Source organism: Hibiscus syriacus, unplaced genomic scaffold, assembly GCF_006381635.1.
Source record: "Hibiscus syriacus cultivar Baekdansim isolate YM2019G1 unplaced genomic scaffold, ASM638163v2 tig00112285_pilon, whole genome shotgun sequence".
In the NCBI taxonomy this organism is placed as follows: Eukaryota; Viridiplantae; Streptophyta; class Magnoliopsida; order Malvales; family Malvaceae; genus Hibiscus; species Hibiscus syriacus.
In genome coordinates this window covers 900,897-972,985 of record NW_024063293.1, presented here as the reverse complement: position 1 = coordinate 972,985, position 72,089 = coordinate 900,897, and the positions used below count along the sequence as shown (strand labels likewise).

The following is a 72,089-nucleotide window of genomic DNA, read 5'->3' as shown; positions in this document are numbered from 1 at the left end:
GACCTCACATTTTTCTACTTGTGCAATTCTTGCCAAATACTTTCCATCTTTTCCTTGCAACTCTTTTATCCGATCCAACAATATCGACTTTAATTTAAGCTTAGAAATCATGGCGCCATCTTCCTTTAATGATATACATGCATTCAAAGCTCGTAAAGCTACAAAAGTCTTTCGGGTAAGTGCATCAGCTACCACATTAGATTTCCCTGGATGATAATCGATGATTACATCATAATCTTTTAAGAACTTGATCCATATTCTCTGCCTCAAGTTCAGTTCTTTTTGAGTCAACAAGTACTTTAGACTTTTGTGATCTGTATATGTAACACCCCAACCAGTATCTGACCCAAATACGAGTTTGAGATGTCACATCAACCTTTCAAAAATATTTGCTTATATAAAATAGAGGAAAATTTAGATTAAATTTAAATATACTGAATAATATACATATATTAACTCAAAAAAATTACAAAAAATGTTCAGAGCTTATACAATTTATCCTTTAAATACATGCCAAACTATAATACAACAGAAAAACCCACTGTTAATTTTTCTGATCTGATATTTGCTGAGTTACGCTGTATCCGCTGCTTATCTTCTCTTTGAAACTTCTCAGATCCTACGTGTGAAACACTCACACGCTAATTCTATGACTTAGTGAGACATATAAATGAATAATGGAATCTTTCACTACCTAACAATGCATGTACATTAAATACGATAATATCATACCAAATCATATACAAATTCTTACATGCTCACTAGTCCTTATAATTATATACTCTTATACATAACATTAGATATCATCAGATTATACATTAACCAAGCAATACACACAAATCTTGTAATCCATTTCACATAACATGTCACATATATATCACATACAGTGTATTTGTTTTATTTCTTTATTAGTCCATGTATACTTTTTGAGAACTAAAGATATGTGAGTACATAGAGGTTGTTCACATATGCTGTCACCACAACTCGTATAAATTCCACTAGGGGCATATAAAATTTGTCTCGAATGACCACATATATGTCCTGAAAGACCACATAGATGTCTGAAAGGACCACATATATGTCCCGAAGGACCACTCCTTAAGGATCACATACATATTCCAAAGGACCAAATATGTGTCCCGAAGAACTGCATACATGTTCCAAAGGATTACATATACATCTCGAAGGACCACATAGAACCCTCGACTCTTGGTATACCAACTATACCCCTAACTCCGAGATCACATAATATGGGCATTATCATTTATATGTGTCACATATACATATTCATATCACATCGGCAGATAAGCTCATAGCTTCCTATCACATATATCATGTAATATTCTCTTAGAGTCTCATATCTCATTATCACATATATCATATCTCATATTCTTATATTCATATTGACATATAATCACATAGATCACTTTCACATATCTCTTGTCATATATCTTATCTCTTATGATCATATAACTTATTATCATACATAGCTCATAGTCATATAATTTATCACACATACATGCATTCACATAGATCACATATAGATATGCACTTAACATCTAGACATAGGCATATACTCATGTACACATAAGCATTATATCACTACATGCTTGTATTCAGGTGCTCATGTAATCTAATATCGGAATTAGACTCATCGCAAGTCTTAATTCCCTAACATAACTTATACTTAATATCATGTACTCACCTTGGCCTCCCTAGTCGATGCAAATCTCTTATCGCTCTCTCGATAAATCTTACTTTGTCTACTTGTCGGGACTTTGCTTTTGATCGATATCTACATGAATATAAAATCCATTAAATATCAGTTTCTAATTACTCGAAAAGATTCTTAATAATATAAACTAAATAAAGTTCTAATTTCTTATTTCCAATTAAGTAGTATCGGTACTACAGTTTCAATACCGATACCTTTATGCTTGTAGTATCGATACCATCCCACGGTATCGATACCCATTCAGGATTCTGTAATTTCATTGCAAGAATGGTATTGATACCTCCCTATTGGTATCGATACCCATGGTACCGATACTATCACTTGAATATCGATACCCCATGAAGCTTTTATCCCACTATTGCCGCAATGCATAATTAACACATATTTTGCCTTGTAGTATCGGTAGTTACTCAACCAGTACCGATCCTATCAATCTAGAATATGCTTCACAACACAAAAAATTATCAACACTTTACCCAAAATCTACTTATTTAACTCTCTTCATGCCTTTAAACTCAACTATACATACCTAAACAATCTTTTAGCACTATAACACTTCATCATCTTCAATATCTCACTATAATTCTTGAAATTAAGAATTTTAATAAACTTTCAATGTGTTATAAATTCATTTCTAATAATTTAGACTTCTTAATCCTTCTTATGACAAGTCAAATTCATCAACAAAACTTCAAAAACTATATCATATCAAGAATTCACTTCTACACCCCTATTACAATTTCCTTTCTAATTCTCTTCTCTTGTTATTTTAATCTTATATAAGCCTTCCTTAAACTTATATAACACCCAAATAACAAGAATCAAATTGAAAATTCAAGAAATAAACAACTATACTCAGCTCACTTTTGAAATGGAGCTAACGGGAAGAAGAAGACAAGAGAAAATGGTTCTAGATAATTCTCCCTAAAACCCACGTGCTTATCTCTTAATAAAAGAGAGAAAATATCCTTTAAACTGAAAAGACCATAATACCCTTCATTCTTTTCATCCTTGCTATTTAATCCAATACCAAAAATATTCATATTTAAGTCTCTGAATTTTTAAATTTTTCTTAAATTGATAACCAAATTTCAAACACTTTCATTTTATTCACTAGCCCTATTTTTGGGATGTTACAGTATAAATATGGAACCACTCACCATACAGATAATGACACCAAATCTTCAAAGCAAACACGACTGCTGCTAATTCTAAGTCATGTTTCAGGTAATTTCTCTCGCGAGTCTTCAGTTTTCTTGAGGCATAGGCCACAACTTTCCCTTATTGTATAAGCACACATCCTAATCCGTTATGAGATGCATCACTAAAAACTACATAGTCTTTACCCGACTTAGGTTGTACAAGCATTGGTGCCTCTGTTACAATCCTCTTTAGCGTTTCAAAAATTTCTTGACATTTCTCTTACCAAATAAAAGGCACATCTTTCCGTAACAATTTAGTTAGCGGTGAAGCTAACATCAAAAAGTTCTTTACGAACCTTCGATAATAATCAACAAACCCCAAGAAACTCTAAACTTTATAAACATTCTTTGGGGGTTTTCAATCACTATAGATTGGATCTTTTTGGGATCTACTCTTATGTCTTTTCTAGAAACTATATGACCAAGGAAATCAATCTCTGCTAATAATAATTCACATTTGGATAGTTTGACATACAACTTATTCTCTCAAAGAGTCTGAAGAACAATACGGAGATGAGCATCATTCTCCTCTCTTGACTTTGAATACACCAAAATATCATCGATAAATACCACCACAAATTGATGCAGGTAAGGTTGGAATACTCGGTTCATCAAATCCATAAATGTTGCAGGAGCATTAGTCAATCCAAATGGCATCACCATAAATTCATAATGTCCAAACCGAGTCCGAAAAGATGACTTTGAAATATCACCCTCTTTAATATTTAATTGGTGGTATTCTGACCAAAGGTCTATCTTATAGAACATCGCTGCACCTTTTAGTTGATCGAACATATCATAAATCCTCGGAAGAGGATACTAATTCTTTATTGTTACTTTATTTATCTGACAATAATCTATGCATAATCACATAAACCCATCATTCTTTTTCACAAAAAGCACAGGTGCCCCCTAAGGAGAAATACTTGGTCTGATAAATACCTTATCGAGCAGCTCCTTCAATTAGGCATTTAATTCTCTTAACTCAATTGGAGCCATTCGATATGTAGCCATAGAAATAGGTTCGGTACCCGGGTAAACATCAATCTTGAATGCGACCTCACAGTCTAGAGGTAAACCTGATAATTCTTCCGAAAAAACATCTGGAAACTTCTGAACTGTTGGAATACCATCTAATCTCACTTCCAATATTTGAGTGTCTATCACGTTAGCTAGAAAAGCTATACATGCTTTCGACATCATTTTCTTTACAGTCATTGCTGATATCACATTGGATGGTGATTTCGCTTTTTCACCAATTACTATGATTTCTGAGCCTTCTGTATCCTTAAAAGATAATCGTTTCTTGCGAAAATCAACCCATTCATGATGTGGAGACAACCAATCCATGCTCAAAATAATTTCAAACTCATCGAAAGGCAATTCCATCAAGTTTGAGGGGAACACAACCCCTTGAATCTTTATTGGACATTTTCTATATACCCGAGTTACCCTTGCACTAGGACCCATATGTTTTACCACTATCATCTCATTAAAGATTGGTTCTAAAGGAATTCCTTTAGCTTTAATCAACTTTGTACTAATATAAGAGTGTGTAGAACCAGGGTCAACCAAAATAAATACAGGTTCATCAAAAAGATGGAATATACCTGTTAAAATATCTGGGTCATCCCGATCCTCATTAGTCTTAATATTATAAATTCTGGCTACTCCCCGTGTCTCTGGTTGCGGGACTGACTCAGATTGTCCTCTGGATCAACCTCTTCCTCTACCTCTTCATCTGCCTCTATTAGATGCTGCTACTGATATATCAGATTGCAAAGATTTATCCCTGGATCTCTTAGGACAATTTCGAGCATAGTGACCAGTTTAACTACACTAGAAACAAGCTCCACTGAGTAATCTACGTACTCCTTAGTGAAATTTGCCACACGTATGACATGAAGTAGTTCTTTCTCCAAATGTTCTACCCGAGCTAGCAACAAAACAATGTGATTGCTTATTCTTCTGCGATGTTGTAGCATAACCATCTCTATTATTGTATCGGGAACTCGAACCTTTGACTCTCTTAGCATGATAGGAAGCTGAGGACGTTCTAACTCTTTTTCCCGTATGTATACCCTGCTCCGCTGCTAGAGTCTCCTCTTAATCTCTGTCAATGACCTTAGCTCGGTTTATAACTTCTTGCAGGCTAGGCAAGTTTAAAGCCAACGTCATGTCTTTCAACTTAGACCTCAATCCCTCGATGAACCAATCATGTCGAGCTTTTTCATTGGGAACTACTTCAATAGCAAAATGACTCAGCTTGTTATACTCAGTCTCATACTCATGTACTGCTCGATCACCTTGTTTCAAATTAAGAAACATCAGCAACTACTTCAATAGCAAAATGACTCAGCTTGTTATACTCAGTCTCATACTCATGTACTGCTCGATCACCTTGTTTCAAATTAAGAAACATTAGCAACATCGCCTACCTAAACTGCTCACCGATGTACTTGTTCTTAAATTAATCCTGAAAGAATTACCATGTCATTTGTTAAGATGGTGCGTACATCGTAGTATATTTCCACCACACTCGAGCTGATCCTCGAAGTAAAGATACAACTCCACCCATCTTTTCAAAATCTGAGCAGTGAAGACTTTCCAGCATCACCTTAATGTCGTTTAACCATAAATCAACATCTATATGATATTCATCCTCTTCTCACTAGAACTCAGGAGCTTCAAAACTTTTCATCTCTTTTGGGATCAATATACGTGGTGCTGGAGGAGTAGGGGGAGGCAGAGGAGGTTGGAATTGAGTCAAGATTGCATTGAGAGCCTGCATAAAAGCTCCAAACTCTGGCACTGGCATACCCTGATGTACTGGTGCACTAGCATTTTCAAACTAGATCGGATGCTCACTATTAGCTTCATTGCTCTCGCTACCCGACCCTTCTCAAACTTCTTGTTCAATCACTCTCCGCGAATTCGTAGATTCCAACATCTAATAGAACATACATAATGATAACATCTCAAGTTAGTAAGAAGTGGCATCAATCATATTCTAATGACACTATATCAGTAACCTTGACATCTTAGTGACATGTAAACCCTTTTTAAAGTAAAATACACCCGGTTTTGGCTGAGAATCAACTAAACCTGTAGCTCTGATACCAATAAATGTAACACCCATTTCTCGTATACGTTTCCGTACACAAGTCACATGTGTCACATGACTTTTAAAACATTTTCGTATTGTAAACCAATAAAATTTTGTTTCTGTAAATAAAACATTTTAATGTAATAATCATAAAACGTTCATTAATTTTTAGTATGTAAAATATTCTTAAAGTTCTAACATGTTAAATATTACAATCATCATAAATCCCACACGTTCCAGAGCATCATCATAATTGTATTACATGCCATCTAATAATATATAAAATAGACATATTTTTCATACAATTACTGATGAGGCAATCTTTGATTGCTGATATCAGCTGCACTCCTTACTCCGCTCGTACTAATACTTACGCGTGAAACCAACACACGCTAAGTATTCAGTTAGTGAGGTATAATAATACAAATGAGGTGTAACTTAAACATAAGTATATCATAAAATATCAAAATAGGAATTAAATCATATAAATCATAATAATACATAAAACTGGCTTGGTAAACCAAGTTTCATTCACATAACATGCGAAACAATATTTAGTATGCCCAACATACCTATAAATTAGTATTTTTCCAAATTATCCTTTTATTTTCCCAATGTATGTTGAATGAGAATGCAAGGTACATGCGTTGCACCTAACTGCCGAAATGAAAATTCACAAACTCATTATGAATTCCATTGATGCACACATAGTGCCTAAAGTACATATAGTACTGATACGAAAATGTAACATATGCATTAAACAAAATCGATCGATAACCTTCATACACAAATGTATGTCGAAATGGTAATTCACATACTCATTATGAATACCATGGTTGCACACCTAGTGCCGAAAGTACAAATAGTATTGATACGAAAATGCAACACATGCATTAAACAAAATCGATTGATAACCATCATATACAAAATCTGTCAAAATGCACCTATGACTCTCAATGCACATAATGGGTGTTTAGGTCAAATTCACAAATTAAACATTTATTTCTGAAACATCAATAACTGTTAAAACAATATAAAAAGTTCATCCATTCATACTCTAAAATTATTCGTAAAACCATTTCCATAAACATTATGAAAATATATAAAAATACTGTAAAATATACTTTTATAAAAACATTCGAGGTTGACTCATCGTAAGTCATCCTCATCTCATATAAGTACATAATAATGCACTCATTTGGTATGCCTCACTATTATGCCTTAATGATGCTCGACTATTCTGCTACTTTATCCTTGCCTTTCTATTTGCTTGACTCGGGAGCTTGATTATGATCTACACAAGCATCCATAATCACACATACAATACAATTGTTAATATACTTTCTAACATTTATACAAAATAATAATACTCAAAAGTACTATTATTTTCGAATTCTATTAAAATTCATCCTAACTTAAAATTTTAGGCTGAATAGTATCGGTACCCCTCATATAGTATCGATACTTATCTTCTATGGTACCGATACCCGCTTCAGTATCAATACCATTTCTGCATTCTGGAATCCATTTTTCAGTTTCAATATCGATACCTTCCTCTTGGTATCGATACCTCCACATTAGTATCGATACTACTTGCATCAGTATCGATATTACTTGCATCAGTATTGATACTGTTCATCGTGTTCATCCTCTTTCCTCAAATTTAACCTTATAGTATTGGTACTGTTCTTCCAATACCGATACCCTTATCCAGATTCTACATATTTCACTTCGATTTTTACCTAAATTACACCTAAATTTCTTACTCTTATATCCAACCATATCATCAAACTCATCATCACTTAACCCAACTAACTTACATTCATATATCTCCTTATAATATCCAATATCTCCAAGGAACACTTAAAACTAAAAATCACACCAAATTTTCAAACATGTTTTCAATCACTTCTAAGGCTCCAAATCTCTTATTTACTTTTTTGACAAGTAAAAAATGCTTTTAAACTTCAATAACTGACCATATTTCATCAAATCACTTAAACAACCATTTTATTAAATCCTTAATATATCACTAATCTCTTAGTTTTAATCATCCTTGAACTTTCTTTAAGTCTCTATATCACTTAAGGTTTCAAAACCAACCCAAAAAAGAAAGGAAATCCCAACTTGAAGAAACCTTACCTTTGCTATGGGGAGTACGAGGACGAGAAGAAGAAGAAAAGTAGAGAACTACTTTCGAGACTTAACCTTTTTCCATTATACAACACTTAATAAATATCACTAAGTAATGAATATTAAATTCATTTCTTTCTAAAGGACCATAATGCCCCTCAATTCTTCCATTCTTACTAATAAGTCTTAAACACAATTTCCTAAATCAATCCTTATACTTTTCAATTTATTTAAATTAACCCACCAAAATTTAAATCTTTTCATTATAATCAGACCCTATGTTTGGGGTATTACCGAGGGTACTACAATGATTTTAAAAACATGTTTTACTGAAATAGATTACTATTGTTTATAAACTATGATTTCATTTTTATCTGGTTTTGAGGAACACACTAAACGTATGTTTAAATCTCTAAACCTGGTCTTCTGAATGTTTCCTCTGAGCTATAAGCTACTTGTTTGTTACCTAAAGAAATATTAGTGGAACCTCAACTCATCACAAAAACCTGTAGATACCTGAACCAATAAGAAAAATTTTATGCTTGTCATTTATCTGCACGTCCTTCAACATCATTTGGTAGTTATGTATTACTGAGCTTCTCAAAACTCGCTCTTTTACTCGCCATTTCATGTTAAAAGATCGATCCAATGTAGCTATCGACTTCAATAATTGGAGTTCATTCGGCTTTCCTTGAAGAGTACAATACAAGTGTAATTAGGGGCATGTAGGTCATATTTGATTTTTGTATTGAGTCTGGAACTTGTATGATTTTAATTTTGTTTGTAATATATAAATGGTCTTCCGAACTTGTATTTTATTTATAAATTGTTTTATGATTTTACTTATTTTAACAAAAAAATTAATTTCTCATAGATTTTTACTGTGGGTTATTCCGGTGGTCCTAATAGTACATCTCAGATTAGATCAGTCACTCACATCGATTTGAGGTGCTACATTTCGAAGAGGGAAAGTAAACACAAATATGGCAATAAAACATGTCGTAACCCCACAACAAGAACATAACGGAGGACCCCACCAGGGGGAGGTTTTTTTTTCTGGTGCCACAGAACTAAACAGCAATGAGATTACATAGATTAGAGAAATAAATAAAAAAGTTAGAACAATCCAAAGAAATACACAACGGCTTGTAAAAAAAGAGAGTGGAAACCGTGGAATGGTGGAAGTGCGAAGACTTTTGAACCAGGACAAGCAAGGAGAGGAAATCGAGGAGAGGAGTGATAAACTCATGCGCCAGGTGAGAGTGAACAATGTCACCACGGTGGTGGAGTAGGTGACGTGTACGGTGGCGCTGCTGATGGTGGTGGTGCAGTGAGTGGTGTGACGTGGAAGCTGGAGTTTGTTCGGTGCATGGTATTTTGTTCTTAATTACAGTCTCCAGGTGTGGTTTTCTCAAAGGTTTAGCTTTTTTAAGTATGGGTTTGGCATTTGAAACGCTCGTCTATGACTCAAAAACATCCAAGTCAAAAGAGATTACCCAATCTTCATTTTTCTTCAATTAATATCAACTGATTTTCTCTCTTCCTTATTGCCAATTTTCTTCAAGGAAAGTTCACTATGTAGTAAAGGAAATAAATAGTTTAGTGTGATTCATTTTATCCATAATTTTTTTATTGCTCAATTTTGTTGGGCAGTGAGATATTGGTGAGTTGCACCAATAACACATTCATGCATCTATATTTTTGGTTAAATTTTATTTTATTTTATAATTTATTGTAAGTATGTGTTCAAAAAAGATTGAATTACAGTAGAAAATTCATTTTTCTGTTTATGATAATAAAATAAATATTAATATAAAATAAATAAATAAATAAATAAACAATAAAAACATATAAAATTTCAGTGACAGAGAGAATTTAAATTAAAAAAAATTATGATACACTGATCCAGTGTAGACTTGCATTTTATTATCGGTAGAATTACAAAAAAAAACTATTTTTCTCAATGTTAATGGTTTACGAATTCTCTCAACAAATTATCACGACAATTATTGTAATAAAAATTAACATTTTTTATTTCTTACTCGAAAGAATATTTCTATTCAACTCTCTCTTATACTTATGTATAGTCTTCTCAAAGTCACTTATTAATAGTAGAATAATTAGATAACCAAAAAGTCATCATGTATGACCTTTAGATAATTTCATCATACATGAATGTACATATGAAATACAACTTTAATTAATGCCATACATAAATGTAGATTAATACATCCATTAAACATGTGATACGTCTCTCTATTTTCTAATTAACGAGGATGCAACCGACAAATCTCTCCCTTCTCGACTTAATAGAGAGTGGAGATAAGTAAATTAATTTCTCGACAACATTCTTTGAATTTTTTGGTCAGAATAATTCTTGTCATCATATCGAACATTTGATCAGTATGAATTTTAATTAAATCAAGCATATTTTTAACTCATCTTATATATATAATGATAATGGACATCAATGTGTTTTATTCGAAAGTGATAGATTGAATTTATAGTTAAATAAGTTGCACTTTGACTATTGTCGGAACCGTCTTTCGGTTGGGCCCGGAATTGGGCTTCGACTTGAATGAATTGGGTTAAAGTCGCCACCGACCATTTTAAAACGAATTTAGGTGGGTCGGACACCATCTTACCCGATCTGTGTTGTACCAGAAACGTGTCGGGTTTGGGAGTCGGTTACGGTCAAAGAAGGATTAGCACCCTTGAACCTCCCTTTCGGTACCAATTAATTTATCGGTTATCTTTAATTGCGAAAATTGAAATTTAAATTTAAAAACCCGATTCAAATTATTTACCTTTGATTGAAATTACTACCGAAGAAAAAATAAAAAAATGGTAGATGACAAAATAAAATATTGAATGCTAAACAAAAAGAAAAAATGAATAATAAATAAATAAATAAATAAATAAATAATAAATAATAATAAATAATGTATTATCATTTCCTAATTCCTATTTATTATGACAAATGAACATGAGAAACACCAACATGTGAAATAAACACAACAAATATAGAACTCATTCATTTAAAAATAGTCAGCGTTGGTATTTTATAAAACAGAAAAAAACAACAATTCGTCCATTGCATATCATGGGGTTATCCAGCTCATTGTTCAAAGGCATTTAATATCCATCTAGTTATAAAATTCCGCAAACAAACATGTTCCAAAACAATAAAAGCAATTAAAAAAACCTTTCGAACTGCAAATGGAAATTAAAGTCACTGTATTCAGCTCAACTACAAATCCTTAGCGCTTCTTCTTGCTTGCTTTTGCACCACTGGTGTAACACTGGACTTGGATTTAAATATCTTGGGATCGTGTGAAGCAGCAATACACTGGGTGCTTTGTGTTTCAGACTCTGAAATATGGTCCCACGTTTTTCTCTATGTCCTTTCCTTTTGATGCTTGAGTCTATTTATAGTCTAAAGAAACCTATTTTTAGCTCAGATTTAGAGTCATACTTGGACTCAAATGCTTCGGTTTTAGTGTTTCAATAGGACTCAAATACGTTAGTTATAGTGTTTTAATAGGACTCAAATACGTTGATTTATTTTCTGAATCTCACTAAATTAGGGTTGTTGAGTTTGGGGCCTACAAAAATAATAATAAATAAATATAATATAATAAAATGTTTTTATAGACCCATACAAAAACGGGTGTCTATAGCTGCCCCTCTTTGCACATTTTTGTGTTAACAAGAATAGGGCAAAGATGAAAAAGACAACCAGTTTTTGTCCGGTTCTCTTTGATTTGAGACTTGATAGTGTTTGTTGTGACACTAAGTCGGTCCATTGGGCATGATATCCTTCTTCTTGAAGTTGAAATCGTGGGTGAATTGAAAAGTGACTCTTTGTTGCCAATCTTGGTCGACCTTGGTCTTCTTCTCGATTTAAAGACATGGGTGTACAAATTTGACCGGAAAGTAGTTCCTTGCTAATGCAACGCGGTTGATACGCCCTCGAACTCGAAGGTCTTTGGAAGATAACCCTTCTTGCCTTGAGCTATGCTACAAATGATGGTGCCTTTGAGCTGAGTGGAGTCGAACTCGGAGGTCTTTGTTGACAGATAACCCTTTCTAGCCTTGAGTTATGCTGTAAATGATGTGCCTTGGAGCTGAGCGTAGTCGAACTCGAAGGTCTTTGTGTTTCAAGAGAATTGTTTTCAAAGGTTTTTTTTCAAGAGAAACGATTTTAAAGGTTTTTTTGTGTTTCAAGAGAAACAACTTCAAAGGTTTTTTGTGTTTCAAGAGAAACTGTCTCCAGAGAGGCAAAATTTTGTTTCAAGAGAAACATATTCAAAGATTGGTGTTTCACGAGAAACTGTCTCAAGAGAGACAAAACTTTGTTTCAAGGGAAACTGTCTCAAGAGAGACAAAATTTATTTTAAGAGAGATGACCCATTGTTTCGAGAGAAATAATCTCAAAGGCGACCGATAATCTGCTTGTTCCTGCATGTTAAAGAAATCCTCTCAGAAGCTCTAATCGTTGATTTAAAGAAGTCAAATATGTGGATAGGATGGTTACTTGTGGGCACGATTCCCTTCGTCGTGAAGTTAAAATCGTGGATGGCCCCTTCGTTGTGAAGTTGAGCCTTGAATTGGATATCCTTTGTCGTGAAGTTGAAACCCAATTAAAGTTGTGTTGTTTCGAGTCCAATATCCTTTGCCGTGAAGTTGAAATTGGATTTGAAACTGGAAAGTTTATTGACATACACTCATTCTTTGAGTTGGTTATCCTTCATAGTGAAGTTGAAATCCAAATCTGGAGATGGATACTGCTTGTGTGCACGATTCCCTTCATCGTGAAGTTGAAACTGTGAATGGCCCCTCCGTCGTGAAGTTGAGCCTTGAATTGGATATCCTTCGTCGTGAAGTTGAAATCCAAGTAAGTTGTATTGTTTCGAGTCCAATATCCTCCGCTGTGAAGTTGAAATTGGCTTTGAAACTGGGAAGCCCCTTCGTCATGAAGTTGAGCCTCAAATGGCACGATATCCTCCGTCGTAGAGTTGAAATCGTGGATGTGTAGGTACGATATCCTCCTTCGTGGAGTTGAAATTGTAGATGGCCCCTTTGTCGTGAAGTTGAGTCTTGACTTGAATATCCTTCGTCGTGAAGTTGAAATCCAAGTATTGTATGTTGCGGGTGGACACGATTCCCTTCGCCGTGAAGTTGAAACCGTGGATGACCCATTTATTGTGAAGTTTGGCTTCGAGCTAGATATCCTTCGTTATGAACTTGAAATCTACTCTCGAGAAAATTGTGTCGTTTCGAGCTCAATATCCTTCGCTGTGAAGTTGAAATTGACTCTGAAATTGGAAAGTTTATTGTTGACAGTCAATCGTCCCTTCGCTGTGAAGTTGAGCTTGTGTTGTCTCGAGTCCAATATCCTTCGCCGTGAAGTTGAAATCGACTCTGAATGAAACTGAAAAGTTGTTTGTTGACAGCCAGTTGCACTTTCACTGTGAAGTTGAACTACCACCATCAATTTTTGAATGCGCTTTTTGAATCGAGTATCTTTCATCTTGAAGTTGAGACTTGACTCAAAAAGTTGTAAAAAACATGTATGCTAAAAATGATAGATGCAATGTTCTTAAGTATGTCTAAGATTCATGCAACATGAATTAATTATGTTTTTCCTTGGATGAAGTCTCAGTTTTGTCTGCTGGTCTTGTCCTTGGGATCGACCATGCCCCATTTTCTTCTCAAGTGTTATCTGGTCTCTCAGACTGATTGTTTTCAGAAATGAGAAATGATCGAATTTTGGCATTGTTCGCTCTTTCTTCAATAGAGGCAAAATGAGCCTTAACAGCTTCCGAGACTTTTCACATTTGAGATTGTCCTGTTTGAAAATGTTTTTCTCCTTTTTCTTGTTTTAGAAGGGAGAATGATAAAAATTCTGTAAAATATTGCCTCTTAATTCAGGCTCGCAATCAAATCGAATCAAATTATAAACATGAGTTCAAAGAATATCAAAGGAATCAATAGCTCGTTTAATGCTTTCAAAGTTATAACTTTTTAACAAATATTCAAGTGGATGAGTTGGCTTTAGGTTGACCTAAGGTTTCAGCCATGAAAATGTCATTTGTTTAGTCATTGTAACATGTTTTTTCTTTGGCTTGGCATTTTAATTGGATGCGGACAAAATGACGCAATTAGCATAATCAATTACTAGACCTTCAATTTTGGTCATCTAAATTCTTCCATTTGTTCAAGCTTTGTAGGCTCCTCTAACAAAGGCATTGTGGAAATATCGGTCTAAGACATGAAATTCTTGAGTGCTCGTGTGAAATTGACTATAACAGGTGTTCCTTAACTCCCTTAGTCCATCATTACCGAAAGTTTATTGTTTAGATAAATTTGATTTAATTTCCCGTTATCTGGCTAGCTGAATCCATAAAGCCGGGGCGTTTAACCAATTGCTTTAGAGAGACAACTTAACATTATAATCAGTTTTATCAAGTTGACTGAAGGGTTCATCTCATCACAAAGTCTTCGGCGGATAATAGCAGTGGAGCAAACACCGAATTGCCAAGTGTTCGAGCAATGTCATGGTTTGAACGTAATCTACTCATAAGGTCAGGGCTTTCAAGTTTCCTCTATAACTAATTGCCTTAGTGGAATAGTTCAGCTTTACGGATTTACTTTCTTAAGATTGTCAAGAAGAACCTGTTATAGTCTAGGTGTTGTTGAAAGTCAAAAATTTCATCTTTAAAGTTCAATTTTCAAGCAATTGACCTAAACTAGATTCACTTACTCGACTATTTCATCTGTAAAGATAATGATCATCATCGAACGTCTTAAACAAAAATTATAGTAATTTTCATATGCAAATGATGCCCCATGTTGTCCGCACCTTATGAAAGGAAAAGGTTACATTGGTTAATTGCAAGAGCAGGGTACGATGTTTGAGTGTATATTCTGGGTAAGGTAAAAAGTCATTGTTTTAAATCATGTTACTTTGTCAGAGATCTGTAACTTTGAACCATTTACAGAGTTTCCTAATTCAGTTGATATTCAAAGAATTGTAAGTTTCCAAATGTGATTCATTGCTCGTCATCATTAAAGTAACATAAATTTATTCAAATATCTTTACAAAAAAACTTGAGAAAAAATGAAAAAAAAATTAAATTCAAACAAAATGCCTCAAATGATGAAATGATCTTCTTCACTTGGATGCCCCCGAGTTGCTGAAGTCAATCTGATTCTTGTTACGCATCTTCTGCATGATTCTCTTGAATGTGAAGCAGTTCTTGATAGTGTACCCTGGGACACCGCCATGATATTCACAATGAGCATTCTTGTCATATCACTTGGGGTATGGGGCTTCATGGGTTCCACCGGATATAGTGACACTACATGGGTGTCACAAGTTGTTTGTAAAGTTCATTGTAAATCCTGGGAATATAATCGAAATGTTCCCATTTTTTATGAGACACATGAATGTAATAAAAAAGAGAAAAATAATGCGAAATATGCAGGAATGCATGATGCATGCAATGTTCGAGGTATTGATCCAAAACTATGCCTGTTATTATAAATAATCCTCATTAGGGACAAAAGTGTTTTATCTTTTAATAGACAAAAATATCCTGACAGCTTCTAACATGTTGACTAGTCTTCTGCCTTCGTCTGTCACCGGTTGAATAACCTGTCGAACCGCTCTGGCTTCTCTGGATGAACTGTGAAAATGTTGAGTTGCTTTTTGATTGACCCAAGAAGTCTTGAATGGCCGCATCTCTGGCATTTATCTTTTGTTGAACCTGTTCCCAACGAATACGACATTGGAGTCCTCAATTGATAGGAATTATGTGAAGTTCATTTGTCTGTTTCTTGAATTCGTCAGCAATGGTCTCTAATTTCAGATATCGTTTTTCCATTTTTGTCTTTGAAGGGACTCCCAAGATCAGTAACCTTCATCTTGCCCCTGTAACCTCTACCAGGCATTTCTTCAAAGATAGACTTTCATTGTTCTTGACGTAGACCCTGTTCATTCTGATTCTTTTATGATGCAGCAGAGTGATATATTTTTCAATTGTGGGCACCACTTCCTCTGGATTGAAGGTAACACATAGTCGCCTTGTAGATTTTCCTCTGTATTTTTATCTCTTGTATTACAACCCCTTTGTCCATTAATGCAGATTATTCGTGTTTAACAAACACATTTTTGGTGGATCAATACCTCTTTTGAATGATGCAAATGATGGGAACAAAATGAAATAGAACAAAAAAAAAGAGTTAGTGAGGTAAATCAAAACAATAATAAAAATGAAAAATCCTACCCCACATGATATATACCCCATATGCTTATTATTCATTCCCGGACATGATCTCTATCCCACATGCTAATTTCAAACAAATCCTAACCGCATATTTGCCTAGTTCGCATCCTTTGAACAGAAAGTAAATTAGGAAATAACTCAGACATCCTAGGGTTTGAAATGAGGTTTTGGGGTGGGCTCTAATTCTCCATAGTCTCCCGGTTTAGGTTCTAAAAAACGGTACTCGAGTTCTCCTTGCCGGTGCCCCCTTGGGCTTGCCAAACCCTTAGTCCTAAACCCATCACAGGCTTGTGTGGACTAAGTTAAACTCGAGATGGCACATTCCCTTATGCCCGCACAGTGAATAAATTCACACGAAGACATAAGGTATATGAATCCCAAAGGCTACTTGCTAGGCCCGCACGGTGAATAAATGCACACGAAGGCGTCGCTTTTACCCCCACTTAAACAGGGTTCAGAGCTCGGGTATAGAGCCCGAGATAGAAACTTTTCAAAAAATCTCTGAAATCATTGAAAAAAATGTCAGTACAACTATTTATTTGAAAAAAATAATCAAAGGTAAATAATTGGAATCGAATAAATAAATTAAAATTAAAATTTACTATTTTCGCATAAAAGACAATCGGAAATTAATTATAGCTTGACTAACTTACATGTCTCCAGTGGAGTCGCCAAGCTGTCGGAACCGTCTTTCGGTTGGGCCCCGAATTGGGCTTCGACTTGGATTAAATGAATTGGAGTCGCCACCAACCATTTAAAACGAATTTAGGTAGGTCGGACACCATCTTACTTGATATGCGTTGTACCAGAAACGTGTCGGGTTCGGGAGTCGGTTACGGTCAAGGAAGGATTAGCACCCTTGAACCGCCCTTTCGGTACCAATTAATTCATCGGTTGTCTTAATCGCAAAAATCAAAATTTAAATTGAAATTTAAAAATTCAATTCAAATTAATTATCTTTGATCGATTGAAAGTATCCCTAAAAAGTAAAAAGTGTTAGATTGTAAAAATAAAAATAAACATGAGACAAGAATAATAAAAAATATTAATATAATAATATTAATAAAAAATGAAAAAAATAAATAAATATATATATATATAACAATGTAAAAAGAAATAAAAATATTAAAATTAGGAGAAAATGAAAAATATATATAAAGTAAATAAATAAAAATGAAATAAAAAGAATAAGTCAAAAGTTGTGACATCTCCCATGTTTTGCATGTAGAGAAACTGGATTTGCAATGAAAATACTCTGTCACTCCTCGTGTTTTTAGATATTGGCTTTGGATCCTCCACGCTTATTTTTTGTCATTTTCTTCCCTCAGTTTTTCCAAATCGTTGCCCCTTCCTCTGATTTTGGTTCCACTTTTTTGTCTTCGTCCTTTCCTCTTGATGCTTGAGTCTATTTATAGTCTAAAGAAACTTATTTTTAGCTCAGATGTAGAGTCCTACTTGGACTCAAAATGCTTTGGTTTTAGTGTTTAATAGGACTCAAATACGTTAGTTTATTTTTTAAATCTCACTAAATCGAGGTTGTTGAGTGTGGGGCCTGCAAAAATAATAAAATAAAAATATATTAATAATAATAATAAATAAATAAATAAATATATAATATAATAAAATATTTTTGTTTCGTTGTTGATTATGTCACATATTTTTGGAGTTTTGATTGTTTAGAAATAATTTCATGGAAAGATTGTTACATATTATGATGTAGGTTTTCTTGAATCAACACCTTCACCCATATCTCCGGCTATTATACTTGTACTTGTCTGATTAACAACCTTGTTGCCTCCATTAAGAAATATTTTCTCTAATATTGTTAACTTTGTACTTGATGCACATTATTTAGAAATCTATGTATAGGAATTTGAAATTTTCTATAGGAAGTTGTGCGTAGCAATTGTTTGAGCTATGATTAAGTGTTCGAGAAAGAATTTTGAATGAGAAGAAATATGACTTTGAATATTGTATAATCAAGTGCGCAACGAAAATATGAAATTATGGAGTTATTTTGAAAATATTCTTAAAAAAGGAAAACCAATTCCGAGTTTTACCCTCGAAATAAAAGTGATATGATCGTTAGAATTCTATTATTAAGGTTTAAGCGAAAGATAAGTAACTAAGTGTAGAGATGTTGTTAAGTCTTGTAAACTTTAAGGAAAAAATTCTTTAAGGAGAGAGAGTTGTTACACCTCAAAATTAGAATTAGTGATTTCGAGAATCATTCCACATCAATAGAGGCGAAATTGAAACATTAGTGAGCCTAATTGTTAAAATTTCCAATGTTAAGGACTTAATTGAATCATAAGCAAAGCCTTAAAGGACTAACTTGATTGAATTCAAATCTTTGTGTCTAAATTTAGAAAGAACAGAACCAAGCAGAGCGCCGAGAGTTATAATGAGATTGATGCGCATGGTAGTTCCATGAGTAAGGGAGTTATAATATCAATAAAATACTCGAACCAAAGTTTTTTTTTAATTAATTGATGTAAGTACAAGACAATAACTGTTCTAAGATAACTCTCAACTATTTGACATTGAACACTTACACCCCGCACTCATAATGCTCGATGTAAGAACCAAACTATAATAAATATGAAAATTAACTAGGAACTAATTATGCTTCCTAGTTATGCCAAATCACCAAGAATAAAATAAATATTAGATTTACGGAAGCGTACCTAAATCGATTGTTAGAGATTACCCATAAGGTTAAGATCTTTGAATCTTCTTTGGTTGTGATCTTCCAGGAAGACATAATTTCCTTTAGGATAAACTCTCCGACGGGGATCAATGAAATACAAGATTATCTATTTCTTGGGGACCATAACCCTTTATATAGCTGATTTAAGAATCAATTATTGTTTGTACTTATGGCTCTGCCCCCATCAAATTATAAATAAAGCTTTAATAGTATCTACACTTTTATTTATATGACACTTCTAATACCTTACGACTTTATAACATAATTTGTCACTTACATTATATTTTATGATAACAACATACATTAAAAATATGTGCTCATAATTATGAATTTTAATCCAACAATCTCCCACTTGGGCTTATGAGCTCAAAATTTGTTATCATGCAATAAGTATTCTATAACAATCTTGTCAATCAACTATATCCATATAAGATCAAAGCGGCTTTTGTCATATTAATCATGACTAGACCCATCAATAGCCACCTATACAAACATAGTTAAATGACATAGATCAACCATGGAGCATAACATAGAAATTACATACAATGTGAACCACACATGTCTATTTCCAACTATTCCCCTTTAAACATTAGTGAGATCAAATTTTACCAAAATCAGAGTGTGAATAAACCAAAACAAACTTTATTTCTGCAGAAAATAACTTTAAAATAAATATCCTTAAACTGAAGTAACTGAATTTGTGTTTATAACAAACAACCATTTTTAAAGTTAAAAACTCCCACTATAACCAAATATCCTTAAATGATATTACACCCATATGAGTAGTTTGCTATGAAAGACCTTGGGGGTGACAATTCCTTAGTATGCATGCAATTATGAGTTTGTACCAATATACTCTATAAACACATAACTACTATTATTTTTCTTTAACAACCAGAAACATAATGTCTATGTGCTTAGACTTTAAGGTGTTTTTGTTGTATATGGAATAAAGGACTACAACTTAATTGTCACAAAATAACTCAAATGGTCTTTCTTATAAATCCATAATTAGCAATTCATGTGACAAAATTTTGCATCCATATTCCAATAAGTCAAAGTCCATAAACCTGATGATCTCTTACTTATTAGACCTCCTATATGTGAGTATATAACATTTAATTTTATTCTTAAATGTATTGTATGCATCAATTTTGCTGCTATCCAACGATCCATACCTAAATTGTTTAAATATCTACTTAATTTCCTAAAAGCATACATTATGTCTGAATGCGTATAAACTCGAGTATTCATTAAGTTCTTGATTAGTTCTTTAAATAGTCATTATTTTATTGTTAATTACTCCCTGATTTTTTGGTTTTTGTTGTTGATTTGGGCGTTTAAACTTATTTTTTGTGCAAGATGTCAGATTCCAGAAATGATACTTAAATAACGCAATTCTACAGTTTTTTTATTTTATGGTATTAAGGCCAACTTCGTGAGCATGACTTGGGGCATGATTGCGTATGTGTAGCATCCAGTCAGCAGTTTCATAAAGACAAGAGACTCAGCTGCAAATTCAAAATTTAAATTATGATTTTTCTTTTTTTAGGATTTAATTTAAACAAATTCTAAGAATGATCTATTTGTCATTTCTGCTACATTTTTAGGGTTTTAAGAGAGTATAAATACCCATCAGGGTAAGCTAAAAAACATCATCTCTCGTATCTCATTTTCATTTGTTTTTAGTTTTCTTTACGTTATAAAATTTCCTTTCTTTTATTTTACTTTCATTTTTTCTTTATTTTTATTTAAAAGCTTTCTTTATCTTTAAATGCTAAGTATGGTTTTTTCCATGCTTAGCTAATTTTTTCGTAGCCAAAAGCTGAAGCAATGACTCAGTTTTGATCATGAGAATTGAAAAGAACCTTATACCCATTTGGGTTACATTTTTAGTTTTATGGAATCAAGGATTGACAATCGACCATTCTTTTATAATCAAAAACATTTTCCTTTCAAAAATTGATTACGATTTTGATTAATAGTTGGGAGGAAGGATTAACTTGTAGCATATTTGACTTCCTGTGAACACACTTAGTGGCGGTCCACTAAGAAAAACTGAAATCGGGTTCAATTCTCATCGAGATGTTATAATCCGAGTTGGGTTTTTCCAAAACTAAAATTGAGTTGGTATTAACAAATGATTATCGCAGTTAGCCACATAAGGACTGTGATCCAAAGATTGATTTTGCATGATCGATTCACTTGTGAGAAAAAAAAGTTACATAGGTTGAGCCTTGTAGACTGTAAACGACATGAATCCGAAGATAATATCCTATTCAATGATCAACAAAATTGAGGCAAAACTAAAGTCTAAGTCTGATTTTATTTCATAGAGTTTTCATCTCTACTTTCTTTATTACCTTTAAATTCAATTTACTTTCTTTATAAGCTATCAACAAATCTCCCCTTTATTTATTATCTTGCATTTTTCGCTTAGATCAGAAATCAAGAACTAAATTTTCAGTAACTTCCAGAGTCCCTATGGATCGACCATTCTTCTTACTATACTATTTTATTTTATTAATTTTGAGATTTAGGATAAATTATTTGACATAGAAATGACGTGTGTTAGTTCTTTATTTATTTTAAAGAACAAGGAATATTTTTGCATTTCCTTAGTTTCAAAATCATTCTTAGGGCGCTGAATAAGACTAAACTTGTTTCCTTTTTATTGAACCTATTTTGATATAATAAATTTAGGGTAAAATTGTTTTTGGACTTGATTGAATTTATTCAATGCTTTAAAAATAATTCAAAGTCCATAAAACATGAATTTGAACACAATAACAATTTTTTGACAAAACAGTACTGATATTGTTCTTGCAGTATCGATATTACATGAACAATACCGATATTGTTCTAGTAGTATCGATACCAAAGGCAAGAGAAACATTGATACTCTTATGGCAACATCGATATTACCTATTGTTTTTAAAGGTGTTTAGATTATAGTGGGTAATTTTGGTACCGATACTCAAAGAAGTATCGATACTACTTTGTATAGTAGTATCGATACAGTAAACCATAATATTGAAACTCCGAACCCAACGAAAAAAATGACTAGTTTTTATTAGCGTAGTATTGATACTCCAAGCTCGAGTATCGATACTCCTTGGTTTGGACAGTTTTATTTTGCAGCTTTTAAGTCCCTAACGATTCCAAAAATCTCCAACGGATAGAAACAACTAGAAACTCATTCTAACATATAAAAATAAGTTGAGGACACTTGAAGAAAGTTACACAACACCTATCCAAGCATTGATTATCAAGAGAAAAGCTTTCATTCTTTATTCTTTGTTTTCTCTTGTAAATAGTGTGATTTAGTGAGCTTAATTGTGTAAACACCTTCCTTTGAGAGGTTTCTTATTTACATTCTTTTTATTATTTTGTAAAATGGGTTTGGTTCTAGTTTAGCCATTGGAAACTAGGGAGATGTAAAAGGTTACTCTTGAGCCTAGAAAAAGAAAGAACAAATTAGTGAATTTGTTAGAAATCCTCAGTGTGTAGCTAAGGTAGTGGATGTAAACTTCATTAAGAAAGTTGAGCCACTATAAATCGTTATACATTTTTTCTTATCCTTTCTCTCCATACTCCCAAATTTTTATTTAGTCAATTTACCCCCTTTTGGCACTTTTTCGGTTGATCGATAGAGTAATATAAATCCCAACAATTGGTATCAAAGAGGGCTCATAAATCGATGGTCTAACAACTTTGTGAATATCCTTGGAGCTCTCTATCAATTCCTGAAACAACTGAGAAGATGACTTCCACATCCGACGTGTACTACCTTGAGGACTTTCACTCCATCCATAGGCCACCATACTTCAATAGAGCAAATTATTCCTATCGGAAGAATAGGATGATATTGTTCATCTAAGCTACCGACCTGTTTGGGATGCCATCATCAACGGTTCTCCCGTTTCTCTGAAGAATAGATCATTATGGACAAGTGAAGATAGAAAGCTTGTCCAACTCAATGCCAAAGCCATGCACATTCTTTTTTGTTCTCTTAGCCCGGACGAATATAATATAGTATCTTCATGCTCTAATACTAAGGACATTTAGGATAAGTTGGAGGTGACTTATGAAGGAACCATCCAAGTGAAGAAGTCCAAGATTGACATTCTTACTCATAACTACATGAACTTCAAGATGAAGCCCGATGAATACATAAAGATGATATCTAATCTATTCACTTCAATCATCAATGAGTTGAAGAACTTTGGGAAGGTTTATCCCAATAAAGAAATGATGCAAAAAATGCTTACCTCATTGCCTACATCTTCGTAAGGCAAAGGAACCACCATCGAAGAAGCCAAGAACTTGGAGTTGTACACTCTTGATGAGCTTATTGGTTCTCAACTCACTCATGAGGTGAAACTCCAAAAGAAGAATGAAGAAGAAGAGAATAACAAGAAAAAAAAAAGTGAGAATCACTTTCAAATCAACCAATGAGAGTAATCAAGACTCAAGTGAAGAGGTGGATGAAGATGAAAAGATGGCCAAGCTCTTCAAAAAATTCCCAAGATTCATGTCTTCTAAAGGAAAGTAAGTGAAGCATGAATCGAGTAAGAGGTAGGGTCCCTCGGTGTGATTTGAGTGCCAAAGACCAGAACATGTCAAATATGAATGTCCTCTCTTAAAATAGAAGGGGTCAAACAAAATGAAGGAATTTATGGCGGATTGGAGTGTTGAATAATACTCAAATGATGAAGATGAAGTTGCCAATCTATGTCTCATGGCCATCGAAGAAGATTCAAGGATAATTTCTAACTCTTGTGATTTAAATTCTTATTCATTTAAAGAGTTATAAGATGTCAATGATGAGTTGTATTTGAATTTGAAACCATGAATTCCAAATATAAGAATTTAATTTCAAAATTTAAAGTTGAAAAAAAATTAATTTTGAAAGCAAAGTTTATTTTTTGAAAAACAAAATGAAATTTTGAAAAAATGCTTTTGAGATTTCTAAAATCAAAATCAATGATTTAGAAAAAAACTCTTGATTTGAAAATTAATCTTGAAAGCTTAACAAAGAAAATGAATTAATTTTTCAAAATAATTCATCATGTTTGAAAATGGTAAAATGCTCACATTGTTATTTCCATGATCACTAGAACATACTTGTCCTTAAACTTAGAAAATCCTTTAAAATTAGGCAAGTATGGGTTCCCAAGGGAACAAGAGACTTTTGCACCATCATTCAAGGATCCAAAGAAATTTGGATACCAAAATCCAAATAAATGTCTCTTGTAGGTATGTGGGAGCAATGGTGACAAAAGTGAAGAAATTCAAATGCTCTAGCCATACAAAGAAAGGAATGAGTAACCTCTAAATTTAATGTTTTTGTTTTTATATATTGTTTGCCTATTTTGTTTATGCATGAATTTTAAGCATAAATGATAAATTTGTGTCATGTATGTTAAAATGTGTTATGGTAAACATTTTAATGTTTTAATGATTTTTCATAAAGTTTTATTCATCATAATGATTTTTGGCCAAATATGTTTTTAATGATTTATTTTTACAAACTTTGATTTTTGACCTTAAATTTAAATGTTTATGCATGTGCTTTTTATTGAAAAATGATATTTCTCTAACAACATATATCAAAATTCTCAAATGCATAACATTTTTAGAAAATCTTTATGCATATAAACTTTAATGTCTCATGTTAATGTTGCATAAAGTAAACTAAACTTGGATTTATTGAATTTCACGTGTTTCTAATATGTTTGTTTATCTTTGTTGAAATTCAATAGTTTTTAAGTGTCAACTTGTTAAAGTCAAATTGTTTTTGGAATGCATTTGTTGAGGGGGAGTTTTTGATTTTTCAAATGATTTTATGATAAAATTTAAACTTACTCTTCATTGTTACTTTGAACTTAAAAAATTTGAATTATTTTTTATATAACAAAAGGGGGAGAAGTATAAGTTTGAAAAATTCAATTTCAAGAATGAAAAAGAGGAGCTTAAATATTTTCCAAAATACTTCTATTTTCATTAAATGTTTTATTAAGGGGAGTTTTGCCAATGCCATTTTTCAAACGTTTTGTTATATCAAAAAGGGGGAGATTGTTGAACCTATTTTGATATAACAAATTTAGGGAAAAATATTTTTGGACTTGATTGAATTTATTCAATGCTTTCAAAAATAATTCAAAGTCCATGAAACATAAATTTGAACACAAGATTTTTTTTGGCAAAGCAGTACGAATATTGTTCTTGCAGTATCGATACCACATGAACAATACCGATATTATTCGAGTAGTATCGGTACCAAAGGTAAGAGAAGTATCGATACTCTTGTGGCAATATCGATACTGCCTATTATTTTAAAGGTTTTCAGATTACAATAGACATTTTTGGTACCGATACTCAAAGAAGTATCAATACTACTTTGTATAGTAGTATCGATACCGTAAACCTAGTATCGACATTCCCATCCCAACGGTAAAAAACAACTAGTTTTTATTAGCGCAATATCGATACTCCCAGCCTAATGATAAAAAAAACAACTAGTTTTTATTAGTGCAATATCAATATTCCAAGCTCGAGTACTGATACTCCCTGGTTAGGACAGTTTTATTTTGCAACTTTTAAGTCCCCAATTGCTCTAAAACATCCTCAATGGCTAGAAACTCATTCAAACATATAAAAACAAGTTGAGGACACCTAAAGAAGGTTACACAACACATATCCAAGCATTGATAGTTAAAAGAAAAGTTTCATTCTTTATTCTTTGTTTTCTCTTGTAAATAGTGTGTTTTAGTGAGCTTAATTGTTTAAACACCTTCATTTGAGAGGTTTCTTGTTTATATTTTTTTATTCTTTTGTTAAAGGGGTTTAGTTCTAATTTAGCCATTGAAAACTAGGGAGTTGTAAAAGGTTACTCTTGAGCCTAGAAAAAGAAAAAACAAATTAGTGAATTTGTTAGAAATCCTTAGTGTGGGACTAAGATAGTGGATGTAAGCTTTATTAAGGAAGTTAAACCACTATAAATTGTTGTACAATTTTTCCTATCATTTCTCTTCATACTCCCAAATTTTTATTTAGTCAATTCACCCCCTCTTGGCACTTTTTTGGTTGATCAATAGAGCATCATAAATCCCAACACTTTAGCAATAATGGGTATTATTTGGTTTACTCTCACTAAACTTATAGTATATAAAATTTATCAACCAAATTTATCTTAAAACCAAACGAGATAATTACTTGTTGAAATTTGTTATACACTTAACAAGAGTCATACATATACTTATAAATGGATTTTCTTAATTTGCATATCATTAATTTTGTATCATTAGACACAATTTTCTAATTGCACCATATTAAACATCTAATCAATGTTACCATATTGAGAAATATAATTTTGAAATCCAACTTATGTAATTTAAGATCAAAGATCAAATATTAGTAACTAGTATCATGATTATTCTAAAAGAGTCTTTCAAGGAAACCAAAGAGAACATCTCTACAAAATTAATTCATTCTTTTTGAGTATATCCTTTATATACAAGACATGCCTTATACTTATCAACATCACCATTTGCATCCATCTTGATTATAAATATCCATTTATAACCAATCAACTTTGTACCTTCAAGTAATGGAATAAGTCCTCAAACTTTATTATCTTGTACAAAACTTATACTCCTCTTACGTGACATTAATCCACTTTTGAGAGTCATAACTTTTATGACATGACGAAAGTTGATTAGATCATTTTTCATCATTCTACTGCATCTTTATTTCTTGTAGAAACATAATAATCTAAAATAATATTTCTCTCATCTCGTGGATCTTCCTAATGACACTTGTTCTTTGAGGTTGTTGAGTGTGTTTTTCCGTAACAATTTCTCATCTTAAATAGAGAGTTGTTCAAAAATAATCTTGTTGAGATTCAAGTTTCACTTCTTGATTAATAACATGTATAAACACATGGATATCATCAAAAGTGATAATAGGAATTGAGTTGTAATCCAAATCCTCCTCAAAATCAATTCCTTAAACTTTATTTTTCCCTCTAAACTCAACATCTTAAAATATAGTGTTATAGATATCACCTTAAAAATATGTTTAATTATGAGATCATGAAACTTATAATCCCCAGATCACTCAAAATAGCCAAAGTAGTTTATTACTGTTTTAGAATTCAATTTATCCTCACGTGTCCTAACTTATTACAAAAGGGAACAACCCTTTGTAACATATTGTTATCTCTTTTGAGTTGGACCCTTAAGAATTACATACTAAATTTATTTTTGCCTTTGTCTTTATATGCACTTTTCAAGTGAGTACTTTTAGACTTATTATGCTTCAACATTTATTCCTCTTGCACACAATGAAAAATGAGCTCATTTAGAGTTCATTTATCCCCTTAAATTGATTAAGCGTTATAGAAAGTGATATTGAAATTATAAGAATAAGTAATTCTTCAGAAAAAACTCGATCTTAAGTGTCTTAAGTCTTGAAGCAATATGAAACATATCCATAATGTATTCCCTCACATTTCCTTGACCTTTATACTTTATAGACATCAAAGAAGTCAAAAGTGATGCCGTTTAAACCTTATTATTTTTGAAAAACATATTTCTCAATTTTGTCAAGGAAACCATTGGCTTAAGTAATTTTTTCATAGTATGTGCCCCTAAATGCTTCTAAAATATTGTGTTTCATGACCACTAGACTCATGCAATTTAAACAATTTTTACCTCTCAAAATCCCTTATACTAATTTGGATGTTATCCCCCATGAGAGGTGGAAATTGTTCTTTCTTTAGTGCAAAGTCTATATTCATACAACTAAAACCTTATATACGTGTACTTTCTCATTCATTGAGATTTGTTTTCCTGAGCATGAGCAGAAAATGTATAATAACATATATTGTGATAGCAATAAATAAATAATTAGTTGAATACAAAACAAAACATAAAATTGAAACTCACATCTTAAGTAAACAAATAAATTCAAAATTATGGGTAATTCTCATCTCAAGATACCAAACACTACATCAATATCAAGTCTTTGGATAGTAATATTAATAGTAATCAGTACTTTTCGTTGCAGTAATAAAAAATTGACAATAAACTATGTCGAACAATAGACAAATCTTTGGACTAATATAATGCTCACATAAAGTACCTTATAATTGTCACATATTATTACCACATGTGTCACTTGAAATCTGGCCAAATATTAACTTTCCGTTGGGTCAATTAATAAATGCACGAATCACAAGAAACCCATAATCATTTTGATATTTTAAATAAATCAGTATACACAAAAAATGTCACTTTTGCGACATTATGTTTCAACTAATCTATCAAAATATCAGACATAGCCATAATATGAATTAATTTGTTTCAAAATATATATATTATATTAACCTAAAAAATCGAATTGAATATATACATAAATTGCATTAACAATATAAATAAAACCATAGAAATATTGTCAACCGATCAATTTCTCTTAATTTATCTTTTAATAATAATAAATTTGAATTCACTTAAATATTATCTCAAGATATCAGATGCTTCATTAATATTTCATCTTTAGACAAAATATTCACCTTAAGTGATATCTAGTGCGGTAATCAAACACTGATAATAAGAATATGTTGAGCAAAAATCTTCCTTTGGGTCGATTTATTACTCACATATCAAACTGGATAATTATCACATGCTTATTACCAAAGTTGTACATGCAATTATGTCAACTATTAATCTTCTTTTGGGTCGATTAATACTAACATATCCTAAGTTACATGTACAAAACTTGTATAAAATATTGTTCATAATTGAGGTCCCTTTAATGAATTATTGCTTTAATTAAGTCATCTTAAAATAAATGTTAATATTTAAATTTAATATTTCTATAACAATCAAAAGTTAACACTAAAATTTATGGTTGCACTACATTATTCGAAATAACCCAAAATAAGGTTAATTAAATGGTGCTATCATAAATTGAAAATTCAAGTCTTTGATTGTTTATGAGAATTCCTTAAACATGCATTTAGTTCACAACTTAATAAATGACGAAAAAAATAAACATGAAATCAATAACTTCATAAATCAATATTTTATTCCAAATATATATTTCATAGTCCATAACATTAGCAAGATACATATCTATATTCGATAACTGAAATAACATTGAGCAGTTATTAAATAATTTAATATTCCAATAACAGTCAAAGATTAAAATGAAATTTTATTTTCAAATAATGATTTTCAAAATAACTCGTAATAAGAATGTCTGAATGAAACCATTAAAAACCAAAAAACTTAATCTTTGATTATTTATTAAAAGTTTCTTAATCAATCACCCAAAAAATGATTTTTTTTTAAATTCATTTAAGAGATCATTAGGATCACAGAAAACATATTGGCTATAGATTGCTAAAATAAATTCATTATCGTCAAATTTATACGATGATCAATAAAAAAATATTAATCAATCAAAACTAAAACCTTAATTTATTAATCGATCCAAAGCAACGAAAATTGACATGCATAAAAAACAAAATGATAACATATTAAATTAATAAAACAAATATATGGTTCATAATTGCAAAGTTCATTGTTATCGATTAATAGCAAAAATTATGATTTAAAAACCAAAACTTATTCATGCGTCTAATAAATTATTCAAGTATATCTTTTGAGTTAATAATAATTCAAGAAATTATTTAATAAAAGTTAATAATTGACGCAAAACACCTTCGAATTCAAGAAAAAGCATGCAACGTCAACAAATTTAATTATGATTAATGTTGCTGTAAAAATCTCCTATACTCACACACGAGTATTCATTGATAAAGATTATTCGATTAAAAAAATATAATCGAATATTGCAGATTAAAAAAAATTGAATCCAACAAAAAATAATAATAATTGTTTCTTAATGATTCACCGTGACGAGGCGATGATACCACTTGTAAGAACCAAATCATAATAAATATGAAAATTAACTAGGATCTAATCATGTCAAATCGCCAAGAATTAATAAATACTAGATTTATGTAAGTGTACCTGAATTGATGGTTAGAGATTACCAGAAGCTAAGATCTTTGAATATTTCTTTGGTTACGATCTTCCGAGAAGATATAATTCTCTTTAGTATAAATTCTCTGACGAGATAAGAGAAAATACAAGATTATCTATTTTTTGGTACCATAACCCTTTATATATATGATTTACGAATCAATTATTGTATGTATTTATGATTATGTCTCTCATCAAATTATAAATACAACTTTAATAGTATCTATACTTTTATTTCCATGACACTTCTAATACTTTATGACTTTATAACATAATCAATTACTTAATTTATGTCATATTTTATGATAACAATAGACATTAAAATATCTGCCCATATGGATTTTAATCTAATACTCGAATCTGAGACATCAAGAAATAACATCAATTTATTTTCTACTGAAATCTCTTGGTTTGTGCAATATTCAAACCAAAGTTATTTAAATAGATTCATTGCTCATGCATAAACTATAGAAAGAAAAAAATATTTTTTAGACTAACGTGAATATAAAATAATATTTATTTTAAAAAATAATATAAAATAGATTGATGATATTAAAAAGAGACAAGAAAAAATGAGAACTAGAATAAAATATTAAACATTAAATTTATTATTATATTAGTTTTATTAATTATCATGTTAATTTCTCATTTAAAAATACATATCGATGATTATATTATAACTTTCAGTAATTGAATATATTTGTTTATAAATATTTTTTTTGTTGGTCTTCCTAGTCTAAGATTTCGTTTTGTATAACATTTTAAATTCAAATGATTTGAATTATGATCCAACTTAAAATTTATTAATAGTCGGGTAATAATCTAAATAGTTTACACTACAATTATTCAATATATAAATAATTTAATTTAAGTTATAATCTGAAATATATTTTTAAAAATATTATATATATTATAACTATATTTACAAGAAAATAAAAACATTTTATTAAATAATAAAATATAATACGAATTGAGTGATCAATTGTGTGTTCGTTCAATGTCAAATGGTTAAAAATTATTTATGAACAAATGTCGTCTTAATAGCTCTTCTCAATTCTTTCTCCTTTCCAAGTAAAGCCCTAAGATTTGAAGCCTTTTTCTATGTTTATCCGTGTGCGACGTGGAAGTGAAACATTTGTACCGTCTTTTGTCGAAATGTAAGCCTAATATATATAACTAATTTCTGCACTTTTTATATATTCTTTTGGCATAGGATGAAGATAATGAAGAATATCATGTACATGGTCATGGTAATGGGGAATCAGAGGACACTCACTCTAGTCAAGATAATGATGATAATGAGCATGATGCTGATGATAAGGAGGAATGTGATGATGATGGCAGCGGCAGAGGCATTGCTGGTGATAGTGATTTGGCTCCCGATGATGAGAAGGATGAGGATGATAATGTTGTAGTTCCAGACTTTGTTAAGTGAAATGTATCCTTTCTCATTCGTTTGGAGTGTTTTCTTATAGCTGCAATGGCGGAAGCGGTGCAGCGAAAATGACTGCCCAATTGCATTGCATAAGGTGTGCATGAATTTTGAAACCTTCTTTTGATGATTCTGGTAAATTCTACTGTCCTTATTGTCGAAACAAGCGAGAAGTAGCAAGGATCGAAGAATTGACAAGGAAAGCTTTGTTGGCAAAGAGCAGATTGTTAAACTTTATACATTTCAAGCGCGATGGTGGAGCAGACAACATGAAACCAGCTTGTCTATCAACAACAGTCCCCTGGAGGAAGATTTCAATCCCTGGAGAAACTATGTAAATCGCGAATTGGCATTCCATATGAATCACCGAATTTCATGTGATTTGTTGTTTTATATTACTCAATAGGTGAAGCTGATTACAATGAGGAAAACTATTAGGGACCAAAAGCATTAATATAGAAAACACAACTTATTGAAATAAAGTCGGAAATTGAAGAAGATGGCATTCACTATGCTCGTCCACGGCTGAAGATGGGCGTTGCAGGTGACACCTGTTGATAATTTCCATTTTTAACAGGACTGGTTACCCTTGGAGGATCTTCCTTTGCACTTCGACGACTTAAACTTAGTTGATCCAAATTTTCTGCCATTGGGAACATCAAGCCAATCACTAATTATTATTCTATAAGAAATTATAATATTATATAATTTACAATATGCTCACTGCTACTCTTCTCAAACAATAACAGATCTATAAAAAATTTGAAAGTTGCTACCTATATATTAATAATATAAATATTTTATATTTAATTTTTTTAAAAAAGTTATTAGTATAAAAAAAAACTCATATACATAAAAAAAATAAGATAAACTATGCATTTACTTTTTATCGCAGTTCTGTTTTAGTCGCTAACTAATTTTTTAAATTATATCTAACATTTTATTGTTCCAATTTGATCACTCATCATTTAAAAAAGATTTAATGTAAAAATAAGTGTTCAAGGTATACCTAAAGTTAACTTTAGGTGCCTAAAGTATTTTTTGTTAAAAATATGTGTCTAACGTATTTTTCGTTAAAAAAGATTTAATGTAAAAATATGTGTTCAAAGTATACTCAAAGTTAACTTTAGGTGCTAAAGTATTTTTTGTTACACTTTTAGGTGCCTAAAGTATTTTTTTTTTGTTAAAAATAGGTGTCTAACGTTTTCTCTGTTACATTTTTAGATGCCTAACGTTTTTTTGATATATTTTTAAGTGGCTTGACTGTAACGAACTTTAAATTCAATCATTAAGTGATATGTGTTAGGAATATAAAATTTTATTTTAAAAAAACTTAAAATTAAATTTTATTTTTAAAAATCTCAATATTTTCTAAAATTATAAAAAAACCAAAATCCCAAAAAACCTCAATTTCAATCCTTAACACCGTCGACCGTCACCAATCCAAATAATTTGCCAAACACTAAATGCTTTTCGATTGACTAACCTCCCAATAGTCCAAACCTTTTATTTTCATGACTGATCGGACACCCAATGGTCGTTTAAATATTTTGCAATCAACTGAAAGATGTTATCCACGCTACAATCGTCGATTGGTCATTGTAATTAGAGGTTGGGGCAAGGGTATCTTACTCCATTGAAATTTCGGCAGCGGTCGACGATGACAAAGAGATTGAAATTAAGTTTTTAAGGAAGTTTGGAATTTTTACATAATTTCAAAAAAAATGATTTTTTTAAAAATAATTTTTAAAATGGCTTTTTGAAATAATTTTTTTTAAATTATATAAAAGTGGCACATGTTAAGTAGTTACTTAATAGTTCTTACAGTCCAGACACGTAAAATATAAAGTTAAAAATGTAAGTAGTTAAAAATATAATCGAAAAAACATTAAATACATATTTTTAACGAAAAATATTTTAGATACCTAAAGTTAACTTTAGGTATACTTTAGTTACTTATTTTTCACATTAATCCTTTAGGAAAAAAAACATAAATGTACTATTTAATATGGTAACATGTAGGGGTGTGTAAAAATATTCGATCCAAATAATTCGATTCGTTTATCGGATGATCCGATCCGAATTTTTGGATATTCGAATTGATTTTTTTTTGAATAGTTCAGATTGGATACCCGATAAAAAATTCAGATAATTGGATCAGATATGGACAGGGGCAGAACATAGGGGAAAAAGGGAGCCTAGGCCCAGCAATTATTTTTTAAAATATTAATTATTATTTAAAAAAATATATATATATATAAAATAAAGCCCCCACGATTAAAAAATTATATCTATGAAAAATAAAAAATATTTTAACTCGACTATAATAAATTCTAGTTCTGCCTCTGGATACGAATCAAGGAAATCAGATTATTCGAAAATCCGAAATTAATTGGACCCAATGCTTCCACTATCTTTACCTTACAGTTCACTTTGTTTTTCTATAACTCAGTCTCAGACCCAATGTTCAACTAAGATTTTGGTTCTTCTACTGTTTTCAAATTATAATTTAGTCACTATGTATTAATTTAGGTATCTTATTATTTAGTTCAAATAATTAATGAATTGATTAAACAATCAATACACCTAATTTATATAACTGATATAAAAATTATTTAAAACCATCATATTTATAAATATCATTTCGTAAATTAATTAAATACGTTTTTATCATTTTTTTTATCAAATTATAATAAATATTAGGATTGGATTTTCGGATATCGGATCCGAAAATTTAGATATCGAAAATTTCGGATCGAATTCATATCTCTATTTTTAATATCTGAAATTTATGATATTATATCCGAATTTACACACTCCTAATAACACTAAACAAACACTCCAAAACTCTGCAAACCACCCTTTCGGCCATTCCTTTTTCCGGTACTTAGAGTGCATCAAAATAAGATTCACAGAACGTGAAGGCTTTTGTTGAAAACTAAAACAATAATTAAATAATTAAAACAGAAAACAAAGCCAAGAAATATTTTAATATTAAAACTCTTTCTTCATTATTGTTCCTTCGGGATTTGAATTTAAAAAAAGGATCAGCAGAGCAACATAATAGAATAATAAATGAAAGCAGAAAATAGAAAAGAAATGAAGGTGAAGTACCTTTGATAGCTGCGAAGTGAGGAATCCTGGCTTGACCAAAGGGAAGCCATGAACTCAGCAATGACAATACTATAAAGCCCACCACCCAGAAAACGCCACCACCCTTCATCGATTCTTTAGCTTTAATTTATCCTTTACAAAGAAAGAAACATTAATATATAGTAGCATTATCTGAATAGTCAAAGGAGAAGAAAGTTCAGCCTACTCGTTTTTCTGTTCATAACCGACGGACACGCATCGGACTTTTCCTCGCCAACATAAGTCGACCGCTTTGTAAGTTTCGGCCATAATTAATGATCAACTAACCCTACAATTCCACTGATTTTCATATGTAATTTCGTAGAGATATTCATGATCCGTTTTATTTACGATTTAGATGTTGATATTAAATTAGTTTTTTTTTTCATTCAGAAAAAATAATTTAAAAAAATAATTAAATTATAAAAGTAATTTACAATCAGATAAATTATGTCACTAATAAAAATTTCAAACTTCTGTTGTTTATCAATTTTATTAGTTATGTAACTAATAAACTAATGGATGGTAAAATGTGATACATTTTAAAAATATGACATCATCAACTATTACAAATTATAAAAATAATTTAAAATTAGATAAATAATATGAAATTATTAAAATATTTTCAAAATCATTAGATTTTAATTAATATACTTTATTATAATTAAATAATATCACGTATGTATTGGTACTAAAATCAATACACATATAGAATGTGTGTTTATGCTTTTAATTAATCACTTGTGTTAAATGTTGGTGCCATCAACCATGTACTGTGTCATTGCAAATGGGTCTGGCAGGTTTGGCAAAGATGGTGTTCTGTGTGGAATATTAGTATTGTTTTCCCTTTTAATGTTAAAGAATTACTGCAGCTATGGGTTTAACAGAGAATCAGAAAGAAATTACGTGCATTATGGTACATCGGGTTCTTTGGGTTGATCTGGCAAATTTCGTTGTTTAGAAACAAAATCAGGTTTGAGGGTAATCCTTTTTCGGTGGATCAGATGTTTCATCAAGCTATTGTTCAAATAGGTGTTTGGGCTAAATTGAATTGGCCGATGTTGATCCCGAGTGTTCAAGATTTTGTCCGATGCCCCAAATCCTTAGTGCTTGGTTGTTGTTGAAAGGTTATTTAATATTCGTTACAGATCATTGTTGTTGGCTACCCTGATTCGGTCTTCTTCTTCTCCAGATTATGGTGGGGGATCAGTTGAATAGCAGCTCCTTTCTGGTTTTGCGTACTCGAATATGCTTTCCAGTAACTTTTGTGGCTGCTTTTAAGTAGATTTTGTGATTGCTTTGTGGAAGCTTGTATCTGTGTTGTATATATTTACTATTCCTTTTATCGTCCTCGGATTGCCACCACTTCAAGGTATATTCTTTTTCCTCTAAATTAGGTTTTAGGGAGATTTTTTAATGAGATATTTGTTGTGGTGTACTCTCCATTTTTTTTATTAATACAAAGTATCATATTTCAAAAAAGAATTGTTGGTGATGATGACTAGGATTATTTAATTGTTTAAATACAACCATTTTGTTAAAATTGTCTCCTAATTTTTATTGTTTATATATACATAAATTACTGGATAAAATAAGATTTTATTAGAATATAATACGCGTTAAACCGTGCTTAAATTCATATCTTCCTAAATATTTTAATAAGACTCAATTAATAATATTATTTTATTAAATAATTTAATACAATTTAATAATTTTATAAGATTGAAATGATTTACACTTCTATATCTTACAACTTTTAATTTAATGTTTTTAACAATCATTTTGTGTTTGTCTTATTGTTATAAGAATGTTTGAATCCAATATATTTGGAACATAGTCCATAAAAAAACCCTAGATGCTCTCAAGTCAGGAAAACCCTATCATGCCGTTTGGTCAAAACCTTCTAGAGAATCATGGTGGTCGACCACCGAAGAACGCATCGGACTGCTCCGCGCTACAGTCAAAAGAACGGCCGGCTTCCCCTTCACCGCTAGATGTAAACAGATCTTGTAAGAAGGGCAGAAGCAATGAAATTAATAACGAACATGATATGGCTACAACTATGGATGCTGACGTTAGAATGCTGGTTGGTGAAGCAGAAAATTTTGCACATGAAAATAACCAGACTACTGGACAACCGGAAGAGAACATTCACAATGGAAAGGAGAAAGCGTCCTATGCGAGTATAGTCTCATGCCCACAGAATTCCACTGATGGTAACATCGTGAATGGTGACTTTAGAGAAAAGGAAATGATTGTCATACAGGAAGATGTGATTATGGATTGATATGGGGCTATACCGTCTATACAATTCTCTGACCAAATTCATGACCAAATCGATAAGAACATGCGCAACGCGATTATTATTAGATTGTTGGGGTGATTGATACATTATAAAACCCTACGCACCCGAACTATGGCTTTGTGGAAACCAGTAGGTAACAGATAACTCATTTATCTGGATAATAACTATTATATTGTCCAATTCTCGGATAAAAAAGATTATACAAAAGTTCTTACAGAAGGACCTTGGACATTAAATGGAAGTTACATGACGGTAAAACCGTGGACAAGAAATTTTTCCACTGTAGAAACGCAACCCTCTCAAGTGATTGTTTGGATTAGGCTTCCTGAGCTTTCGTACCGGTACTACACAAATATACATTTTCGACACATAGCGTCATTTATTAGAAGAGTTGTTAAGATCGATTATAACATGGACGTTGGGGGTAGGGCTAAATTTGCATGCCTTGCAGTTATTGTCGACCTCAATAATCGTTACTGTCTTGTATCCGCATAGATGGGTTCCTTCAGAAACTTGAATAAGAAGGCTTAAATTAGATTTGTTTTTCTTGTGGGGTTTATGGGCATTCCAAAGACTCTTGTTTGTTAAATAAGGAGTCAACTGCTAATAATGGGGAAGGTAATGTTGTCACTGCTGAACTGCAGAATGAACCAACCGAGAAAATTTCAGCCAAGAACCTGTTTGGACCATGGATGGTGGTTGGCAAAAGGAGACGTAAAGGAGGACCAACTGGTAGAAATAATCGGACGCCTCAACATCTGGGTCCCGTTTTGAGCCTATTCAAGATAATGAAACTAATGGTGAAGTACAAAATGTACAGAATGAGGCTGTTCCATCTCGTATGGGTCCGAGTGGTAATGATACTATCATAAAAGTGCCAACTAGTAACGGGAAAATAATTTCAAAGTGGTGCATAAGAATGTTGCATATATGGCCTCCAATCCGGAAAGAAGGATTAAGGTTACTCAAACGAAGGAAAATAATGCAACAGTTGTATCTCTGATGAGTGGGCAAGATACTCAGGTGAAATCTTATAAACCAGCTACTGCTAAAGGCCATCACAAAGCTGTCACAATTGTTGAAGGTGGTGAAGGTAAAGAAAAGAAATTAGCCTCAAGGGACACTCATGATCGCAACCCGCTGGAAAAAGGTGTGGTGGAGCCTTCGTATCGGGGGGTTATGAATTGGTAAAAAGGTGGAACCTCGTATCACATCGAAGATGTCTCCTGCGGAACTTGTTCAGCATATCTCAAACCAGTTAAGTCAACCTGGTCTAGGGGATTCGTTACCTAATCAACTTCGGTCTGGTGATTTTGCTCAATCTTCTTCGTTTTCTCACTATTTAGATGAGGTGGACGAGGCCTTAATGGATAGTCAGCCCGATAGTATGGAGGCGGGGGATAAGCCTAGCTGAGGTTTGGCCATTAATGGTCAGTAATGCTTGGTTACTTTTGTTTGTTTTGTTTTCTGGATAAGTTCATTTTTGGAATTTCCAGGGGCTGCCAGTGCAACCTTTCAACGACACTTCAAATCGTTTATTCGTGAATATCGATCTTGTATGGTCGCTGTCACACCCTAATCCTAGGTTAAAATGTTTAGGAGGTTTGAAATAGTTTTTATTTATTTATAATGATAAGTCCACAAGAAAATTTAAAAGATTAAAGGATTTCAAGTGTAAATTTCTATGCCTTGGATTTAAGCATTTCTAGAATGAATCTGATTATTATTATTATTTTTATTTTTATAATATGGAAATTGGAGAACCACAAGTGGAAGAGTTGTTAAACCACTACAACATGAAAGAGTTGTCTCCGCGTGTAAAGTTCCAAAGTCTTCATCATCACTTCCTTGCCATTTCTTCTTCTTTATTTGTACATAAGCTCTGCTCTTTCTACCCAAAACACCTGCAAAAAGAGAAGAAAAAAATGGATGTCGTTGACCATAATTCTTTTGAGTCAACCGACACTGCAGGGAAAACCATCACTTGCAAAGCGGCGGTAGCATGGGGTCCTGGAGAGCCTATGTTGATACAAGATGTTCGAGTGGCTCCACCTCAGAAAATGGAGGTGAGGCTCAAGATTCTCTTCACTTCAATTTGTCACACGGATCTCAGTGCTTGGAAAGGAGAGAATGAAGCTCAGAGAGCATACCCTCGAATTCTAGGCCATGAAGCTGCAAGGATCGTGGAGAGCGTAGGGGAAGGTGTTGAAGACATAACAAAAGGTGACCATGTGATTCCAATCTTTTAAAGTCGAGTGTGGCAACTGCACCTGCTGCAAAAACCAGAAAATGAATCTCTGCCAAAAGTTTGGAGTCAATCCATCGAAGAGTGTGATGCTAAATGAGAAGAAAACAAGGTTTTCAACCAAGGACGGAAGCCCCATCTTTCATTTTCTCAACACCTCCACCTTTAGCGAATACACCGTCATCGATTCCGCCTGCATCGTAAAGATCGACTCCGACGCCCCCTCGAGTAGATGAGCCTCTTAGTTGTGGTGTCTCAACTGGCGTTGGGGCGGCTTGGAATGTTGCGGACTTGCAACCGGGATCAAGCGTCGCAATCTTCGGCTTGGGTGCCGTGGGACTAGCTCGGATTGTACCTTGGAATCACAACGACATGCTCTGTTTCATCTTTGGTTTTCGTTTCGTTAAAGGTATCATTTGTGTTCAGTTCGAGTATTCTTAGAGAAGGTTCAGCCATGGAAGCTGCTCTTTTCGTTTGTTCATTGGCTTTGGCAATCGCACATATAATTGTGGCTTATAGAACTAGTTGCAGAGAAAGAAATAAGGAAATGAATGGATTGGGAAAGAAAAGATTAAAGAATGATTTTATATTTCAACAGTAAAGTCACGTGGGAGGTAGCTAGAAAAAAAGGGGAAAATCCCAGGTTCAGTCCTTTGAAATTGGTGAGAACTTAACCTTGTTCATAAGTGTTTACATAATTTTATCTTTAGTTAAATAGTTTAAATTAATTCGATTTAGTCTCTGATTTTAGTAATTAAATAGTATAGTGTCTCCACAAGATTTTAGTTTTAGCAATTGGACCATTAAATTACTATTTAAATTCTAATAAGTTATTTTTTATGGTGAAGGAAATTATTATGGATTCGAGTTCGTATATTTGATGGTCTTACGGTTTTACCATATTCGAACTCGATAAGTTGTGTTTCAGCATTTTATCTTCCGATTTGATCCATTTTCCACAATTAAGCTCTGTTTTTGACGAAATTTCTGTTGATATGTATATGAGAAATTATTGGACATTGAATTAAAGATCAAGGACGTTCGAATGGAATTTATATGGTCGATCAGTATGACACAGAAATCGAGGTAATAGTCTACTACCTTTTGTATGCTTTACGGAACTCATAGATAGTTGGTAAATGCTTGATTGGAATGATTGATCCATTAGATGTAATTAATTATCATTGGACTCAGACATAAATAGATTAAGGACAAAACACTTTAAAAGCCTCAGACGGCTCGAAAAAGAAATATGTAGAGTGATTGAGAATAAACCCCGATTCAATAATTTAATCAGTGAATCAGTAAACTCAGAACGCATAAATTCTGATTAATCTCGTTATAGGTTAAGTGTTGGAAATATCTGGATATGAAATTATCGAAAAGAGCGCTATGGATAAATTAAAAAAATGCCCTTGTATTGAAAAAGGACCAAGATTCCCTTAGTGGTGAAATTAACCTTCAGTGAGCAAATGAACAAAGTACTCTGAACTTTAATAGAACTTGAATACTTTCAAGCCTAATTTACTTGAAGTAATAACACTATCGGAATTGAATAAAATTACGATAATACCCTTAAAGAGTAAAACGAAATATGGATGACTATGATAATATAGACGACCTGAGAACTCATACCTTGATTCACGGGAACCTTGAAATCATCGAATTAAATTCTGGATCTATATTGAAATTATAGAAATACCCCTAAAGTGTAAAATGACCAAAATGCCCTAAAGTGTAAAATGACCTAAAATACATCTAAACCCTAAAATTTCTAATACCCACAGCTCTGAAATGAACTGAATGGAAGTATTGTATGTATCTGAATCATTGAAACGACCAAATTACTCTAGAAACTCCGAAGTGGCTGGGATAAACTTGACTAATAAATGAACTTAGCAACCTCAATGATTGAGGATTAAGTAAATGATTTGAATAAGTCTGAAAACTCTGAGAAAATTTCTTACGGACCTAAGGTGATCATTGGGTAGGCTCTCAGGCCCCAAGGCACTCCCTTAAGTTAATCATTTGACTACTTATGGCGTACAGGTGGAAATCGGTTATATGGTTTATTTCATTATCACATTTATAATATATTACTAGATCACGATCCATGTATTACAATTTACGGCTAAAACTGATTTATACTGGATTTTTATATGGGTATGATTCTGGAGTATGAAGACACTGCTCTTATACCATTAAATGTAACCCCCAAACTGATACAGTTAACCTGATCCGATCTGGAGTCTCATATTAGGGCCACTGGAGTGACCCACCGTAAAAATAACAGAAATTTAAATTTTTTATTAAAACATGTAAACTCATAAAATCATTTATAAATATAAAAGTAAACTTTATCGATATTCAGAAATAAAACAGATTATCAGTCTCGTATATAAAATAAAATATAATTTACATGCCCCATAATCACATGTACCATACTCTGTAAGCAACGCCCGAAAAACTCCCTTATGGATGTCCATAGCTGCATTGGTTCAATCATTTTTAACCTACAATGGTGAGTAATAGAGTGAGATTTGGAAAGCTCAATAATACAGAACTACCAGATGATGCTATAGGTTATGTAGATAAATGGAAAACCATATAATTTCCTTATTAAATCAGACGTATACTGGTTTTCGAAATATTATGGAGTTCCACTAGTAGTTCATCGAGTAGAAGCCATGAAGATATCAGTTCATAGGAAGCATTCATAGTATCACGTTTTCAGGAGATCGAATAGGATGTCTAGTGTGTTCCAATCAAAACCAGTGAAAAGATATAAATCTTTTAAAACCATAGTTGAACCCCTAACCAAACTCCATTATGCAGTTCCCCAAAACTACGTCCGTAGAGCTTACCCTAAGCACCTAGCAAAAGGGAGCCAACCTAAAGATATTTCTTGGGGCTTATAGGCCTACCTAAGGGTATCCTTAGGCCCGTGGCCCCAAGGCATATCCTTAGGTTGGTTCCCTTTGTTGTGAGCTTAGGGTAACCCTACGGACCTAAGGATACCCTTGGGTAGGCCCATAGGCCCCAAGGTATATCCTTAGGTTGGTTCCCTTTGTTGTATGCATAGGGTAACCCTACGGACCTAAGTATACCCTTGGGTAGGCTCCAAGGAATATCCTTAGGTTGGCTCCCTTTTGCTAGGTGCTTAGGGTAAGGCCTACGGACGCAGTTCTGGGGAACTGCATAATGGAGTTTGGTTGGGGGTTTAACTATGGTTTTAAAAGATTTATATCTTTTCACTGGTTTTAATTGGAACACACTAGACATCCTATTCGATCTCCTGAAAACGTGATACTATGAATGCTTCATATGAATTGATATCTTCATGGCTTATACTCGATGAACTACTAGTGGAACTCTAGATTATTCCGAAAACCAGTATACGTCTGATTTAATAAGGAAATTATATGGTTTTCCATTTATCTGTATGACCTATAACATCATCTGGTAGTTCTGTATTACTGAGCTTTCCAAAGCTCACTCTATTACTCACCATTGTAGGTTTAAAATGATTGAACCAGTGCAACTATGGACATCCGTAAGGGAGTTTTTGCGGCGTTGCTTGCAGAGTATGATACATGTGATTAGGGGGCATATAAATTGTATTTTGTTTTATATACAAGTCTGATAATCTGTTTTATTTCTGAATATCCGTAAAGTTTACTTTTATAGATATAAATGATTTTATGAGTTTACATTTTTTAATAAAAGTTTTAAATTTTTGCTATTTTTACGGTGGGTCGCTCTGGTGGCCCTAATATGACACTCCAGATCGGATCAGGTTACCTGCATCGGTTTGGGGGGTTAAAGTGGCCTTATTTGAGACTTAGGTCAGTGGAAAGAATGTCGATAAGGTGGTGTCAAGGATGATTTTGTTAATTCTTTCTGGGTTGAATTATCATGGTTTTAGCGGCAACATATGGCTTCTTTGGAATGAGTTGGTGCACGTTGATATTATTCATATTTCGAATCAATTCATCAATGGAATTATTCAGAATAGTTTAGGAGGTTCCAAGATTCAATTTATAGCAATTTATTCTAGTCGTTCTAAAGTGAAGCGCAAGTATATTTGGAGTCAAATTGAAAATATTAACCTGTGTCCAAATATTCATTGGTTGTTGGTCAATGATTTCATCGTTATTTTTTCTCCCGCAGAACACTAATATGGGAGTTCCCAACAAGTTAGTGGAAGTTGGCTCTTAGTTGATTTTATTTTTAATAAGAGTCTGACTAATTTGGGATTTCAGGGTCCTCCTTACAACTGGTCTCATGGAAACATTTACCAACGTTTGGATAAGTGTCTGGTGAATACAAGGTGGTTATCTACTTATCCGAAAGCCTTGGTGTCTCACCTAGAGAGGATTGGTTCAGATCATAGGACTTTACTCGTCCTTTTACATGTTGAACACTATGATAATGATAATCGTTCTCTACGTTTTATTAATTGTTGAGAGAGCTCAATAACCACGAGTTTGCAAAACAACTAGAAATAGATAAAGCTCTTCTCATTTATTTCTATAATTCTTTACATGCTTTATATAGCTAACAAACTACAAGATCCAACAAGAATGAAAGAGACTAACTGCACTACAACTACTCTAACAAGATTCTAACTGCCTAACAGCAATAACTGCTATAGCTCCACGAGCAGTGATATATTTGCTCATGAGACTAGAACGTTCCACGAACGTGCAGTAGCTGCCATGCACGAGCGTACCAGCTTGCTCGTCACCATACTTCAACATTCCTCCTGCTTTCTCTCCTCTCCTTCTTCTCAGCACAACTTCACACATAACTTCGCACGAAATTCTTCAAATGCATTTTGAGCCAGTGGTTTAGTTAATCCATCAGCAATCTGATGAGCAGCAGGTACATAGGTGACCTTCATCAGCTTGGCAGTAACCTTCTCGCGCACGAAATGTATGTCCAGATCAACATGTTTGGTGTGAGCATGGTAGACTGGATTGGCGCTGAGAGCTACATCACTGGTGTTGTCGCACTATATGATAGACTCTTCTTTCTGACATACACCAAGTTCAGTTAGCAAGGCTCCAACCCACACCACATCGGCAGCTGTGTTAGTGACGCTCTTGTACTCTGCCTCCATGGTGGATCTCGACACAGGCTTTTGTTTCTTCGAGCTCCATACAACTAGATTGTTTCCAACAAACACACTGTGCCCATAAACTGACCTCCTGTCATCGAGGTTGCCTCCCCAGTCGACATCAGCAAAGGCAGCCACCTTCACACCAGTTCCAGCAGCAGTGAACGTTAGGCCAAAATTCATTGTACTAGCCAAGTACCGCAGAATTCACTTAACTGCAGCTATATGAGATTTTCGTGGAGCATGCATGAACTGGGCGACTTTGTTTACACAGAAGGCAATGTCAGGTCTTATATGGCACACGTACAATAACCCTACAATAATGCTGCGATAAAAGTGAGCATCGGGGATGAGGTTTCCATCATCAGAGCGTAGTTTGGTAGCTGCTACCATAGGGGTTGACGTTGAAGAGGCTTTCAACATACCAGCTTTCTCAAGGAGTTCCATGATGAACTTCTTCTGTGAGAGTGCAAGGTAGTCACTAGTTCGTTTGACTTCAATTCCCAGAAAGTACGCGAGCTGACCCAAGTCTTTTAGAGAGAATTTGTCACTTAGTAACCGAACCACTTCATCAATTCGAGCACTCGAGTGGCCTGTGATGATGATATCATCAACATAGACTAGAAAGTACACATAGCGCATGCCTTCCTTCTTAATGAACAGAGATACATCTGCTCTCGATTCTTTGAACCCAATGCTCAACAGGCTATTTCGTAGCTTAGTATGCCAACTCCTCGGTGCTTGCCTCAACCCATACAACGCCTTTTTTAGACAACACACCTGTTGGCTTCTATCGAGGGCATTTTGTTCGAAGTCGGGCGACTGCTGCATGAAGATCACCTCCTGAAGGTCACCGTTCAAAAAGCCGTTGTTCACGTCGACGTGCCTTAAGGTCCAGTTGTTGGTTACAACCAATGATAGTATGACATTCAGTGTGTTGAACCTGACTACAGGACTGAATGTGTCCCGAAAATCATAGCCATGGATCTGAGAAAAACCCTTAGCCACTAGTTGTGCCTTGTAGCAATGGATGATGCCATAAGGAATTTTCTTGATCTTAAAAAGCCATTTACAGCCTATCACCTTCCTTCCTTAAGGTAGCTTGGTTAGTTCCCAAGTTCCATTGCGTTGTAAGGCATTGTACTCTTCAAGAACAATAGCCTTCCAATCTGGAGACTTAAGTGCTTCATGCACACTGCATGGAACATCATCAACAGCAACTCCTAGGTATGTTTTGGGTTTAAACACACCCCATTTACTCCAAGTCATCATTGGATGATTATTGACCAGAGCAGCCTCATTTTCAGCGTCATCATTTAATACCGGATTGTGTTCTTCATCTTCAGTGCCATTATCTACGGGTGAGTTATGCACATTTTGTTCTGAATGTAACGCATGTTGATAATCTCCATGAGTATCAATAATAGGGACCTCAGGGGAAACCAATGTTTTCAGCACATCACGACTGATAGTTGAACCCTGTGGACTGCTCATTGGGCTGCTGCTGGTAGCACTTGAAAATAGCCTGTTATGACCAAATCGTGAGGACTCTAACCTGGTAACATCAGTGACTAGTTTGAGTGATTGAGAAGTTTTCCTAATTGGGGCAACAACTGAAGTTTGGCCAGAGTTTCCTACAAAAGGAAATACATTTTCATTAAAGACAACATGTCTGGAAATATAAATTCACCCATTGCTTGCCATGCACTGAAAACCTTTGTGCTGCGTGCTGTATCCCAAGAATGTACATAGCTGGGATCTGAACTCTAACTTGTGTTGCATGAACGATCTTAAGTGTTGGAAGCACATGCACCCAAACACCCGCAGACTACTGTAGTTTGGTGTCTTCCCATATAGCATCTCAAACGGGGACTTATCTAGGAGCACCTTTGAAGGAAGTCTGTTTATGAGATGGACAGTGGTTTGAATGGCATAAAACCAGAACTTAATAGGCATGGAAGCTTGTTCAAGTAACACCAAGGCCATCTCGACGAGGTGTCTATGCTTCTGTTTCACTACTCTGTTCTGCTCGGACGTGTGGGGACAGATGAGGCGATGAATAACTCCAGCTTTGCTTAGCTCATTGGTTAAAGGGCGAAATTCTCCTCCCCAGTCAGTTTGGAGAGCTTTGAATGATGCACCGAATTGTGTGGCAACTAACTTTTGAAATATGTGAAACTCAGTTAAGGCTTCAGCCTTTGTCATTAGTAGATACAACCAAGTGAATCGTGTGGCAGCATCAACAAAAGAAATATAAAATCTAAAGCCATTAGACGATACGTGTGGAGGTCCCCACAAATCAGAATACACGAGTTCAAACGGTTTGTTGTATACACTGTCTGAGAAAGAAAATGACAACTTGTGGCTTTTACCAAGGTGACAAGCAATGCAGTTCTTATTAATATCATCTAATGCTTTTACATTGAATTGTTTACAAACTTTAGCAAGTGTGTCATGAGCTAGATGACCCAGTCTTCTGTGCCAGATTTCTGAGATTGTGGAGGAAGCTATGGTAGTATGTACTTCAACCACACTATTTTGGCATCGAACCCCACTTGCTTTGAAAGTATACAACCCATTGCACTCTTCTCCTCGCAGCAAAATTGTCTAGGAGGCCTCATCTCATACATAACATGTTTTGGCATGAAACTCGAGGAACACACTGTTTTCCTTAGCAAGCTTAGAAACAAAAAGTAAGTTTTTCGTTATTGAGGGTACATGTAGGATGTTGCTTAAGGATAAAGTTCTAGAAGGAGTATTCAACTCAGCCTTACCAACCAAGTGAACTAGTAGGTAGTCTCCACTTTCTACCATCAACTTACCAGGATTGTTATAGCTCGAGTGAGGTGTGATCGAGGCTTCGTTGGGGGTGACATGGTGTGTTGCACCGGAGTCAATTATCCACTGGTCTTGGCCAGCAGATACTACATGCGCTTGGCTTTTCGTAGTACCCCTGTTGTCACCATGATGTGCGCTGCTGTGATTACAACAAGAACATGCACTCACATTGTTACCATTTGCAACATAGTATGCTTTAGAGGAGTCGGACCCAGACGTGTGATCGTCAATCGAAATACTAGAAAAATCCTCATCGAATCTGTGGCAACATTGGCTAACGAGATGGCCAATTTTTCCATATAGTTGGCATTGAACTCTCGGCCGTGTCCTGCCTCTGCCACGAGATCTTCCACGTGAGTAGGAAGAGTGTGTTTATTGAGACTGCTTCTTTTCTTGGTTCTTATAAGATTCATCCTCACCTTTTTCTTGTGCAAGATTGACACTAACATGTAAGGAATCAGGTTGACAATCAAAGCCTTCAAGCTGAGTTTTAGCATCAATAAGCATCGTGCATATGTTGTCAAGTGACAGTGTGTCACGCATGGCAGATATAACTGTGATGAAAGGTTGATATTCCCTTGTGAGGCCCCTGAGAATACTCGCAACGTGCTCAGATGTTGACACTGGGCTTCCACACGAGTTCAAGGCATCAGTGACCTCTTTTACTTTTGTGAGATAGGATATCATGCTATCTCCTCCTTTCTTGAGAGATTGGAGCTTGTAATGTAAGCTCATGACAGCAATTGTAGAGCGATTGGCAAAGAATTGTAATACCTTGTTCCATACCTAGGCAGACGTTTCGGCACCAACGAACTGTGGGAGTAAATGAGGACTGATCGTCGAAAGCAGCCAAGAAGCTAACACACTGTCTTAAGCCAAGAACTCTTCATGTTCTTCATTGGCGGCTAGAACTCCATCTTCACCAACCACTGTTTCTGAAGGTGGGAGCATTGTACCATTAAGCATTCTTTCAAGGCGATGGCTCCTTGCAGTGAGCAGGACCTGTTGTTTCCACAGCAGAAAATTAGTTTCATCAAGCACTACGTTCACTCTTTTGTTGGTGAAGACTTTGGTGTTCCTTGATGAGAACTCCATTGACGTGGCTATAGACGAGGTACTATGATCCATAGGAAAACGAACATCGAAAGCACACCCTAGGATGTATCAGCGAATGATACCATGTTGAGAGAGCTCAATAACCACGAGTTTGCAAAACAACTAGAAACAGATAAAGCTCTTCTCATTTATTTCCATCATTCTTTACATGCTTTATATAGCTAACAAACTACAAGATTCAACAAGACTGCAAGATACTAACTGCGCTACAACTACTCTAACAAGATTCTAACTGCCTAACAGCAATAACTGGTGTAGCTCCACGAGCAGTGATCTATTTGCTCATGAGACTAGAACGTTCCACGAGCGTTAGCAGTAGCTGCCATGCACGAGCGTACAAGCTTGCTCGTCACCATACTTCAACATTAATGCATGGCAATCGCATCCTCAATTCAAGGAATTTCTTAAGTCAATTTGGAATAGAAATGCTTCTCTGAGTTGTGTAATTGATAAATTCCAGTTCGAGGTGGCTTCGTGGAATAAGAACATTTTTGATCATATTGGATCGTAAAGGGAACATTCGAGCTCGCTTACGTGGTATTGAGAGGGCTCTTACTAAGCATCACTCTGTGCGCCTATTCTTTGGTAATCAGCTTAAATCCGAGATTGAGGTTATTTTAGACGGAAGAGAGCCTTTGGGGTTATAAAGCGTGTTCAGATTAGTGTCATACGGTGACCGCAATACCCGTTTCTTTCATGCTTCTGTAATGGCTCGATTGCTTGAAGATGGAAAAACAATATAACGATGCTTCGAAGAAAGGACGACACTTGGTGTTACGATGACGAGGAGCTGCCTAAGATTGCTATTGAGTTCTATAAAGAACTTTTTTCTACTGGCATGTCTCATCCGCCTAATTACTCAATTAATGGTTATATTCCGTGTATATCAAATTCGGCCAAGGATAGTCTTGCTTCTTCGGTCAGTATAGAGGAAATTCGAAGAGTTGTTTTTGATATGGGAGCTTCTAAGGATCCTGGGGTTGACGATATGAATGTTGGGTTCTACCAGAATAATTGGGACATTGTCGGGGATACCGATTGTGATTTTGTTAAGCAGATATTCGAGTCTGGGATCATTTTACCTGTTGTAAATCGCACGCTACTGGTTCTTTTACCAAAGGTTACGGCTCCGGAGACTATGAGCTAATTTCGTCTTATAAGTCTGTGTACGGTGAGCTATAAAATTGTGCCCAAGATCTTAGTTAATAGAATCAATGCGTTCCTTCCAGATTGGGTTTCGGAAAATCAAACTAGTTTTATTTCCAGTCGCTTGATCACAAATAATATCGTGATTATGCAAGAAATAATCCATTCTATGCAAAAGAAGACTGGAAAGAGAGATTGGATGGGTCTTAAAATTGATTTGGAAAAAGTGTACGACATATTAGAATGGCAGTTCATCGGTGATACCCTAATGACATCGGTATCCTTGATTCTTTAAGTCTATTAATAATACAACGCGTGACAACTGTCTCTTCTCGGGTTGTTTGGAATGGCTCTATAACAGAGTGTTTCAGATCTTTCCGGGGAATTCGGCAATGAGATCCTTTGTCTCCTTAAATTTTTGTTCTTTGTATGGAACAGTTGTCTCAAACAATTGTCAATACCATCAATCGGGGTAGCTAGAAACCCTTTAGGGGGGTGTTTGGATGGGAGAATGTGGGATTTTCATGGGAATGAAATTCACATTCTCCCGTTTGGTTTGTCCGCGCCTGTGAAAGGTCTTAGCGTGGTTTGGAATGACGTTCGGAGTAATATCATATGGTTGTTGGGAAATAAATCGAGTACGAGTAATTTTCCTATAACCAGACTAGTGAGAATGCAAGAAAAAAGAGAAAAAATAATATCTGAAATTGATAACGGAGTTCAGCCAATTATGTCTACGTCTCCGCACTGCTGCAGATCTTTTACTAAAGAGAGAAAAATTACAGATGTTTACAAAACACTCACTACTCACAAGAAAGCTCTCTAGTATTGGGATGATTTTGAAACTAAATGGGTTAGGGTATTTATAGTTGAAGCTTAAGGACTAATATTATAAATATCCTAAATTTCAGGGACTAATTGTAATTATCTAATTTTCATTTTCAACAAAAAACTTCTGGTGCATTTAAAGCCACCGAAAGCTGCCCACCTTTCTTGACTATTTTCCAACAAACTCCCACTTGAAGACTGATTTTAATCCGCCTTCACACCTCGATCACTGCAACAACATTTTTGGTCTTGTTACTCTAGCATACCAACTGAAGCTGAACACAACTTCAGTTTGTCCGTGGTCATCGTCTTTGTCAACATGTCTACCGGATCTTGAGCTCCACTAATCTTTTCAAGTTTCAAAATCCCATCTTCCAGAAGAGACCGGATAAAATGATATTGTAATTGTTTGTGCTTCGTCCTGGAATGAAAATACGGATTCTTTGCTAGATGGATAACACTTTGATTGTCACAATACAAGACATTGTTTTCTTGTTTCTTGCCTAACTCTTCCAAGAAACTTTGGAGCCAAACCATCTCCTTGCTGGCTTCTGTAACAACGACATATTTTGCTTCAGTTGTGGAGAGAGCAACTATCTTCTGTAGTTGAGAAACTCAACTCACTGCAGTTCCTCCTAGATTATAGACATACCCTGTAGTGCTTCTTCTGATGTCGACATTTCCGGCTAAGTCAGCATCTACATAACCTGTCAGTATCCTATCTCCACCTTTGAAACAAAGTGCTTTGTTTGTGGTACCCCGTAGATATCTGAGGATCCATTTGACTGCTTCCCAGTGTACTTTGCCCATATTATTCATGTACCTGCTATCAGCTCCCACTGCATGAGAAATATCTGGTCTGGTATAAACCATGGCATACATCAGACTTCCAATTGCTGAGGCATACGGCACCTTCACCATGTGTGCACGTTCTTCCTCCGTCTTTGGTGACTGTTCTTTGGAGAGTCTAAAATGAACAACTAACGGTGTACTCACTGGTTTAGCATATTGCATGTTGAACCTAGAGAGTACTTTGTTGATGTACTCAGTCTGTGATAACATCAAAGTCTCCGACTTTGTGTCTCTCTTAATCCTCATCCTAAGAATATGCTTTGCAGTGCCCAGATATTTTATTGCAAACCTCTTCGACAATTTTTGCTTCAAGTTTATAATCTCCTGCATGTCTGAGCCTGCAACAAGCATGCCATCAACATACAACAATAAAATAATGAAGATGTTGTCGAACTTCTTGATATAACAACAATGATCTGCTTGGCATCTGGTAAAACCATTGCTACCCATAAAACTATCAAACTTCTTGTTCCACTGTCTAGGAGTTTGTTTTAAACCATACAAGTTCTTCTTCAACCTGTATATCAGGTTTTTCTTATCTGCCTCTATGAAGCCTTCTGGCTGCCTCATATAGATTTCTTTCTCCAAATCACCATGAATGAAAGTCGTCTTCACATTTAACTGCTCAAGATGCAGATTCTCTACAGCTACAATTTTAAACATCAATCTGATTGTAAACAATTTCACGACTGGAGAGAAAATTTCATTGTAGTCAATACCTTCTTTTTGCTGAAAACCTTTGACAACCAATCTTGCTTTGTAGCGTTTGCTCCCATCGCGATCTTTTTTGATCCTGTAAATCCAGTTGTTATGGAGGGCTTTCTTGTCTGGTGGTAATTCAGCTAATTCCCACGCCTGATTTGACATTAGCGAGTCCATCTCATCTTTCATGGAAGACTCCCACTTGGCTGAATCCTCCACCTGCATTGCTTCATCATAGCACTCTGGTTCACCATTTTCAGTCAGCAACAAGTAGTGCAAAGAAGGCGAATAAAGCTGGGCTGGTTTAGGAATTTTGGAGGAACGTCTCAGTTATAGTGTGCCTGGTTCTTCTTGAACTGCTTCAGGACTGATTTGAACATCATTTCCATAAATCTCCTCGAACTCAGCAAATTCCTTTGTTTCAGCTTCGATATTTGAGCTACTTGATTCTATGGTTGACCTGTCTTTGTACATCACATTTTCATTAAAAATGCCATCTCTACTTCTGATGATCTTTCGATTTTCGTAGTCCCAAAACCAATAACCGAACTCATCACCACCATAACCAACAAAGAGACATTTGTTGGAGTTGGCATCAAGTTTACTTCTTTCAGTAGAATTTATGTGTACATAAGAAATACAACCAAACACTCTTAAGTGTGAAATGTTTATTTCTTTCTTGCTCCAAGCTTCCTCTGGTATTCCACCATCCAAGGGAACTGAGAGCCCACGGTTGATCAGGTAAGCTGCAGTGCTAATGGCTTCAGCCTATAGCAATTTGGGCAATCCGTCATATATCATCATGCTTCTGGCACATTCATTTAGAGTTCTGTTCATGCGCTCTGCTACACCATTCTGTTGCGGTGTCATGGGAACTGTTGTCTCCATCTTGATCCTATTGTTTGTGTAGAAATCTCTGAATCTACTGTTTCTGTACTCTCCTCCATTGTCAAACCTCAACCGCTTGACTTTCAAATCAGTCTCATTTTCCACCATGACCTTCCATTTTCTGAATGTATCAAAGACTTCTGATTTCTTCTTCAAAAAATAAACCCACACCTTCCTTGTAGAATCATCGATGAAGGTGACATAATTTAGTGAGCCTACAAGAGATGGAATTGGAGATGGTCCTCATACATTAGTATAAACCAACTGTAACTTTCTTGCCTTGGGTGTCTTGCCAATCTTTGCAAAACTGACTTTCTTTTGTTTGCCAAAGATGCAATCCTCACAATCTGACATCTACATTCTTTAGATCCGACAGCTTCCCTTTCGACAAAGGCGTCTTCATCCCTTTCTCGTTCATATGGCCAAGCCTTTGGTGCCATAGGTTTGATTTTCCATCAGCATCTGCGAATGCAATGATATTCTCTAAATTTGAGGTTACATAGAGAGTACCAGTCTTCTTACCACGAGCAATGACGAGTGCTCCTTTGGTAATCTTTCATTCACAGCCTGAAAAGGTTGTGCTATTTCCTTCTCCATCAAGCTGTCCAACAAAAATCAAATTTCTTTTGAGGCCAGGAATATGTCTTACTCCTTTCAGCGTCCAGGTGGTCTAGTTTGACAACTTTAATCGGATGTCTCTTTTTCCAACGATCTTTAAGGTTTCATCATCAGTTAGATGAACCTTCCCAAAATCACCACTGACATAGTTCTCCATGATTTCTTGGCATGGGGTGGAGTGGAAAGATGCTCCTAAATCCAAGATCCATGATTCAATCGGACTGCTGACGCTTAAAATCATGGTATCACTTGTCTCCTCTTTCATGTTAGCAGATTCCTGTGCGCCAGTATCTTTCTTCGGTGCTCGACAATCTCTTTTAAAGTGACCTTTCTTGCCACAATTATAACAGATATAATCTTTCTTTCTTGTTCTTGATTTTTCCGTTTTGGATTTGGATCTGCCACGATTTGAATTTCTTTATGAAGTTCTCCCTCTAGACTCCGTGTGCAAGGCTGAGGAGATTGATGCTTCACCCGATTCTCTCCGTCGAATTTCTTCGCTCAATACTAGATCTCGAACATCGTCGAATTTTAATTTACTGTTTCCTGACGAGCTGCTGACTGCTGTAATAGTAGCATTCCAACTGTCTAGTAGAGATGATAAGAGAATTAAAGCTCAAACTTCACCATCGAAGTCAATTTCCACGGAACTCAACTGGGTTGTGATAGTGTTGAGTTCATTTAGGTGTTGAGCCACTGATGCCCCTTCTGTCATCTGCAATTGAATAATCACCTCATCAAGTGAACTTTGTTTGAGGTCGATGGCTTCTCATACATACTGGAGAGAGCCGCCATAAGACCCGTCGTGGTCTTTTCCTTTGCTATGTTGAAAGCAACATTGCGGGATAACGTCAGTTGCATAACTCCGAGGGCTTGTCTGTCGAGAAGAGCTCAGTCTTCATTCTTAATGCCCTTTGGTTGCTTTCCTGAGAGAGGTTGATATAGTTTTTTTGGTACAAAAAATCATCAATCTGTATCTTCCAAAAGCCAAAGTCCGCACCATCATACTTTTCAATTTTCACATTCCCTTCGTCTGCAGCCATCGCTCCCACTCGAATCTGGCTTCTTTGGATCGTTTCTGACAATTTCTTCAAACCGCAGTGTATTTGAACACCTCTGTCGACAAATTCGTATCGCCGACAAATTTTTACTGTTCACAAAATTCACTATTTACGTGAATAATAATGAATAGTAATAAATAGTAACCTCGCAAAAAAATTGACAAAATATACAACCAAAAGCTTTGATTACTAGTTGTTGGGAAATAACCGAGTAATTTCCTTATATCCAGATTTGTGTGAATGCGAAATAAAAGCAGAAAAATAATACCCGAAATTGATAACAGAGTTCAGCCAATTTTGCTTACGTCTCCGGACTACTGCAGATCTTTTACTAAAGAGAAAAAATTTATAGGTGTTTACAAAATACTCACTACTCACAAGAGAACTCTCTAAACTCTTTAGTATTGGGAGAAAGAAATGATTTTTGGGATGATTTTGAAGCTAAATGGGCTAGGGTATTTATAGTTGAAGCTTAAGGACTAATCTTGTAAATATCCTAAAGTGTGCAGTGACTAAAATGTAATTAACCCATTTTAAAAAAAAAAATAGTTCGGTGCCCTCTTTTGTTGAAAATCATCAGCTTGTGCGCTGTGCCTCCCCCCTTTTTCCATTTTCGGTGGCCTCCCTTGGCCTACCCTTTTGACTTTACAATCTCCCACTTGAAGTCTGATTTTAATCTGTCTTCACACCTCGATCAATGCAGCATCGTTTATGGTCTTGTTATTCTAGCATGCCAACTGAAGATCTTTTACTAAAGAGAAAAAATTTACAGGTGTTTACAAAACACTCACTATTCACAAGAAAACTCTTTAGTATTGGGAGAAAGAAATGATTTGGGATGATTTTGAAACTAAATGAGTTATCGTATTTATAGTTGAAGTTTAAGGACTAATCTTATAAATACCTTAAAATTTTGGGACTAATTGTATTTATCTAATTTTCATTTTCAACAAAAAAAACTTTCGGTGCATTTAAAGCCACCGAAAGCTGCCCACCTTTCTTGACTATTTTCCAACAATGGTCAATTGACTTCTGGCGGGCGGGATACTTGGCTTCGAGATATTGGACTTCTCATCAACTATGTTTCTGCTGGGGATATTTCGAACATCTCATATGCTTCGATCGTTGAAATGTTCACTCCTGATGGAGAATGGGGTTGGAACCTGTTTGATCAGTTTTTGCCTCAAGATATTTTGCTGCTTATTGCAGCGAAGAAAGGGCCTCGATGCGCGACATGCCCGAATGGGTGGCGATGTAATGGTAATCTCTCTTTCACTATAAAATTCCAGGGCTGCCGCGGATAAAAATCTTTCTATGGCTTGTGTGCTATCGTAAACTAAAGACGAACGATGAGAGTTCATCGACATTATACATCGAACTCTAGTTGTTCTATTTACGGTGCCGTGCGTGAAGACTTTGACCATATTCTGCGTCGGTGTCCAGCTGCCCATCAAGTATGGACGGAGTTGATTTTCCCGAATAAACTGGAGGACTTCTTGGCATTTGATATAACAGGTTGGATAGTTATTAATTTGTAGAGTGGGTCATCTTTTGCTAAAAATGCTAAAGAGTGGAATTCAATGTTTGCTGCAGTCCTTTGGAACTTATGGATCTCTCGAAATACAAAGGTCTTCAATTCTCCAATGGATGGTGAGGACTCGGTTGTTGCTTGGAGTGCTCGTCTTGCTAAAATGATGGTCCAGAACCAGCTGAAGGACACAACGGATACAACAAAGGTGCTAGGAGTTCCTCGAGGTCCAACCTATTGGGTGCCCCCTCCCTCTCAATGGTGTAGAATTAATTCAGAAGCTGCTTGGCGTGAACCCGATGGCTATGCAAGGTGTGGAGGTATTGCTAGAGATAGTGATGGAAATTGGAAATCGGACTTCTCTAAGTTTATAGGGGTTTGCTCGTGCTTGATGCGGAACTTTGGGGAGCGTATATGGGCCTCCGTTTTGCTTGGGATGTCGATTTCGTCAGGTAATTTTTGAACTCGATAGCCTGGAGGCTTTAAGAATTCCTAAATCGGATTTCAGTGAGGCTCAATCATTGGGTGGACATCTCAAAGAAATTACGGAATCGGAATCGGAATCGAAATCGGTGTGATCAAATCCAACACATTCTTCGTTTTGGAAATAAGGTTGCTGATGCCCTGGCCAACAGTGCTCTTTTTGATAACTTGTAACCGGTGTTTATGCTTTCCCCGCCGTCCTCGATTGCCAACATCCTTCAAAATGATAGGTTGGTTATGGATAATGATGGTTAGCCTGTCGATGGGCATTTAAACTCGACCTAATGGGTTTCGACCCGACCCGATCGGATCGGGTCGGATTTTTCTAAAAATAATTCGGATTCGGGTCGGGTCGGGTTCGTATTTAGGGTAAAAAAATCCGATCCGACCCGAAAAAAAATATATAATTTTACCATATATATTTAAGGATAATTACAATAATACCCTCTATATATAATTTTTTCAATTAAGTCACTGTTTTTTTTAATAAAAATAATTTTTTTATTATTTCGGGTCGGGTAGGGTCGGGTTTTTATGTCATATATTCGGGTCGGGTCGGATGAAAACTTGTTTTGATCGGGTCGGGTCTCGGGTGGAAGCTCTCTTGCTCTCGGGTCGGGTCGAGTGGACCAAAAACCCGACCCGACCCAACCCAACCCATGCCCATCCCTAAGTTAGCCCATGACTGCTGGTTTTGTTTGATCGTTTATCGTTTGACTTTATAATAATATTAGTACATGTACTCTTTTCTACCGACCAGGTTAGGATAGTTTTTAATGAGATATATACTAATTAATTTTTCTTGTATGATTCTTTTGATAATAAAATCCTAACTTTCAGCGGAAAAAATGTTTGAATTCAAATACATATCACACTGTCATTTCTAATTTCATTACTACGGTAATTAATCTCATCATCAATATTATTTTTAATCTTTCCGAAACTAATCACAATTTCCATTTAAAAACACTTGAGTTGATTGAACTAATAAAATGCTGACAGAGTCAACCATTACTCATGTTCCATTTTCCACTTTTATGTTAAAGATTATTTATATTTTAATTCCTTAAAGTTCTATTCTTTTATAACTTAAACTAAATTCAATCCTTTTTTTATTTTATTATTTAATTTATCAAATATTATTTAATTTTTCATCTTTTTTCAATCTTAATTGGACTAGGGATGTGAAATCAGGTAATTTTTCAAATTTCAGTCGGATCATGTCAGGTCAAGTTAAATAAAATACAGGTTGTGTCAGGTCAATTTGATTGTTCGACTCGGATCAGGTCGAGTCTGGGTCAAATTAGTTCAGGTCATTTTCTGGTTAATTTGACATTAGATTCAGTTCGAGTTCAGGTCGGGTTAATTTTAGTTCGGATCGATGTCAGTTTAGGTTCGAAGCAGTTAAATACTGGTTTAATTCAAGTTCAAATGGACTTCAGTCGGATCTCGTTTAGATCAGGTCACATCATTGAGAGACAAAATTCAAGTAAGATTTTACTGGATATGAATTGACTTTAGGTCGGGTCATTTTTTGATTAATTTTTTTTCTTCTTCCATTATTGTTGAATTGTAATTTGTAATTGTATATGATTTAGAGTAAATTACAAAAACTATAGATAATTATCGATCAATTTTGATAAAAATATAATTTTAAGGACTAAATTGAACAAACATGAAATTACAAACAAAAATTTAAAGAAATTAAACAATAATTATTGATGAGGGATCAAATCGAAATAATTTTAAAATGTGAAGTAGAAATTAATATAAAAATGGACTAATATATAACTAAAAATATAAAATTGAACAACCTAGGGCATAACCGACCATCACTCTACCAAAAAGGCTAGGTCACTATTTATAATTAATATAACTACAAATATCTTATACTGTTTCAGGCTTAGTTTTAATACCCAAAAACCCATTTCCCCCCAGCTCGTGAAAACTTAACCCATCCCCAAAAATCCCCATTTTTCGCTTAACCCCGACGTTGGCTTCCACGATTCGCCTGCTCCAGCCGTCATTATCTTGCTTCGTCGCCACCAGTCGAACTTGCGTTCTCCCTAGCCCCATTCCCAGCCATCAACGACCTCGAATCAGTCACCAATCATTTTTAATTGATGGATGAAAATCCTTGCGTCGTCGTTGTTATGTCCCTCGATTCTAGTCGTTCCAGCTGTCGGTTAGCCTCACGTCAGCCACCGTTGAACTCTCTATCACTGTCCGACCAAAACCTAACCAGGTTTGTCACCCATCTTTGCTTCATCACCGATCGCCGAGGTAAGCTTCTTGTCTCCTTTATTCGATTATTTTCACCGTATTTTAGCTTGATTAGATGTTGAATTGGGTCGATATTGGTATGTGGTTGCTTGTGGAATACTCGATCGACCGACACCACATTCTCGTCATCATCATACACTACCATGCGTTACCGTGTACGTATGGGGCTCGTCCTCAACCCAGAAAACCTTCTAGAACAGTCCAAGTGGGTAGAACTGGCCCAACCCGGTTGAATCGAGTATGTTTAACCAAACTAAGTCAACCCAAATCGGCCTAAGTTAACCTGAACCTGTAGCGTCCCAAACATCGAGTTAGTGACCAAATTGTAAAGATTTAGAATTCAGTGACTAAAGTAGATAAATTGAAAAGTTCAGGGACTTAATTAGAATATTTTATGTAGAACTGATTACCAAAGAAGGAGAAAAAAAAGGGGGAAAAGTCATTTGATAAGGAAAATAATTAAAATTTTGGTTATGGTTATTTTATAACCACGTAACTCATAAGGGAAAAACAAAGGATTCTAGACATCTCTTCATCTTTCTTCCTCATTCAGCCGTGAAACCCCGTCTGATAAGGTGAGTTCCATGTTTGTTGATTATTTCTTAATTTTAAGCTTGATTTATGTTCTTTAGATAATACTCAAGCTCAAGGAAAACTTAAGATTTCTTAAAACCGAAAGATGAAGGAGTTAGAAAGGATTTAATATAAGAGGTGATTAAGTGAAATTGTAAAGAAGTTAGCAAGGGAAGTTTGAGATTAAATTTGACTTGTCATCAGTTAAATTAAGAAGTATAAAGTGTTAGAAATGAAATTAGAACATGTTGGAAATTTAGTAAGATTCTTGGTTTCAAGAATTTGAATGAGATATTGAAGAAAATGATGTTTTATATGGATAGAAAAAGATTTAAGTAAGTGTAGTTAAGTTTAGTGGTAAGAAGAGAGTCATAGATAGAAGATTTAGGTGAAGTGTTGATAATTTTCGGGAAAAAGAAGTATGTTATGAGTGGATGGTATTAGTACTGAATGAGTAAGTACCAATACTACATAGCTTTTGTAAGTGATAATATTGTGTAGGTATCGATATTGCATGAACAATATCGATACCATAAGGCCAATATTGACAAATTCTTCATGAGGTATCGATACCGAAAGGGTAGTATCGATACCAAGGGTATCAATACCATAATGCAAGTATCAATACCATTTTGGAAATAGAATTCCAAAATCAGGAAAGGGTATCGATACTCAAGCACAGTATCGATACCATCGTAAAGGAAGTATCGGTACTGTACCATGGGTACCGATACTACTAAAAAGGAAAATGTGAATTAAGCCCTTCAGATAGCTTAGGTTATTAAAAATCGATTCGTAATGTTTAGTATTCTGATAATTGTCTTGAAATTACATTCATGCAGATACCGAGCAAAAACAAGTTCCGGAACAGTTGACAAGTAAGATCGATCGAGGGAAAGACAAAGATATATAGGCGTGTTGATTGGACTAGTAAGGCTAGGGTGAGTGCATACTTGTAGAATATATATATAGTGCATTATGAAATTAGACTTGTGAAAAGTCTATTTCTGACATATTTAATACATGATTGCATAAGTAGAAGCATAATTATGATCGGTATGGTGTAAACATATTTTGACTGCATTATATGATATGATATGCCTTATAAGATAATGATTTAAGTGAACATATGGGAATGTTACATGAACCATGTGATAAAAGCTATGAGCTTATTTGTCTATGTGACATAAATTATGTGAATTATGATAAAGCCCATGTATGTAGATAAGAGCTATGGGTATAATTGGCATGCGAAGAATCGAGGGTTTTACGTGGTCCTCTGAGATATATATGTGATCTTTTGGAACATATAAGAGGTCCTTCTTGGACATATATTTGGTCCTTTGGAACATATATGTGGTGGTCCTATGGGACAATTCTATGTGGTCCTACGAGATATATATATGGTCCTTCGGGACATTTTATATGGCACTTCGGTGCATTTTATACGAGCTGTGGTAATAACATTTGTGCACAACCTTAATGCATTCACATAACTTAAGTTATCGATATTGTATCATGGGCTAATAAAATATATAATATTCAATAACATTGAATACTGTGATAGGTTATTATGTGTTAAATGCATGTTCATGTGTGTGGTATTGAATAAATATATGATTGTATGTTACAACATTGCATCATATAACATTATTATACATTATGCCTCACTAAGTCGATGACTTAGCGTGTGAGTGTTTCACACGTAGGATCAAGGATGTCAGAAGAGCAAGGATAGACAACTGAGATAGCATCACTCATTCAGATATCATATCAGAAGCAACTTAAACAATAGGTTCTTTTGTTATAGTAATCAGTGTTGGCATGTAATTAAAGGTTTAAGTTGTATATGCTCTGATTAGTTTGCGAACGTTTTTGTACTAAACTTATATAAATTATTCAGTTTATTTAATATAAGTTTAAATTTTCTCCTATTTTGTATAAGTGCTAGGATTTGAAAAGTTAATGTGACACATCAGACTTGTATCCAGGTCGGGTACTGGTTGGAGTGTCATATTTAATGATATCAGAGCTAAGGTTTAGCCAATTCTAGGCATAAATCGAAGTTAAAAAGTATTTTAAAAAGTTTACATGCCATTTGAATAGTGAATACTTCTTATCTGAAATAGTAATGAGTAAGTTATCTTGCTAATAGAATTATACAATTATGTCGTATTATATGTCTGATAGAGAAAGCTCTCAAACTGAAGTTGAAGATGATAGGCAAACGGGTAGTAGCAATTCACCTGCCCTGGCCTGGCAATGTGAAGAACAGACACCTCAGGGAGTGCCTGTGCAAGATCAAGATATGTTCTTCAGGACGTTGGATGATATTCTGACGCGTTTCCAACCTCATGTTCCATCAACTCATAAACTGAATGTGGCAAAGGAGTTGAAAGGATTGGGAGCTCCCAAATTTAAAGGCAAAGCCGAGGAAGGTTCGGTTTACGTGAACCTCTGGCTTAATGATTTGAAGATTATGTTAGATAGTCTCTACTGCTCAGAAGTGGAGAAGTTAGATGGAACAGTTTCTTTACTAAGGGGACAAGCTAGGATATGGTGGACAAATGTCACCATGAGGTTGACAAGTGATCAAGTTACCTGGTCTTTGTTCTTGGAAGAGTTCAAGCAAAAGTATATTGAAGATCAATTTATCAAGTAAATGAAGCAAGAGTTTATGAGTTTGAAGCAGTTGAATTGCATCGTATATAAATATGAGTGCGAGTTTAATAAGTTGAGTTGATTTGCTGCTGAGCTTATTCCAACAGAAAAAGACGCTTGTGAATGGTTTGTAGCGGGCTTGCACCATAGATTGAAGGAGATATTGATTGTATTGAGTTTGTCCTCATTCCAAGAGGTGGTTAATTATGCTAAAGCTTTAGAGAGAGCTCAAAATGAAAGATTTGGTGAACAAAGAGTTTAGACATTTAAGAGAGTTGGTGATTCTTCAACCTCAACACCATCAAAAAGAGGTAGAGATTATAGATTTCGATCTCAGGTTAGGTCTGAGTTAGTTACATCCTCTACTAGAGGATCAAGTCAGATGAGGACCAAAAAGACGTAATCAGTGGGATCTGGTGCTGGGAGATCAAATCAGGGCTAATCAAGACAGATTCAACATTGTGGGAAGAATCATTATGGAGTGTGTCGAATAGTCTCCAGAGCCTGTTTCTGATGTGGGGACACCATACATTTTATCTGGGATTGTCCATTAATGGTTGGCGAATCTACACAGTTTGAGAGAATTACTTCTACATCTCAAAGAGGAAGAGAAAGTGGTAGAGGGAGAAAACAGTCTGAATATTCTACACAATATGAAGTACATTCAACTGCACGAGTGTATAATATAAAGACAAATGAAAACCGTAATGATCCAAAGATTATAGCAGGTACTTTTCAGTTATATGATAAATTGGGGTTAGTATTGATTGATCCAGGTTCCACTTATTCATATATTAGTATTAAGTTAGTGAATGAGTTGAGAATTCCATTAGAAGCTACAAGTAGTGAGGTGATAGTTACTAATCCCTTAGGGCATAGTGCTCAGGTAAATAAAGTACGATAATAGTGTCCCATAGAGATTCAGGGAATTGAATTCCCTGTTAATCTGATAGAATTACCCTTTGAAGAGTTTGAAGTAATTTTTGGGGATAGATTTGTTGTACCATTATCATGCAAATTTCGATTATAGAATGAAAAGGGTAACCCTGATTAGTTCAGGGGGAATAGAAGTGAATGTGCTCATTGAAAGATTAAACCCATTAGTAAATATAGTATCAGTGATGTCTGCAAAGAAGTTATTGCTACAAGGATATCATGGTTTCATTACTAGTGTGATAGATATCAGAGTCAAGGAGAAAGGTTTAGAAGATATTCCCATAGTCAGAGAGTTCTTTGATGTTTTTCCTACAAAGTTGTCAGGATTACCTCCAGATAGAAAGGTAAAATTTCAAATTGAAATGATTCATAGAACAACGCTATTACAATGGCACCTTATCGAATGGCTCTGAAAGAATTACACGAGTTAAAGATTCTGTTGCAAGAATTATTGGACAAAGGATATATCAGACCAAGTGTGTCACCTTGGGGAGCTCCAGTATTATTTGTAAAGAAGAATGATGGTTCGATGCATCGTTGCATAGATTATAGACAGCTCAACAAGGTAACTATAAAGAACAAGTATCCCCTTCCTAGAATCGATGATTTGTTTGATCAGTTAAAGGGAGCTTCGGTATTCTCAAAGATTGATTTGCATACTGGTTATCATCAATTAAAGATTCAGGAGAAAGATATTCTGAAAATGACTTTTAGAGCAAGATATGGTCATTATGAATTTATGGTTATGCCGTTTGGAGTAACGAATGCACATGTTGTTTTTATGGACCTTGTGAATAGATTATTTCAACCTTATTTGGAACAGTTTGTAGTTGTTTTTATTGATGATATACTGGTATATTCAAAGTCTAGTGAAGAGTATAGTGTACATCTGATGGTAGTTTTGTAAACTATACGGGATAAAAGCTCTATGCCAAGTTGTCTAAGTGTGAGTTTTGGTTGAATGAAGTGACTTTCCTTGGGCATGTGATTTCTACAGAAGGGATTCGGGTTGATCCTCAAAAGATAAAAGCCATTTTAGAATAGGAAGTTCCAAAGAATGTGTTTGAGGTTAGGGCTTTATGGGGCTTGTTGGTTATTATCAAAGATTTATTAAGAATTTTTCGATGATATCTCTGCCTTTGACTAAGTTGATGAGGAAAATATACTATTTGTTTGAATTCACAAATGTCAAGAAAGTTTTGATGCGTTATAGAGGATTTTGATAGAAACTCTAGTATTAGTCCAACCCGAATCTGGCAAGAACTACATGGTTTATAGTGACGTGTCCCATAATGGGTTAGGATGTGTACTGACGCAAGAAGGGAAAGTGGCAGTATATGCATCTAGACAATTGAAACCACATGAGAAGAACTATCCAACGCATGATTTGGAATTGACTATAGTAGTGTTCGCTCTCAAGATTTGACGTCACTACTTATATGGAGAACGTTATTATCTTTATACAGATCATAAAAGCTTGAAATATCTGATGACTCAGAAACAATTAAACTTGAGCCAGAGAAGATGGGTTGAATTCCTAAAGGATTATGATGTGATAATTTATTTCCATCATGGAAAAGCGAATGCAGTAGATGATGCCTTAAGTCGAAAGACGTTTGCAATCTTACGAGCTCTAGATGCCAGGTTGTCATTGAATGGAGATGGTGGTCTATGTGCATAATTAAAGCTTAAACCAACATGGTTAGATCGAATTAAGGAATTGCAAAGTAAAGATGAAAAGTGCTTGAAGAGAGTAGAGCAAGTAAAGAATAAAGAAAATATGGATTTTGAGATTAAGTCTGATTAGAATTTGTATTATTGAGGAAGAGTGGTGATTCCAGATGATGAGGAATTGAAGAATGATATGTTGACAGAGGCTCACTGTAGTCCATTGACGATACACATGGGTGGAAATAAGATGTATATAGATATCAAGAGTCGATATTAGTGGCCAAGAATGAAAAGAAGTATAACTAAATTTGTGTCTAAATGTTTGACATGTCAGCAACTCAAAGCTGAACATCAAGTTCCTTTAGGATTATTGCAACCACTTTCCATTCCTCAGTAGAAGTGGGAGAATGTGACGATGGACTTTGTTACGGGGTTACCTCCGACTCCGAAGAAAAGAGATTCAATCTGAATAATAGTTGATCGATTAACCAATTCAACACATTTTATTCCGGTTCGGATTAATTTCTTTATGGAAAAGTATGTTGAGCTGTACATTAGAGAAATTATTAGATTGCATGGAGTGTCTGTTTCAATAGTTTCTGACCGAGATCCTCGATTCACATCGATATTTTAGAAATCTTTACATGGATCTTTGGGAACTCGACTGAATTTTAGTTTAGCTTTTCACCCTCATTTGGAAGGACAACTTGAACGGACTATTCAAATATTGGAATATATGTTGAGAGCATATGTAATCGAGTTCAAAGGATCATGGAAAAAATATTTGCCACTTGCTGAATTTGCTTAAAACAATAGTTACCAGTCAAGTATTAAGATGACACCCTACGAAGCTCTTTATGGGAGGAAATGTTGTACCCCATTAAACTGGTATGAGCTTAAAGATCGAAGTGTTCTTGGTCCGAATTTGATTCAAGATATGGAAGAGAAAGTTCGGGAAATTCAACATAATCTCAAAGTGGCATTTGACGGTCAGAAGTCATATTCTGACCTTAAGAAAAAAGAAATTGAATTCGAAGTTTAAGATAAAGTTTTCATGAAGGTATTAAGGTTTAGATGGAAAGGGAAATTGAGACCTAGATTCATTGGGCCATACGAGATTGTTAAGAGAATAGGATTTGTAGCATATCAATTAGCTTTGCCACCGAAAATGGAGAAAATTTTTAATGTTTTCCATGTTTCCATACTTTGGAGATATAGATATGACCCCTCCCACATAGTTACACCGGAACAAATAAAAATCCAACCCGATTTGACCTATGAGGAGGAACAGTGTGAATATTGGCATTTGAAGTCAAGCAGTTAAGAAATAAAACAGTTCCATTGGTCAAAGTTTTTGGAGGAATCACAAAGTAGAGGAAGCAACGTGGGAACACGAAGAAGATATGTGTAACCAATACCCCCATCTTTTCGTGTAATAAAAATTCTAGGATAAATTTTCTTAAGGGGAAGATTTGGAAAATCTCAAACATCGGGTTAGTGAACAAATTATAAAGTTTTAGAATTCAGTGACTAAAGTAAATAAATTGAAAAGTTTAGGGACTTAATTTGAATATTTTATGTAGGACTGATTAACAAAGAAGGAGGAATAAAAGGGCAAAATGGTCATTTGACAAGGAAAATAATTAAAAATTTGGTTATAGTTATTTTATAACCATGTGGAACTCATAAGGAGAAAACAAATGATTCTAGACATCTCTTCATATTTCTTCCTCCTTCAGCCGTAAAACCCCATTTGATAAGGTGAGTTCCATGTTTGTTGATTACTTCTTAATTTTAAGCTTGGTTTATGTTCTTTAGATAATACTTAAGCTTAAGGAAAGCTTAAGATTTCTTAAAACCAAAAGATGGAGGAGTTAGAAAGGATTTAATATAAGAGGTGATTAAGTGAAATTGTAAAACGAAGTTAGTAAAGGAAGTTTGAGATTAAATTTGACTTGTCATCAGTTAAATTAAGATGTATGAAGTGTTAGAAATGAAATTAGAATATGTTGGAAATTTTGTAAGATTCTTGGTTTCAAGAATTTGAATGAGATATTGAAGAAAATGATGTTTTATATGGATAGAAAATGATTTACGTAAGTGTAGTTAAGTTTAATGGTAAGAAATGAGTTCAAAATTGAAGATTTAGGTGAAGTGTTGATAATTTTCGGGTAAAAGAAGTATGTTCTAGGTGGATGGTATCGATACTGGATGAGTAAGTACCGATACTATACAACTGTTGTAAGTGATAATATTGTGTAGGTATCGATACTGCATGAACAATATCGATACCATAAGGCCAATATTGACAATTCTTCATGAAGTATCGATACCGAAAGGATAGTATCGATACCAAGGGTATCAATACCATAATGCAAGTATTGATACCATTTTGGAAATAGAATTCCAAAATCGAGAAAGGGTATTGATACTACTGAAAAGAAAAATGTGAATTAAGCCCTTTAGATAGCTTAGGTTATTAAAATTCGATTTGTAATGTTTAGGATTTTGATAATTGTCTTGAAATTACATTCATGTAGATACCGAGCATAAACAAGTTCTGAAACAGTTAACGATTAAGATCGATCGAGGGAAAGACAAAGAGATATATGTGTGTTGTTTGGACTAGTGAGGTTAAGATGAGTGCATACTTGTAGAATATATATATATATATATAGTGCATTATGAAATTAGACTTGTGACAAGTCCATTTCTAATATATTTAATACATGATTGCATAAGTAGAAGCATAATTATGATTGGTATGGTATAAACATATTTTGACTCTATTATATGATATGATATGTGACATGAACTATATGATATGCCTTATAAGACAATGATTTAATTGAACATATGGGAAATGTTACATGAACTATGTGATAAAATGTACGAGCTTATTTGTCTATGTGACATAAATTATGAGAAATTATGATAAAGCCCATGTTATGTATATGAGAGCTATGGGTATAATTGGCATGCCAAAAGTTGAGGGTTCTACGTGGTCCTCCGAGACATATATGTGATCCTGTGGAACATATATGAGGTCCTTCTTGGACATATATTTGGTCTTTTGGAACATATATGTGGTCCTATGGGACAATTCTATGTGGTCCTACGGGACATATATGTGGTCATTCGAGACATTTTATATGGCACTTCGGTGCATTTTTATTCGGTGTATTTTATACGAGCTGTGGTGACAACATTTGTCCACAACCTCAATGCACTCACATACCATAAGTTCTCGGTATTATATCATGGGCTAATAAAAGATATAATATGGAATAACCTTGAATATTGTGATAGGTTATTATGTGTTACATGCATGTTCATGTATGTGGTATTGAATAAATATATGATTGTATTTTACAACATTTCATTATATAACATTATTATACATTATGCCTCACTAAGTCGATCACTTAGCGTGTGAGTGTTTCACACGTAGGATTAAGGATGTCAGAAGAGCAAGGATAGGCAGCTGGGATAGCATCACTCCTTCAGATATCAGATCAGAAGCAACTTAAACAGTAGGTTCTTTTTTTTTATAGTAATCAATGTTGGCATGTAATTAAAGGTTTAAGTTGTATATGCTCTTATTAGTTTACGAACTTTTTTGTACTGAACTTATATCAATTATTCAATTTATTTAATATAAGTTTAAAATTTCCCCTATTTTGTATAAGTGCATGGATTTGAAAAGTCAATGTGACACCTCAGACTTGTATCTAGGTTGGGTACGGGTTGGGGTGTTACAGAACCAGTCTGACCTATTAACCTTGACATGAACCATTGACTTTGTCTTAACCGTTGACCTTCCTATTAACCGTTGACCAGACCCGTTGACCGTTTACTTTGACTAAAATGTCAAAATTTAAAAAAAATCCTATTTTATGTTTTTGACATCATTTGTCCGAATTCAAAGTCTGTTTTGTCAAATTCGAACCTGAAAGCCTCTGAATTTACCATCAAACCTTAATATGCATATGTAAGTTAAGCAATTTAATTAAGTTCATTTAATTTAAGGTCAATAACTGATTAATTTATGGTGATGTCGTTAATTAAGGTAATCGTGGATCTTGTGATCGTTCGTCTGCTCCAACCAGTTCCTCTAGATCCGTCTGTTCGTACGACCCCGTGATTATTCGTATAGCTCTATAACACTGTTAGATATTCAATTTAAAATATTACTCTGATTATAACCCTGTTCTGATATGACCTAGGTTCCCAAATTGTTGAAGAGCTTAGTGAAGTCAGTGCTTAGTAGATCTCTCGGACTGATTCTTTTTGCGAGGTGTGTTCCTTGTGTGCCATATATTTGTTTGAAATATCATGTGCATTTGGTTATTTCCTCTAATTTGAAATGAAATGTTTGCTCTGATTTGACTACCATATGATTTATCTGATTTAAGTATGATTCTTGATTTACTGTATGTTAAATCACGCTTGCTTGATACATGCTCTCTGGTTACTATTTTTTTATTGATAAATAAATATGTCTAAACTCTGATTTTGGAAACTTAACTATAAGTTTTATTTCTGCACTGTTGGAACACACTGAGCACCCTAGCTCACTCCCCAAACTCTCCCTTTCAGATACTTTTTTGATAGGCTACCGGACCTGACTCTTGGAGGATTGACACATTCGTATAATATTATTTTGTTGTATTGTATTTATCTTCCGTATTTCATTTATTTCGGGTGACATGTGCCTATATTTCGAAAATACTTGTTTTATGATTTACACTGCTTTTGATATTGATGTCAGATTTGCTTTGACACTGATTATGGAATGTTTTATTTTACTTAGTCCTTACGACTTTAATTTTCTGGAATTGAAATTTAAAGTTATTAACTATATTCTTAAAAAATGTTTATACGTAATATGATTTTAAATTATTAAAAAATGTTTGGAAAAAATTATTGTAATATGCTATATGTGGTTGTAACACATTGGTCGGGACAAGTGGTTACAAAAGTTGCATTTATAATTTGATGAGGGGCAAAATTATAAGTACAAACAATAATTGATTCTTGAATTTGTTATATAAAGAGGTTATAATCCCCAAGAAATAGTTATATTTTATTTTCTCTTATATCGTTAGAAAGTTTACACTTAAGAGAATTCTATCTTCTTGGAAGATCATAACAATAAAAATTCAAGGATTTAAACCTATCGATTAATTCAAGTATGGTTCCACATCTAGTATTTTGTTCTTGATGTTTTGACATGATTAGATTCTGATTATTTTTCCATATTTATTATGGTTTGATTCTAATAAATGATATCATTGCCTCATCATGTTCATTGTTAAGAATAAATTGATATTTGGATTTATGATTAAGGATTAAAATTTTAAATAAAATTCTACAATAACATGTTTTCCCTTCATAGTGAACACTGTTACGTTTAACTCACGTTGAAGTTTTGCTCACTTTACTTTGATTTCATCCTATGCCTTTGTTTCAATTATTTTATTTTTAAATTAGGGCAATTCAGTTGTTTTTCTCATTGAATGTTACGTTGGATCTTTTGTAAAATTGTTTCAATTCATTTTTTATAATCGCGTGATTTATATATTAATGTTAGTGCGCATATCTGTTATAATTCTTGAATAATTCCATGGATACTGCAATGTTGATTTCGAGTAATTATTGCAATTGTTTTCTTTTCTTTTATGCTTTTTTTATATAGAATCAACTAATTTTATTTAAAATATGAAATATCCCAAATTACAATAAAGATTTATTATCACAATCGTAAATTGAAAACATAATTAAGAAAAATTCCTATAATCATTGAAACAAAACTAGTAACTTAAGATCACATAAGGGTCACACATGGTAATATTAAATCTAACAAAAAACTCGAACAAAGATAGATACAAGCTATTGACAGACCTCTGATAAACTACAAATTAGACTCAAGCGACGTGAAAAGCTATCCACGAGTGCAAATTGGGTATAAAAATCTAATTTGAGGGTCCAAAGCAGGGAAAATCACAAGATATCATATAAGCGTCATATTGAGCAGTCGTGGTGATGTCAAATCAACCCTTAGAAAAAAATAAAAAAACGACCAAAGAACCCAAAAAAATACCAAAAAGTATAAAAAATGTCATAAAGGCAAATGAAAACATGCGACACATGCAAACTTATTGAAAATCAAAAAGAAAAAGAAATAAAGATGAAATATAAAAAAGAAAAAGAAAATAAAGAATATCGGCGGTTGGCAACCAACATTAAAATTGGTGTCGCCCCCGATCAACAAAGACGAAAAAGAAAAGAGATGAATGGCTCACCGATGAGAGAAAACTAGATTTTTAGAACTTATTGCAATTGTTTTCTAATTTTGATATTAATTTGTTTTGCTTATAGAATAATAGCATATATTAATTTAGTTTACATTGAGATTTGTAACATCATGTTTAGGGAGATTTTTTTTATGTCTTTGATTTTGATTAATATTAAGTTATAAGTTCAGAAATCTGAATATTTTTTGTTTTGATTTATTATGAAATATGTATCACTATAAAATTATGATTATAATTAGAGGGGTCAAATTTGGCTTTGCTTTGAAACTTGATAATCAGTTATAATGATAATAATTGATTTTTGTCAAGATACTAATTTTGAATATAATATTCAATTAATTATGAAGATACTTTTGGTTTCTTGTATCATGTTTTGATCTAATTTGGTACATTCATGATTAAGAATTTTTTTTTGAGAAATAGTCAAATATTAAGGTTTTCGGTTTCTAATAGTGTCATTTATACATTCTTATTTCGGTTTATTTTTAGAAGATTGTGTGATTAGAATATTCAGTTTTGATTTTTTTACTATTATGGATTATAGAATATATATTTGACATTGATATATTTGATTCGGTTTGGTTAAAGATTTATTTCATTAGTATGTATTTTTATTTGGACTTTTGGTTAAATTGATTTTCTTTTTAATTCGATTTGTCTTTGGTAATTTATAAAGCTGTGAATTAAATGCATTTCTAAGAAATTCTTCACAAACAATCAAGACTTAAGTTTCCGTTTTTTATAGCATCATTTATGTAACCTTACTTTGGATTATTTTAGAGATCGTAGTGCAATTAAATATTTTCAATTTTAACCTTTTACTGTTAATATTATTGTCCAAAGACTTAATAATGATGTAGTGTTTGGTATCTTGAGATGAAAAGTAGCCATTATTTTGGAATTTTTTTTTGTTTACTTAAGATGTGAGCTTTAATTTTATTTATGGTTTGTCATGTATTCATCTAATTATTTATTTACTTCCATCACAATATATGTTATTATACATTTTCTACTCATGGTTTAGAAAACCAATCTCAAGAATGAGATAATACACTTACATAAGGTTTTGACTGTATGAACATAAATTTTGCAATAAGGAAAGAATAATTTCCACTTCTCATGGG

The 72,089-nt window shown here is 34.1% G+C and overlaps 1 pseudogene; it reads left to right on the top strand.

Annotated features, from left to right (window-relative positions):
- The first annotated feature begins 27,535 nt into the window (after positions 1-27,535).
- On the top strand, positions 27,536-39,947 carry LOC120177253 (annotated as a pseudogene).
- The last annotated feature ends 32,142 nt before the right edge of the window (positions 39,948-72,089 follow it).